This window comes from Anolis carolinensis, chromosome 3 (assembly GCF_035594765.1).
Source record: "Anolis carolinensis isolate JA03-04 chromosome 3, rAnoCar3.1.pri, whole genome shotgun sequence".
NCBI lineage: Eukaryota > Metazoa > Chordata > Lepidosauria > Squamata > Dactyloidae > Anolis > Anolis carolinensis.
This window is the reverse complement of record NC_085843.1, coordinates 115,102,605-115,174,693: the sequence shown is the minus strand read 5'-3', so window position 1 is coordinate 115,174,693 and position 72,089 is coordinate 115,102,605. Positions and strand designations below refer to the sequence as shown.

Genomic DNA, 72,089 nt, shown 5'->3' with positions numbered 1-72,089 from the left:
CAACTGGAAAAGCTTATGTGATATGAGGATTTAAAGATCAAACTAAAAAGACTCCGACGCAAGACAATAAAGGTAGTCCCAGTGGTGATCAGTACACTGGGTTCAGTGCCTAAAGACCATGGCCAGCACTTAAAAACAATCGACACTGACAAAATTACCATCTGTCAGCTGCAAAAGGCCACCCTACTCAGATCTGCATGCATTATTCACTGATACATCACATAGTCCTAAACACTTGGGAAGTGTCCAACGTGTGATCCAATATAACAGCCAGCATAAAGATCATGTTTACTGTGTACTACTCTTGTTGTGTATCAAATAATAATCATCATCATCATCATCATCATCATCATCATCATCCCAGGGGGCAGCAGGATTGAAGAAAAACAACTGGAAAAGTTGACACAGTATGAGGACTTAAAGATCAAATTGCAAAGACTCTGGCACAAGCCAGTCAAAGTGGTGGTCCCAGTGGTGATCAACACACTGGGTGCAGTGCCTAAAGACCTTGGCCTGCACTTAAACACAATCGGCGCTGACAAAATTACCACCTGCCAGATGCAGAAGGCCACCTTACTGGGATCTGCACGCATTATTCGCCGATACATCACACAGTCCTAGACACTTGGGAAGTGTCCGACGTGTGATCCAATACAACAGCCAGCAGAGTGTCTGCTGTGGACTCATCTTGTTGTGTTTCTAACAACAACAACAACAACAACAACAACAACAACAACAACAACAATCAGCTGATGACCCAAAATGCAGACTGTGCAAGGAAGCTGACGAAACCATTGATCATATCCTTAGCTGCTGTAAGAAAATCACACAGACTGACTACAAACAGAGGCACAACTATGTGGCCCAAATGATTCATTGGAACTTATGCCAAAAGTGCCACCTCCCAGCAGTAAAGAACTGGTGGGATCACAAACCTGCAAAGGTAATGGAAAATGAACATGCAAAGATAATGTGGGACTTTCGAATCCCGACAAAGTTCTGGAACACAACATACCAAACATCACAGTTGTGGAAAAGAAAAAGGTTTGGATTATTGATGTCGCCTACTGGGATCTGCACGCATCATCCGAAAATACATCACACATTCCTAAACGCTTGGGAAGTATTCGACTTGTTATTTTGTGATACAAAATCCAGCATATCTATCTTGTTTGCTGTGTCATACTATGCCATTGTGTCAAAATAATAATAATAATAATAATAATAATAATAATAATAATAATAATAATAATAATTTTATTTCTTACTTGCCTCTCACAGCTCAAGGTGGGTTACAGAATAATTTAAACACATAAACATTGCAAAAACACTATAAATACACATATTAAAACAGATTTCTATAAAAGCTACATATTAAAATGTATTTCTATAAAACACATATTAAAATACACAAAATAGAGATGACACAAAGGACATAAATTAAGACTGAGATCCTTAAGCCACAATGTGAGACTTGGTAAAAAAAAAAACCAAAAAAACCCTATGTAGACCGAAGTCTTTCTTTTTTAAAAGACATTACAATGTAGTTTCCTTTCCAGAGATATTTGTAATGGAGCAGCAGAAAAAAACGAGATAGAGAAACCAATGCAACATAGATGAAACTGCCAGAAGTTGTATGGAGCAGATACAGCAACAACACAAAAACCACATAACAAAGAGAAAGAGGAAAAAAGATAGAAATGTGGGCTTTCTATATTACAACTAATTACATGCTTTCCTTTCCTTTCCCATTGAAAATGCATTGGCATATATGTTGGGTAGACTTGCTCCTGAAAAATAGTGAGCAGGCTCAGCTTCTATAGACATCCTTTCAATTTAACTCCTGATCAAAGGGTGTCACGACCCAGGCTGCGGAGCACCAATAACCATACACCGAGGCCAGATTCTATCTAATACCTTTATTGAAGGAATATATAAAGTTAATAAAAGCAAGTGTATGAAATAGTCCAGAAATAGACCTTTCAGGAAAGGTCAAAATTAGTCCAAAGAAACAATGTCCAATATGAAATATTAAGGTCCAAAGTTGTAATCCAATAACCGAAACACTCACTTTGCCAAGCAAAGTGAGGGGAGATGACAAGGTCCTTTAGTCCATGAAACTAGAGCGAGGCTAGGAAGCAACTTGGTTCTTGGAAAAACAAGGCTTGGTTCAAGGCAACAAGAAAACGAGGAACAAGAACAAGATCCGTGGTAATTACTTGGCAAGGTCCGGGAATCAAGGCAAGGCTGAGTCCTGGAAAGCAAGGCAAGATCCGTGGGGCAAACAAGGCTGAAAACGAAGGCTTGGAATCAGGAACAAAGGCTTGGAAGCGGGAGTAGCTGTCCACACACGCTACTCCGGTAGCTGACGAATTGACTCCGCAAGATCCCTTTGTGGGTGAAACACCTAAATAGGGTCCCGTTTTCCCGCCAAAGAGCAGTTCTCTGGAGAACCAGAAACGAAAGCTATTCTCTGAGTCCAGATGCATGACTCCTTAAAGTTTCCCATGGGAAGCAGGCTTAATCAGCTGAATGCTTAGCGGCTATCCTAGCACTCCTGCGGGACGCCTGTTGAACTCCCCTCTGTTGTTTACAAAAAGCATGGCGAGAAAACGTAGGAGATTGTGGCTCGGGGCTTGTTTGACAGACTTCTGGAAGACAAATCTCTTGCAGGTGCAAGGTTTCCAAATCTGGCTGGGAAAGTTCCAATTCTGGCTGGAACGGTGAAAAACCCAAGTTTTCCTCTTCATCTGGCACCACAGTGCCAGGAATGGGACTACATTGCCCATGGGTCATCACACTATCCCCCCCTCAAGCCCCCTCTCAAAAATGAGCTCTCTCCCCGAAGTGCGGGACCACGGCTTAGCAGGGTAGTTCTGATGGAAGCGGCGGGCTAAATCGGGGGCATGGACTGCGGAAGCGTCTACCCAAGAGCGTTCTTCGGGGCCAAAACCCGCCCAGTCAATGAGATATTGCAGGCGGCGGCGGTGAAAGCGAGAATCCAAAATGTCCTGAACCTCGAATTCTTCCTCCCCATCCACTAAAACAGGAGTGGGGGCCGGCCGGTCTGCATCAGGGCGCACACCATCCGCCGGAAGGAGCAGGGAGCGATGAAACACTGGATGAATGCGCATAGAGCGCGGCAGTTGGAGTTTGAAAGTCACGGGGTTAAGTTGCGCCACCACTGGATAGGGGCCAATGAAACGGGCATCTAACTTCCGGCAAGGGCGGTGGGAGGGCAAAAAGCGAGTGGACAGAAGAACCCGATCTCCTACCTTGATTTCGGGGCCCGACTGGCGATGTTTGTCCGCGTGGCGTTTATAGTCCTCCTTGGCTTGGTCTAATTGCTGGAGCAAAAGTTGTTGCACCGCTGTGAGTTCTTGCAGCCAGTCCTCTGCTGCGGGAACCTCTGAGGTTTCAATAACAGGAGGGAAGAAACGTGGATGGTAGCCGTAGTTTGCAAAGAACGGGGTTTCTTTAGTAGAAGCCTGGACACCATTGTTATAGGCAAACTCTGACAGCGGTAACAGGGAAGCCCAATTGTCCTGTTGATAGTTTACATAGCAGCGAAGATATTGTTCCAGAGTGGCATTGGTGCGCTCTGTCTGCCCATCCGTTTGTGGATGGTGAGCCGAAGATAAACGAGAGTCTATGCCCAATAGTTTTTGTAGTGCTCTCCAGAAACGAGAGGTGAATTGGGACCCACGGTCTGTGACCAAACTCTTGGGCAACCCATGCAATCTGAAAACGTGCTGAAGGAATAAATCTGCAGTCTCTTTGGCCGTGGGAAGGCCATCGCAGGGAATGAAATGGGCTAACTTGGTAAAAAGGTCCACCACCACTAGGATCGTGGTGAATCCGCAGGAAGGTGGTAGATCAGTGATAAAATCCGCAGAGATTATTTCCCATGGGCGAGATGGAGTAGGAAGGGGATGCAGAAGCCCCGAGGGCTTCTCCCGTCTTGTCTTGGAGCGCTGACATATTGGGCAGGTATTGACATATTTTTCCACATCCTTGCGGATCTTAGGCCACCAGAAATCTCTTAGGATCAAATGCATGGTTTTAAATAGTCCGAAATGCCCTGCTGGCTTGCAGTCATGACACAGACGAAGTGCCTTTTCTCTGCCCGGTCCTGGGGGAATGTAGACATGATTTCTATAGCAAAGTAACCCATCCTTAAGCGAGAAGGGAAAATGTAGTCCTTGGCGAAGTTGATCCTGAGCCCAGGCATCTGTTTGTTGACTGGCCCTGATTTCCTGAGCACAAAGGGGCCCTGGAGTTGAGGGAGTAGATTCAATTGGGGTGGATTTAGTGTTTCCCACTGTGAGCGTGGCAAAGTTCTCGGGCTGCAGCAATTGGGACTCAAAGGTCTCCTTGCGCCCTGCAGCATATTCCGGTTTTCGTGACAAAGCATCTGCCTGTTTGGTCTGGGCTGGGGTTACATAATGGATTTGGAAGTCAAAACGCTCAAAGAATAAAGCCCAGCGTTGTTGTCTCTGATTTAGTTTGCGAGCAGTTCTTAGATGTTCTAGATTCCGATGATCAGTGTGGACCTCAATGGGAAATTTGGCCCCTTCTAACCAATGTCTCCAAGTTTCAAAGGCTGCCTTTATGGCCAAAAGTTCCTTTTCCCAAATAGTGTAGTTTCTCTCTGGGGCAGTCAGTTGACGAGAGTAAAAGGCACAAGGGTGAAGATGTTCTCCCACTGGTTGCAAGAGTACCGCTCCAATTGCCACATCGGAGGCGTCCGCCTGTACGACAAAAGGGGTTTCAGGATCTGGGTGCTGAAGGATTGGCTGTGACGTGAATAATTTCTTTAGTTGTTGGAATCCTTTCTCAGCTTGCTCTGTCCAGCGGAAAGGCTGTTTCCCTTGGATGCAGCTGGTGATTGGATCAGACCAGCGAGCAAAGTCTGGAATGAACTTGCGGTAGTAGTTCGCGAACCCCAAGAAGCGTTGCACCTCTTTCTTGTTGGTTGGCGCCCGCCATTCCAATACTGCTGTTACCTTGGCCGGGTCCATGGTGAGCCCTAGTGGCGAGACACGATAACCCAGGAAATCTACCTCTTGTAGATCAAAAGCGCATTTTTCCAGCTTGGCATAAAGTCCATGATCCCGCAATCGTTGTAACACCATTCTGACGTGGTTCTCATGTTCTGATTGCGATCTAGAAAACACCAAAAAATCGTCCAGGTAGATGATCAAGAACCGATCTAGATAATCCTGAAAGATATCGTTGACAAAATGTTGAAACGTTGCGAGAGCTCCACATAAACCGAAATTCATGACCAGGGTTTCGAATAAACCGAATTTAGTCTGGAAGGCAGTCTTCCACTCGTCCCCTTCCCTGATGCGAACTAGATTATAAGCTCCTCGAAGATCCAGCTTGGTGTAAACCTTAGCCCCTCGAAGCCGGTCTAAGAGGTCCGAGATCAAAGGCAGGGGATACCGGTTTCGCTTAGTGATATTGTTCAATGCTCTATAGTCCACCACCAAGCGTAGGTCCCCTGACTTCTTTTTCACGAACATCACTGGGGAAGCGGCTGGGGATTGAGAGGGTCTAATAAACCCCTTGCGGAGGTTTGTCTCTAAGAACTCCCTGAGAGCTTCTTGCTCTGGTTCAGTCAGGGAGTAGAGGTGTCCTCGCGGGATCGGGGCCCCCTCCACCAAGTCAATGGCACAGTCATAAGGTCTATGTGGGGGTAGTCTCTCGGCTTCTTTTTCATTGAATACATCCCAATATTCTGAGTACTTCTTGGGCAAGGTGATAATGGGTTCAGCGTCTGTGGCATGGCAGACCTTGGCTACTAGGCAATGGTTTTGGCAATATTTTGAAGCAAACTGCAGTTCTCTGTTGGACCAGGAGATGCTTGGGTCGTGGAGTGTCAGCCATGGAATTCCCAAAATCACAGGGAAATGGGGAACCTCGGTAACAAAGAAGGAAATCTCTTCCATGTGTTCCCTTAACCACATTCTGGTGGGTTCCGACCACTGGCTTACTGGACCTGTCTTGAGGGGGCGGCCGTCGATGGCTTGTACCACCCGGGCGTTCTTGAAGTCATGATATTGTAATCCCAGAGAGTCGGCATACTCTCTATCAATGAAATTGTTTGTGGCTCCTGAGTCTATCATGGCATGGACCATGACGGGTCCTTTTTTCACTGACCACAAGGTGACCACTAGGAGAAATAGGACCCCGGTTGGCGGCTCTTGAGTGGGGTTTTTGACCGGGCTGGCGAGCCTCTCTACGCCCGGTCGCCGGCTTCCCCCGCCGGCTGCGCGCCAGCCGCCTCAGATGTCTTCGTCTCCGTGGAGGACGCCGTCGCCAGACGAGCGGCGGGCTTCCCTTTGGCTGGACACTCTCTGGCAAAGTGGCCCCCGTTTCCGCAGTACCAACAGAGATTTAGGCGTTGGCGGCGGGCCTTCTCGGCGGCATCTAGTCTGGGTCGCACGTTGCCCAACTGCATTGGCACCTCCTCGCTTCCTCGGGGGTATGGGGCTGGTGGCGGGGGTCTCCACACAGGACGCGGCTGGACGCCGGTGGGAACGGGAGGTTTCGCTCCAGCCCTACCGCTCTGGCCTCGAATCCATTGCTTTCTGTTGGCAAGCATGACTTCAGCTCGTAAACATTGATCAATGAGTGCTTCAAGAGAGTGTGGAGGATCCACCTTGGAGATTTCCTCCAGCATCTCGATGTTGAGACCCTCCCGAAATTGTCCTCTGAGGGCTACATCGTTCCAGCCGGTGTTATGGGCCAGCACTCGGAACTCGGCTATGTACTGGGACAAGGGTCTGTCTCCTTGGGAGAGGCGCCGGAGTTTGTGGCCGGCTGCCTCCAAATTATCCTCGATCCCCCAAGTCGCCTTAAGGTGGTCCAAGAAGTGTTGCGCTGATCTTAGATGTGGGGAGACTTGGTCGAACAGTGCCGGCGCCCAGTTGGCCGCTGGCCCGTCTAGGAGACTGTAAATCCACGCCACCTTGATGTCTTCTTGGGGAAACTCGGCAGCACGGGCCTCTAGATAAGCCTGGCATTGGCGACGGAAAACATGAACCTTAGAAGCTTCTCCGGAGAACTTGGTTGGCAACGCCATGGCCGGGAGACGGATTCCGCGCTCCTTCAAACCCCCGCGCTCCTTCAAACCATTTCCCCATCCTGCGCATTGAGCTTGTCACGGATGCGGTCCACTTCGTCCTTGTCGATGGTGTAGCTGAGTGGCTGGCCACCCGGCACGGTTCCGGTAGACATTCTGGCCTAGGTTAATTGGTGCTTAGGGTGGCGGAGTCAAACTGTCACGACCCAGGCTGCGGAGCACCAATAACCATACACCGAGGCCAGATTCTATCTAATATCTTTATTGAAGGAATATATAAAGTTAATAAAAGCAAGTGTATGAAATAGTCCAGAAATAGACCTTTCAGGAAAGGTCAAAATTAGTCCAAAGAAACAATGTCCAATATGAAATATTAAGGTCCAAAGTTGTAATCCAATAACCGAAACACTCACTTTGCCAAGCAAAGTGAGGGGAGATGACAAGGTCCTTTAGTCCATGAAACTAGAGCGAGGCTAGGAAGCAACTTGGTTCTTGGAAAAACAAGGCTTGGTTCAAGGCAACAAGAAAACGAGGAACAAGAACAAGATCCGTGGTAATTACTTGGCAAGGTCCGGGAATCAAGGCAAGGCTGAGTCCTGGAAAGCAAGGCAAGATCCGTGGGGCAAACAAGGCTGAAAACGAAGGCTTGGAATCAGGAACAAAGGCTTGGAAGCGGGAGTAGCTGTCCACACACGCTACTCCGGTAGCTGACGAATTGACTCCGCAAGATCCCTTTGTGGGTAAAACACCTAAATAGGGTCCCATTTTCCCGCCAAAGAGCAGTTCTCTGGAGAACCAGAAACGAAAGCTATTCTCTGAGTCCAGATGCATAACTCCTTAAAGTTTCCCATGGGAAGCAGGCTTAATCAGCTGAATGCTTAGCAGCTATCCTAGCACTCCTGCGGGACGCCTGTTGAACTCCCCTCTGTTGTTTACAAAAAGCATGGCGAGAAAACGTAGGAGATTGTGGCTCGGGGCTTGTTTGACAGACTTCTGGAAGACAAATCTCTTGCAGGTGCAAGGTTTCCAAATCTGGCTGGGAAAGTTCCAATTCTGGCTGGAACGGTGAAAAACCCAAGTTTTCCTCTTCATCTGGCACCACAGTGCCAGGAATGGGACTACATTGCCCATGGGTCATCACAAAGGGTCACCTAGGCCAGGATCTCATTTCCTTCACTGCCCTTACATGGCTCTGTGTGCATGAAGACAAAGCTCTCTACAATTCCTTCTGTGCTGCCCTTGTGAACACGGATGTTCTATATAGCCATCACTGCCAATAGGTAATGATATGTCTCTCTGTGTGACTTCAAATCTCTTGATTTAGGACAATCCCATGAATTTTATAGGAGATTTTTGTAGACAAGAGGTGGTTTGCTGTTGCTTTACTCTGAAATATAGCCTACAGAATTCGGTATTACTTGACGATCTCTCATTCAAATACTAGACATAACTGATCCTGCTTAGCTTCCAAGATCAGATAGATTTGTCCAGATCCTTGGAATAATGTGCTCACATCTTCTCTTGTGATAATGCATTCTACAAGCCAATTACATGTTCTACAAGAAGTATTTTCATTTCACTACTCTGAAGTCTATTGCCAATTGAATGTAGAGAAGGCTTGATTGTATCAAAGAAGGAAAGCTGGCAGGCAGACCTTGCTATGGATAGTTGAAAAGGGCTTTACATTCTCAACACTTGGCTAACAGAGGTGTAGGAATTTCCTATCCTTCCTTGTGTAAGACAATGCATTCTCTTGCTACAGAAACATGACAACCTGAGCAAAATAGTACTAACCAAGGTTATGGACTGTGTTGCTATTCATTAGACATGTGTGTGAAATTCGTTCCTACCATTTCTATTGTTTCTTTCATGTCTTCCATTTCTTTGGAAACAAAAAAACATGAATCCCCATTCCCACACAAAAATCTACTCAACACGAAAGTCTGCTTTTATGTGCATCTAAACTCGCCTCCTTGTCTTGGAAAGAGAGTGCATGTGTGGTGGAGCGTGCAGATAGGCAGGACTGAAGCTCATCTGCAGGTGCACTCTGGGCCTGCCTGCATACCCTGCCACACATGCACCTTTAGAGAGTGTGTGGTGGGGCATGTGTGGTGGGGCAGGCAGGCAGGTCTGGAGTTTGGATGCAGGCGTGCTCTGGGCCTGCCTGCCTGCCCCACCACACATGTATTCTCAGAGAGTGTGGTGGGGTGTGTGTGGTGGGGCATGCAGGTAGGCAGGCCTGGAGCACACCTGCAGCGGAGTGCCTCTTATTCTAGAGTAGAAACAGCAGGTAACAGGTAAGAAGAATCTACACCAGGAAGAGGAGCTAGTGGGTGGTAAGCTATCAACAGTATGCCCTATCAGTTGTGAAGTCATTGCAGAGTTTGCTAATTAATATTATTCAACAAAGCTGAACTTCTGACCTAAGCATACAAGCGTATATTGGCACTATGCAAAACCTCTCTTAGAATATATAAACAAACAACTTCCATTATAGTATGAAAAAGCATGTTTCTAGATCTCATGTAGAAAGATTTAGAACCTTAAAACAAATCTAAAAATAGTTCAAATCCATTTTTTGTAATATATTTTTCTTTATAATTTTTTTAAAAATATTCAGAATGTTTATTCTTCCATATCCTAAAAATATTTAAACACATTTTAAATGATTATATATTCCAGTACAACCCACAAGACTAAATTCATCCAAATGAGAAACAATGTTTTATTACAGAACAAGATTGGCTTCCAGTATTGCAGCTATGGATTCATAACTACCCAATTTATCAAATTTTCCTTGGAAAGCATCTTACGACACTTCCATTCCAGCTGGAGGGCTGATGGGCACATCAGATGACATAAGGGAGCTTCCTGTGGAAACTACGTCTCCAACTGGAGGGAAAACATAATATGAGGCTTCCCTCTCAGCTCTGGAGGCTTTTTTGTGTTGTGCTCACTCTAGCATGGGACCTCTCCAAGAGGGCCACACTTTCCCCATATGATGGGGAAAGCGTCACTGAGAGGAAGCTATGTGCAGGACAACACATTCACCCCACTGCTTTCTCTTTTCTCTCAGATGCCAGATGAAGCAAGATGCTTCACCTGGCTAATGTCTTGGGGTCAATACATGTAGTCTCACTGTATATGTACATAAATGCCACCCCAGTCCACCTTAAGAGCCAACACCTGGATTAGTCAAAGGAGGTCATCTGACTGGGATATGAGGAAGAAATTACTTCCATTCTCCTATCCCCAGCCAGTGAACAAGACCGAACCCCTGACACAAATCTTTGCCACAGCCTTATTTGCTGATAGGAATATGGTGGAAATGTCATCTTCCTTGCACCCTTATTGGCAGCTGAAAAGACCCCCTTTACCCAATCCAGTAACTGGTTCTTAAAGTGGCAGGGGAGGCAGGCCAAAAGACTTACTTATTCAGATAATTAAGTAGCCAATCCAATGACCTCATCAGATGGTGTGAAATTTTACCCCATCTGGGGGGCAGAGGCTGACGCTGGACATCACACAAAGCCATGTGACTTTTGGCAGAGGCCATCACCCCTCAACCAGGATGAAAGCATCACCAAACACTTTCACCCCAACACAGGATGCTTCCTGCCTCCACACGAGGGCAACACTTTTCTCATGTGATGGGGGAAAGCATAGCAAAGGGGAGCTGTGTGTGGGGTGTCAGATGCACCTTGCTGCTCCCTCTTTCCTTGCCAGAAGCTTTGTCTGGCCTTTCTAATAATGTGCCAAGGTGTCTTGAAATATATAAAATGTATGATGCCATGAAATATATGAAAAATGTCAGGCAGTTTCTGGGGAATGCATGAAATCCATTGAGGAAAATATATAGGTGTTCCAACAAATATCTGCCTTCCTTAGGTATTTGGATATATGCAAAGCCTCATAATTTGCATCCCATACCTAATCTGTCTTTCTTTCAAGAGTTTTCTCCAAGGTGTTGACCAGGTGAATTGTCATAGGTGGATATAGTTCCCCACCTATGGAAATCTTTCTCTAGCATAGTTTACCTGGTGCCGACTCTTTATAGCTACAGAAAGGAAGATGCATTCTTTAAAGTCTTAGTTGTTTTAGATGCAGAAGAAATTTTCCCAGTTTTATTTCCTTTTTCCATCTTTAACAGATTTGTTTTATATGTTACACCTTTTGTGGATTTTAATTATACATTCAGTTATTTCAGCCACCCTGGGATCTCACTGAAGGGTATGTTATAACTGCAAAAAAATAATGTAAATGTATGCAAATTCTTTAACAGGGAAGGGACTCTGCAATTTCATTGCATAATTTGGAGGGTGGGTAGATATAGAGCATCACTGGCCCACCCCAAAATGGCAATGAATGATTATTTACAGTTCTTTATAAAGTGCATGAGGATTATCTTTCAACATGGTCTAACAAATACTTCTCAGGGGCAAGACCTGTCAAACTAGATATACAGGGAAAATGTGCTGGGTTTAGCTCTGGGAGTAAAAGAATTCACAGTTTTTACACAGAACAAGCATGGCAGACAAAATCTTCCCAAATCTCCATGATGTATAGAATTCACTGTTACTAACTGTAGTGATTATTGTTAATTGAAATGCATTCTAAATAGAATTAAATATATTCAAGGACCATAGATTTATTAAGAACACATAATTGTTAGGAAAGCTGTCTTCCATCAATATATGAATATGTTAGCCAAAACAACCTCCATATTCAGTGGTAAAATGCTATTGAATACTAACTGCTGGATACCAACCATAAGAGGGGCACTGTTATCTTCATGTAACCTGAACATGTAAGCAGGCACTAGGGCCAAATCTACAAGAAGCAGCTTAATCTGGGGCAGGTTAATTTGAGCTGCCTTGGATCCAGCATGTATCTGTTGTATCCAGGGCCATTTGTTCAGAGAGCCCACCCCACCCCTTGGCAGACTTGTTCCTTTGTTTGCATGTAACCATTGCTGCACATTGCTTAGCATGATGCATCCTGTGAATGCCTGGCCATCTCCTGCCAAGTATAAGAAACCTATATACTTGAAAGCAGAATTCGTACAGACACATCCTAGATGAATCAAAATTCTGGAAAAGTTGTCCAGGAGATCTGGAAATGCTGATATTGCACTTAACTAAAAGGGTTTAGATCCAAACAGTGTAGATATACATGGATGAAATCAATTCAGGTATAACAACAAACTCAGATAGATCACAGCTTGTACTTTTCTCCACTCTACTTCCATAAAATGCAGACACATCAAGCACAGCACAGAGGGGTATTTGAGATCATGAATGCAAAACAGAAAGAGAGTTGGACATCTCTCATGAGGCTCAATGTTTTGGCTTGCTTGCCGTTGTAACTCTAGAGAAGAACTATTTGCTGCAATTGTGTTTAGCAGGTGATTTACAGAACTGCGGTTTTCTCAATGACTTTACTAAAACACCCAGGGCAAAATGATGTTTATGGTACACTATGATGCATAATAGCAGAGGCTGACTAAGCTGTAATTGTGCTACAAAAATCTCACCTATCTATCAGACCTTATTGCTGGGGCACATCTGTCCACTGTGTATACTAAAGTAATATTTATAGGATGCTCCTTAAAAGGGGATACATAAGAATGCCTCTGCATTAAAAAAGAAAGCCACAATGACATACTGCATTGTCATCAGTTACTCTGAAAAAAATTGGTTAGAGCAGAAATGGACAAATTGCCATTCCATATGATCTTGGATTGCATCTCCCATCAGGCTCAGAGGGAAATAGTAATTATCGTCAGGCTGCGTGAGGAGCACCACATGGCTGGAAAAACAGGCAAGAAAACAGTACCCGTTCCTGCTTGCTTTTGTGGACATATCGCTGTGTATCTCTCTGTAACTTAATGGCTATAGCTACCTGCTGAGGTAAGGGAAGCCACTGAATGCCGTAATGGCCAGTTCTATGATATTACTTTCCCATATTTAAGTAAAGACATTCACTTCATGGGAGAGGGAGGGAGAGAAAGAGAAAGAGAAAGAGAGAGGGGGGGATACTTGTAATGATTACCTGAAGAAAATGCATTCGAGTTGTGGTGGCTTTTCAACCTGTGGGTCACCAGATATTTTGGCCTTCAACTCCCAGAAATCCTAACAACTGGTAAACTGGCTGGGATTTCTGGGAATTGTAGGCCAAAACACCTGGGGACCCATAGGTTGAGAACCACTGCTGTAGATTCAATCTAGTTTGATACCATGTTAACTATCATGTCTAAATGCTGTGGATAAGTCTAAAGATCTTGTAAAACTACATGTCCCATGGTTCCATAGCATTAGTGACTGCAATTAAAGTGGTGTCATGCTGCATTAATTCTACAAAGTAGGTGCACCCTTTGAGTCTGGATGTACTTATCCTCACGACATATAGTAGGTTTAACTTCTTGGCCAAGAAGGTTGCGTTTGTTGAAATAGAATGCAAAGATTTGCTTCAACACATACCAACAAGGTCATTGTCACTTCTTCCTTTTATTGAATGTGTACAAGGCTGGCCTGTGGTGAGAGCCTTTTTTCTAGAGGAGGAAGAAGAATGTGTGAAAATTGAGTAGGCAGCTTTCAGTAAAAAAATAATAATAATAACACAAATCTCTCCCCTCCTTCCCTCCCTCTTTATGTTTACAGTCTCATGGCATTTTTAAGGTTGCTGTGAAGAAAATGGAATGCAAGAATGTCAATTCACAGGAATCTATGATGCCATGGAATGGACTCTATTCAAAAACTGAAAAAAGTGACATATTCTTTGAAACTATCAAATTTCAAGTTATTTTATACAGTGTGTCTCAGGATGATAAATGAAAATACACAGAATACCTGGAAAAATGATATGATTTTGAACCATCCCCTTTGTGAAACATAAATAATAGGCACCTAAAAAAACTTTGTCACTTATGGTTTGCCTTATATACATATTACTTCTTATATATTCATGTGGAAGTCATTATTTTGTCTAAAGATGGAAAAATATACAAAAATATTAGGAAAAAATGTTTAAAACATGTTTTCAAGTACTGAGAAACCTTAATGGGAAGCTTAGACTAACGAGAATAGTCATAATTTGGGGTTTATTATGTATAATATTTACACACGGTTAATTGGAAAAATGCAGTAAAAAATCAGAATAGACCACAAGGGCCATTTAGTCCAACCTCTTGCTATTGGTGTTAAGTAGTCTTAAAAAAGCAAATGTTGATGTCTTAAAGTTAACTTAACTTGTTCTTCCTTTACTAGTGATAAGCCCTAGTAAATAATATGACAGTTGCAAACTGTTTTTATGTTGGAAAGTCCTTTGACCGTGATTAATGTTGGTGTGATTTACAAACCATTTAACTTGGTTCAACCTAGACTTCATCCAACTTACATGCATTTGATAATATTTTCAAAAGCATTGTGTAAAATTATTATTATTATTATTATTATTATTATTATTATTATTATTATTATTATTATTACAGACACAACAAGTTGAGTCCACAGCAGACACTCTGCTGGCTGTTGTATTGGATCACACATCGGACACTTCCCAAGTGTCTAGAACTGTGTGTTGTATCAGCAAATAATGCGTGCAGATCCCAGTAAGGTGGTCTTCTGCAGCTGGCAGGTGGTAATTTTGTCAATGCCGATTGTGTTTAAGTGCAGGCCTAGGTCTTTAGGCACTGCACCCAGTGTGCCGATCACCATTGGGACCACTTTGACTGGCTTGTGCCAGAGTCTTTGCAATTCGATCTTTAAATCCTCATATCGTGTCAGCTTTTCCAGTTGTTTCTCTTCAATACTGCTGTCACCTGGGATTGCTACATCGACAATCCATACTTTGTTTTTTTTAACACGATCGTGAGGTCAGGAGTATTGTGCTCCAAAACTCTGTCTGTCTGAATTCGGAAGTCCCAGAGTAGCTTGACATGTTCATTCTGTGCAACTTTTTCTGGCTTGTGATCCCACCAGTTCTTTGTCGCAATTGTGTTATGTCTCTGCTCTCTGTGCAATCTTCTTGCAGCAGGGAGGATGTGACCTATTGTTTCATCTGTTTCCTTGCAGAGTCTACATTTGGGATCTGTCGTCGACTTTTCAATTTTGGCTTTGATGGCATTGGTTCTAATTGCTTGTTCTTGGGCTGCCAGAATCAGGCCCTCCGTCTCCTTTTTCAAAGTTCCATTTGTGAGCCACAACCATGTTTTTTCTTTGTCAATTTGGCTCTCAATTTTTCCCAGGAACTGTCCAAGGAGAGCCTTCTTTCGCCAGTTTTCTCTTCTGCTCTGGATTGTGTTTTTACGGTATTTCTCTTTTGCACTTGAAGCAGTTTACTACTATTGACTTCCCTCAATGTTGGTTCTTGACTGCCTTTCACATAATCTGCCAGGGCATGTTTTTCTATGATGATTATTATTATTTTCTGTGTACCAAAAAGCTCTTTCTTAGAGTTAAAATAGAATATCCTTTTGTGTCAGTATAACAATAATAGTGTAATAATAAAACAATGCAACTCTTAGCAATAGTTATTACTATACATTAAAGCATCTCAAAACGAAATGTTTATAATATCTCTGCTCAGAATATAACGGATGGTGCAGAAGTAGGTGTGCGAAAATGGAATGAATAAAGGACAAAGAAAGACAAATAGACATTAATTTGGAATTCAGAGAACATTCTCAGTCCCATAAGTGTGCATGTATGTTTGTATATGTGAATTTGTGCAACCCCACTGAAATCAATTAACTTTGGAATACACTAGAGTTTACTCAGTTAGGGATTATGCTATGTGTAGAAAATGTGAAGATAGTCTTAAGTAGTTGTAAAGATAAATAGACTGTATAAATATCCAATTTTATATCATACAAGCATTTCAGTGTCATTCGTGAAATGATTTTTAACATAATTCTAGCAGATGATTATATAACTTTTCCTTCTTAATTTGATGAAAAGTCAGTTTGAAAAATGAAATGTGTAGAACATACTGATAGTTTTTGATATATATTAAATTATCTCAATAACCCAGAGTTTCAGAAAATAAATAAATACAATTCCCCCAAAATCAAGCTTACAAATCAAAAATGTTTTAAAGAAACAGAGAGAAGACACCACACACCCTTGCAGATGCAAAAAAGCAAAAGTGAAAAATGTATAATATGTACTTAGTTGTTATTGTATTCCTGTGAAAAGATGTACTAATGATGTGGATACAGTTGAGGTGCCTTATACATAACAGCTTTCTGTATCTTTCATTCTCACGTTTGATAATATATTTTCATTAATTTGATTGGGAATTATTCAGTTAGAACTAGCATTTGTAAATCCCATTTATTTTAATACAAGAATTAAGATTACACCTGACCTTGGAAAATGGAGACATTTAAGTTTGAAATTTGAAATCTATGGCTTAATTTAATTGTGCTTAATGGAAGATCTGTCATTTTCACATTGTCTCCATTTCACTTTTGAAATCTCATGTTCTCCCACTTGAATATGATGTTTGAAAAATTTGCTAAAAAGAACTGTTTTTCATCCTGGAAGGAAAGAAAATAATGAATTTTTGTGACTTCTTATCAAAACTTAATTAAAATTAAATTCTCACCCAATATTAAATCATTTAAATAAAAATCATACATTTGTATTATTACAGAATGAACCTGAAAAATGTCTTCTGTTTGTACTTCTCTCTCCTGCATTCCAGTCTAGAATTTGAAATAAAGGGAATTAACATGAATTTTTGAAAACCGCATTTTAAATCCACTCTACTAAAACCTCTTGCTTGCTTTTCCTTCCTATATCCCTTATAGTAATATCTCTCATCATATTCTCTGCATCAGGAACGTGAGGGTCAAAAATGTAAAATTCAGTTTCAGAACCATTGTTAACTGCAGTGTTTGATGTATGAAATTAGAGGCCGAACTGTGAAGAGAAGATCATTCAGCTTTCAAGTTGCCTTTACTGGTTGTTTAAAATCTTGTTAGGTGTCCATTTTGGCTAAACCCCATTTCATTTTCTCTGTCTGGTTTTTGAGTGCCCCTGTTCTGTTTATTTGGGAGCTGCATGAATTTGGGAGGGCAATATGCTGTTTTTCGATTTAGCAGGCCAAAGATCTGTTTTTGTTTTGGGAGGATCTAGCCCATTGGTGGCAATGGGGAAATTTCCCAGGCTCCCCTTTTCACCACTTTTAGGGTTATCGGGACGAAAACAGCCACACTTGAAGGTCACACGTACCACTGCAAGCCCACCAAGTTTCAAAATGTTTGGGTCATCCATTCATTTTTTGGACATTCTTAAAGCTTCCAGAAATAAAATCTCCTTTTAAAAATACATAAAGGTATCCCATGGGAGAATCTGATTGAGATTCAGTAGTACCTCTCCCTCTCTACCTGGCTTTCATTCCCCTGAAAGCCTGGCCACATGATCCAGCAGCACACATACCAGTGTGAGTGGGTGTGTTATGTATATATAATGTATGTATATATTTATATACATACATTACCAGCCCCCAGAGTCGCACACGACTCTACTTAATGTCAGGGGAAAACTTTTACCATATATATATATATATATATATATATATATATATATATATATAATAGGCTCAGGCTTCTTGTGTGAGAGAAGGAGCACACACGCACACAGACAAGGCACAAGAAAAATACAGGAGTCAAAAAGGTGAACAACAAACAACTTACAGGGACTCAAAGGAGATTGGTTATCCCCTCCCTTCACTAAATCACCCCAATATCTAAACAAACACCCCCAAAATGCCTTTTCACAGCCCCTCCCTCACTTCCCTAGTGAAATATTTTTTTAAAAGTACTGAAAGAAAAGTACTAAGAAAATTTAATTACATTGCCGAAAGAAAAGAATTGAAGCAAAAAGCGATCCAAAGCAGTGATGGCACTGAGAGATACAATGAACGGAGCTCGCTAACACATGATCTCTCTCTCTTAACAGCCAGAAGCCACAGGAAAATGAAAGCGCTCACCCAGCTTGGCTAAAAGGCACGTGAGTGACTTTCTTCTTCTGATTGGCAGTAGGGCTCACAGGGAAACCCAATGCGTGTGCATGGCTGCCGCTCTGCACTCCACATGTAGCTGAAAGATATCAAAACCAGCCGTTTTTGGGTGCTGTGTGTTTTTTAGCACTGGTCTCACCTACCAGCCAATGCTTCAAACCAATTGTTGGTGGTTTCTACTTTTTCTCCAGAGTTCACACAGTCACATAGGCATCTAGGAAAGAGAAATATGACCCAGTCATGGCACTCCTTTCTAACCTCAGCTTGCAAACTTGACTTCTGGTAAATTAATAAGCATGCATGCATTTACAATGGGGCTGGATTTTGTAACCTAAACATTATAATTCCCCAACCTTGAGACTAACGAGAATAAAAGGCAGTTTTCAAACATACAATACATGCAATCAGTTAATCTTAACTAATAGCTTAACCCAGGAATTAAGGTTGAAATTCTAACTTAAGTCAATATATGCATTTTAATTAGCATTACTTTGCTTTTACTGTTAGTTGCCATGAGTCCCTATATTGGAAGAAAGGCAGGATGAAAATAAATAAAGAAATACTTAAATTTTAACCTGCGTTTTTCTACTATAAGGACTCAAGGCAGCTAACAATAAACTTAAAGCAATAATATTTTAAAAAAAACAACAACATGAATATCTTAAAATATAAATATAAACATTGAAAACGCAAACAACCAGATATTGTAATAAGCACAAGAAATGTCAGAAAGTCAGGGAGCCAGCCAAGAGCAACCACACAATGAATATAGCTAGTAAGCCTGCATAGACGACCCTTTAGTGGTCACAGATACCTGGGTCTGATATTACTGGTTTCTGTGGTATGGATGGATTATACAAAATGTAACTCATCAGTCTGTTAAGAATTCTGGTAACATAGTATATTATATTCACTTTTCATAGCATCAGAAAGGTAAAGATTTCATATCAGATGCCGTTGGAATGTTTCATCAAATTTGTTTGAATTGAAATTGAGCACTATAGCTGATCTACATATGCTGCAGAATAACATACTCATACTACTTATGTTATTCTGATCTTATTTTAATGTTTCGATTTTCTTGTTTGTTACATGTACTTATGAGTACAACAAGAAGATTAAAATCCCTTTAGAGGTCTCAGCCACTTATGTTTAGTAGAATACACAATAAATTAGTAAGCATTGTTGAGTCGTATTTGCAATTCCATTCCCAGTTTGGCTGGGGCTTTAGTGATGCGTGCCCCTGGGTACTTGATGTCCTATGAGCAACCTGTCCATCTTTAGCAAGACATAACAATTCACTCTGTTCTTGGCCAGACCCTTTGAAGCAAAGGCTCCTGTCATCAGTTCTAGACAATTTATATAGAGTTACAGCTCCTCCTTGGACCATTTCTTCCCATCTGAAAAATTGCCACTGTGATCTCCCCAGCCTGCCAAGTTGGCAGACTCTATTACAAAACCTGGAGGAAGGCCAGGAATCACAACAGCATTCTGAACCACTGATCTGAGTCAGCCATCAACTTGATTCAGCACTCCCACTTGCATAGACAGAAAAACTCTGGCTAATATTTTGGAAGTATTTTGTCATGGCCTTTTAAAAAAAGTTCCACTATACAGCGAACATTCTGCAGTTCAGCAAGGTAGTTGTATAATAAAAAAACCTAATCTTTTGCCTATAGAACAGAAAAGTAATAATAAACCAAAGCAAAATTTGTCTCATTTGTAAGCTGTTATTGGCATATAAAATACTGCTGAATTAGGGTGCATCCACACTGTAGAATTAATGCAGTTTGATGCCACTTTAACTGCCATGGATCAATTTGATGGAATTCTGGGATGTATAGTTTAATGTAGCACCAGCAATCTTTGGCAAAAAGCTTAGAGACCTGTCATTCTGGGAATGACTGCTGCAAGGCTCCACCATTGTCAGAATGGTGCTTAACTGACAAGTATAGAGCACTTTTCTGGTAAGGAGCACTTTTCTGTAGGTGTTTTGTGGGAATGGGGGACCAGGAATGATGGCAGACCTAGGTGATGTCCAACCCTGACACCTGACTACAGCATGGTTGGGCTCTGTGGCTGGTCTCCTGCCACAGACGCAACTTAGGGCAGCCTGGTGTGACCTCCATGTGTCTGAGAACTATTCTTTTTATACCAGTTCCAACCATATTTTTGCTTGTGTGGAAGTGCCCTAAATTTGGCCCCATGTACACTGACTATTTAATATAGTTCAAAGCTAATAATAATAATAATAATAATAATAATAATAATAATAATAATATAAAATTTTATTTATACCCCGCCACCATCTCCCCGCGGGGACTCAGGGCGGCTTACATGGGGCAGAGGCCCAAACAACATAGAACAAAACATAGGCAACATAATACAAATCACACTATAAAAAGATAAAACAGTAATACAATATATCAATTAAAACAAAAATACAGGATAAAAAATTGCATTTAAAACACATAAATGCTTCAAACTCTGGCAGCCAGACAACAAAATGTACAAAAGAATGCCCTTAATGCCAGGGCTGTAGCCATGGGGGGGGGGGGGGTAGTGGTTCACCCCTCCCTGAAATTTTACAGGTTTTTTAAAAAAACCTGGTTTACTCATGAATTTTTACTGATTAACCAAATCCCCATGAGTGTCCACTAAAGTTTATCTGTCTTGATTGTCCACTGAAGTTTATCGACAGAGCCTGATTTCTAAATTATTTTGCATTATGGAACTACTCTTCATGATTCACTAAAAAAAAGTCATCCCCCATTTTTTTCTGGCTATGGCCCTGTTTAATGCACACCAGTGCTCTGTGGTTTATATAATCACCATCTGGGCCTCAAACTGATTCCAGGATTTCCCATGTAATCATCTGCACAGTGAAATCAGTTTCTTCAATACTAGTTTGAAACTATGTTAAATGATCAGTCTAGATCAAGTATGAGCAAACCCAGGCCCAGGGGCTGGATGTGGCCCTTTGGGCTCTTTTCTCAGGCCCTCTTCTCTCTCAATTTCCTATAAGCATGAGGACCCTGTGGTCCGTCCACGTCCTCATGCTGAGAGGAGACCAGAGATGTTACATGTGGCAGCAGCATTAGCCCCAAGCAAAGCCTCTTCCTGGCCTGCATCTTAGCCTCTACTTGCCAGCACACTCCCCTTCTTCTGGGCCTCTGCCCCCAGTGACAAGGAGGGCAGCTTCATCACCATTGCCTGGGCATGTGGCTGCCTAGGGCTCTCCTTTCCTTGCCTCCTGCTCCTGATGTTCTTCTTTCCAAGGGGGAACTTGCCCTTGAGGAACGTGGCAGTGGCAGAGAAGGAGGAAGAGGAAGTGGAAGAGGAGCCACCCTCCTTGTTGCCAGGGGTGGAGGCCTGGAAGAAGGAGAAAGCACTGGCTCCACAGGTGCAAATGAGGAGCAGCTAAGTCCCGTGGAGTTGGAGGTCAGGAAGAGGCTCTGCCTGGGGTGCTGATGAGCACAATTGCCTAGGCATGGCTGTGGACTAGGCAAGCTGCGTGTGTGAAACTCACCCCCCCCCCCACTGGCCACCCCGCTCCCTCCCTGCCCGGCCAACGCACCCCACTCCAGCCCGTCATGTGGCCCCCAAGTTAAAAGGTTTGCCCATGCCTGGTCTAGATGGTCCTTTTGAGAATAATACTAGTTTCCCTTGTTTTCAAGACAGATAGCCACAAGGAAAAGACTCATCGTTCCTTTAATTACACATATGATTCAATTTCAGAAGTCATTTCAGGTTCCAGTAAAATGAAGGATATATTTTGCCTTGAGTTAAGCCAGACCAATCCTATGCAGCATTTATTCACTATGGGGCTCATCCACTTACACACCAATTTCAGTGGTCAGACATAAAGGCAGACATAGGTAGACATAAAAGCAAATATCAGACACTCCTGCTAAGAAACAAATCTGTTGATGCCTGTCACATCCTCAGAATGGCATTGTTGTATTTTTAAGATTTGTCCTTGAGAAAACTTCAAACACCCCAAGAGACGTTAATTAGAAAGACTTACCTCAACTTGGGAAAAGATCAGTCAAATAACGATATATTCCTTTTAAAAACTCCTCCATTTTCTAAGGACAATTTGTAATAATTTTTAATACCATTCTATTAATGGACAATGATAAGAGGCCCTTTCACACTACACAAATATAACACTATTATTCAATTTCAACTATGTTCTGTCATCGAATCCTAGTATCAAAACTTTCAGACCAGACACTTTAATGCTTCACCATGTCCATGTCCATTAAATGTAATGTCTCACCAAACTAAAGGTGACATTTTAATTTTATAATTGTGCAGTGTGAACGACCCTCTCCCTATATGCCCCCCCCAATTTTCACATTTATAACTAAAGAACTTAAAATCTTAATTATGTTTAGACAGCCTTCCTTCCTTCCTTCCTTCCTTCCTTCCTTCCTTCCTTCCTTCCTTCCTTCCTTCCTTCCTTCCTTCCTTCCTTCCTTCTCTATGTAGTTATATATTCAGGACAAGAAACTGTCCACTTCTATTCAAAATAATTTAGAGCACCTTCAAAGAACAAGTGTAATCGTTCAAGGCTTACATCAACTTTTGATTTTATCCAACCAGCTCTAAATTAATCAAAATCAAGACTGTTGATTGATAATATAAAACAATAAATGCCACATATGAAGTTTGTGACACAAGAAGAAATACTTTGCATGACTGTAAGGAGTTAAGCTTCCTTTTTAATGCTGTAAATTGAGTCATTGAAGTTTGTGACACAAGAAGAAATACTTTGTCTGACTATAAGGAGTTAAGCCTCCTTTTTAATGCTGTAGTTTGAGTCACTGAGTCACTAGGATATTTTATATTCTTTAAATACTTCTTTATATAATCATTTCATAGCCTTTATTCTATCTATATAACTCCTAGTTATATGCGAGAGGGAATATTTCTTGTTCCTGGGCCAATGAATGAGTGTTGGAGTTTTTCAGCTATTTACCAGATTTCTTCCATCATTTCTTTGACATTTCCATCTGCTTTTGGGAGCCATCCCACTGCTTCATGCCTGCCAGTAGTGTTCATTGCACAAGGATCTTGGCGTCTGAACTACTGATGACACATAATAAACTTTGGAGGAGAAATCTTCATTTTTCAGTCTGTTTTTCCTCCTTATCCAAGGTTTGGATGTCCTCCCATAACATCATCAATACAGTCTGGGCATGTTGAGGGCAAAGAAAACAAGAATGAAAGTCAATCATAGATGCATTTGCAAGAGGCAGAGAGGCAAAGAAGAATAATTATTCTGGAGAGTCTTCAATAAGCGAAAGCTACCGTGTTTCCCCGAAAATAAGACAGTGTCTTATATTAATTTTTGCTCCCAAAGATGCACTAGGTCTTATTTTCAGGGGATGTCTTATTTTTCCATGAAAAAGAATTCACATTTATTGTTGAACAAAAAAATGAACATATATTCTATACTGTACAGTAGTTGTCATCACAAACCAACATAACCAGACAAACTGTGAATCCTGTCAAGAATTTCTTGTTACTACCATTATTTCAATATACAACTAGTATGTACATATACTAATCCTGCATGCTATGGTGTTTTGTTTTGTGGGCATGCTTCCAAACAAAAACTTTGATAGGTCTTACTTTCGGGGGAGGCCTTATATTTAGCAATTCAGCAAAACCTCTACTAGGTCTTATTTTTTGGGGATGTCTTATTTTAGGGGAAACAGAGTATTAAAATATATGTGAGGTTCCACATGGTTATACTGAATCATCTGCCACTCCCATGCACACATACAAGCAATTCTCATGTGTGAAATAACAAAGGAATAGAAAGGATGCAGAGAAGTAGAAGTTTGCATGGGAACATTAACATGGTAAGAAAGCATCCATGGGCAACCATCCCTTTTCCTCCTCCTCCCCGACATACTACATGGGAGAACTCCTGTTTAAGAGCCACATATTCTCAGTGGAGTGGATAAGAAAGTGTATGTGTGTGTGAGAGGGGAGGGGAGGGGAGGGGAGGGGAGGAGAGGGAGAGGGAGAGGGAGAGGGAGAGGGAGAGGGAGAGGGAGAGAGAGAGAGAGAGAGAGAGAGAGAGAGAGAGAAAGAGAGAGAGAGGTCATAGATAAGAGCCCTGTTACTGTGACTCTGCATCTTCCTAGTACTGTACTAATTTTGACCAATCCACTACTTGACCAGTCCAGCCCTGCCACTTAGGCTCAATATTTTTCTAGTACTTGCTTTAGCCCATCCACCACCTGGGTGCAAATTATAGTTTGCAAATTATCCTAAGTGAACACAGGAACACAGTCCTCCACACGAATTTTGAAAAGTTACCAACCTCAGCCGTAAAGGTCCACAGAAAACTGAAGGAGTGCTACACAACGTGGCAAATGAAAGGCTTTAGTTGGTAAGGATGGAAACATTATTTGTGCATTATAACAATGAAAATTTGGTCAAAGAAGCTCATTTCCATATACAGGGGGTTCCTGAGTTACAAACATCTGACTTGCAAATGACTCATTGTTAAGGACGGGGGTGAGACAAGAAGTGAGAAAAATCTACCCTCGGAAGGGGAATTCACTCCTGGAAGAGTTATGATGGGGAAAAGGTATTTCCACTGAAGCGTTATCACCAATTTTTGTTTCCATAATGACCCAAATTTTTCAAAATTATCACAGGGACAGAAAGTGAGGTGAAATTTTCTGAACAGACACAGACGGCAAAATAAACACCACCCTTCACTATGCTTCTGGGTTACTAGTTTTATGGTAGATAGAAATCCAGACATAATGTGCTACAAGTTGAAATTCTGCACAGTTGGTGGTCAAAGCTCATTGACACTGCTGAAATCTAAGCATCCAGGCTGTGTTCAAGATTACCCTCATGATTATAATGGTAATGGTAATCTTTGCATATGGAACTACATAACATTGTTAATTGATGTTCATCATTGGATTGATGTTTTTAACAGCTAAATGACTTTCACTTTTTATCACATTAGGAATGGTATACATAATTGCAATGGCCATCTTTTAACTTGTAAGTAGGGCTAACATAATAGAAGTCTGGGTGTTTTGCTCAGTGTAGACCAGCCCTAGAAACCGTGTGTCCATTCCCCATCCTAAATGCTTCCACTGGAGATAAAAAGAATATTCATTATTGCTCATGAGTTGACTTTTTTAAAAGGACTGGGAAATTCTGTTCAAGAACAGTGCTCTTGTCTAAATGTATTTGACTACAGTAAAGTTTTAAATACTACTAAAAAAAATAAAACTTCTGTCAAGTTTTCCTTACTGATAGTAGTTAGGAATGATATTGATAGAGTGTTCAATAGAAATTACTTAATGATCTACCAAACCAAACCAACATCTATCAAAAAGCCAAGGAAACATCAGCTGGTACTGGAGGGAGCTGGAAGAGAAAGGCAGTTTGTTGCTGTGAGCTGCTTGCAGTGTTTGCTTCTTGTAAGCTGTCTTGCAGCGTTTGTTTGTGATCTGCTTGTAACTGCCTTAACGCCAGCTCCAGGTGAATGGCTCTTTGCAGGCTCAGGGCCTGACTGGACTGAACTCAAGCAAGCAAGGGTCCAGCAGAAACACCTGCTGCCTCCAGAGGCTGGGCGGGGGAGGGGGGGAGAGAAGACGCCTGCGGGGCAGGGTTTTTCTACTTTGTGCCAAATGCATTTGTTGTTTTCCTGAAGAGTCCTCTGGACCCTCTAGGGGAAAACGCAGTGGGGCGTGCACTATAGGTGAGGTATGGATGCACCCTAGGTCTACATCAAACAATTGTTAAAACCCCACATGTTCTATCCATTATATGGTTTGGAAAAAATAATTCTTAAAAAGTACTAGTAAATATCTGAAGTATTTGGCAAAAGATGGTATCACCACAACGAAAGAAGGATCAAGAAAAACAGTGTAAAATATACAAATAGAGGCTTTTGTCCTGACTAAATGATATCAGGACACTTTTATTGATTTAAGAGAAAGGATTTTATTAGTTGTAGCAAATGTTGTATCAAGGATTTAGCCACATTATTGCTTTTAGCTATACTAATTTCATCTCAGAAAATAAAGTCAGTGATTGCAGTCTGGCTTATTTGCGCACACCTTGTTTGTAATGATTTCAGTGTCATGTGATTCAATTTGTTTTGTTAAGCACAATAAGAATGTTTGATTCAGCCTAATAATCTGCATGTGTCCCTGAAATGACAACAAAAAGTGGTTTCCATGTTAATCTGATTTCTCGTGCACATTATAATTGTTTTTTCTTTGAAAAGAAATATAAAGGTAACATGAAGGCAGGGGCGATGTTTATTGATTGCTTCTATGCAAGGACGGAGTTCATTCACATTAAGAAACTCTGCAATCTGATTTTCACTAATAGAAGACTACTGAATGCTAACTTCTCCCTTCATTGACATTGGTTACAAATGCCCTTTCTATCAGAAACTCCTTGTAATAACATTTTAATTCTATGTATTTCAAGAACTATTGATTGGCATGGACAATTGGTCAGATAAAAGAGATGGCTATTACAAAACATAACTTTGAAGTGTTCATAATTCACCTCTGGATATTTGAAGATAATATTTCATCTGTTTTTATAGGGAAATAAAAGAATTAAAGCCGAAAGAACAAGAAAAGAAATACCAATTCAAAGTTGGGTTTAATGCTTTTGTGCTTTAACATCATTTCCAATAACATACCATTATATTACACTTTCATTCTCTGTAGGTAATATATAGCCATACCCTACTCTCTCTCTCTCTCTCTCTCTCTCTCTCTCTCTATATATATATATATATATATATATATATATATATATATATAAGAATAGTCTATAGTGCTGCTTCTTCAAGTCTGGGTTCTGACCTCAAAAGGGGTCCTCTTAATAGAATGTTGAGGTCCTGAATATTTTGTCAACAGTAAAAGTTTTCTGTTTGTCACCTAGTGGCTATTTTAGGCATTTACATACATTTGTTGTGCAATTTTTCAGTGGACTCTGCAGAAGATGGTCTAGACCAGGGGTCCCCAAACTTTTTAAACAGGGGGCCAGTTCACGATCCTTCGGACCATTGGAGGGCCGGACTATAGTTGGCCACCAAGCAATAATAATAATAAAGAGGGTTGGAAGAGACCCTTTGGGCCATTGAGTTCAACCCCTTTCTGCCTTTGTGCACCAAAAGCACAAGCAAAGCACCCCTGACAGATGGCTTCCCAGCCTCAATGTTAATAATAATAATAACAACAACAGTAATAAAGAGGTTTGGAAGAGACCCCTTGGGCCACTTAGTCCAACCCTCTTCTGCCCTTGTGCATCAAAAGCACAAGCAAAGCACCCCTGACAGATGGCCTCCTAGCTTCAATGTTAATAATAATAATAATAATAATAATAATAATAATAATAATAATAATAATAGAAGAGGAGAACCCTTGGGTCATTTAGCCCAACCCCCTTCTGCCTTTGTGCCGTGGGGGCCGGATAAATGGCTTCGATGGGCCGCATGTGGCCCCCGGGCCTTAGTTTGGGGACCCCTGGTCTAGACCAACATCTCCCAATCCGGCATTTTGTAGATGTCTTAGATTGCAATTCTCATTGCCCCATGCATCTACTGGGGCTTTGGGGTTTTTGGTGCATCTACATAAAAAAGAAATACTCCTCCTTGCCTGCCTGCCTCCTTGCCTACTTAATTGCTTATCTCCTTGTCTATGTGCCCATCCAGACAGAGCCAAAACACAGGACCTGTCTCCCGAACGAATCCTCCAGTAAAATGTGAATTAATGCAGAGTAAACTGGGCTTTCCCTGGCTTACTCCACATTAATTCACGTAACCATGAAGCCAACTGTTGTAGCCTGGTCAGATTCTGAGTGCTTGGAAGATAAGGAAGGGGGTGCTGGGATAGATTCAGAGGGCCCAAAGGAGGATAGAAGTGGGCCAAAGAGAGTAGTTTTGGAATCTCCTGGTAGTTCCCAGGAGATAGCAGTATCAGTTCTCATGAGAACCTGACAGAAGTGAGAGAAATGTGGGAGATTAATGTTTGTCCAGATCCAGGCACTTGGAATTTCAGAGGCAGAGTGTACAACAAAGACAAACTCGCTTTTCCCAGAGACTTAGAGATAAGGAGAGAGGTGTGAAGAATGATGTCATGGGAGGGATTGAGGCCTTTTAAAGTGGTTGCTGCTGGTACAATCCTTTGTGAAAGCAACGTTATATTTAGGTGAACAGCTCTCAATTCTTGGTCCTATGTTTTTGGGAATTCATGTATTCAAGTTTCTAAATTTGTTCCTATTTCTAGTTCACATGTGGCATAGAGTGCCTGCCTTGGATTCATGTTATCATGTTAATGGATATATCTGTGGCTTGACTTTTGAGACTGTATCTGAAAGGATATTGGACTCTTGGCTATCTTGGAAATAACCTTTGGAACTTTGGTTCTCTTCTTTTGATTTGCTTATTTTTATACACTTTTCTCTAAATAAACATTTACTTACTGGGTTATATGAACAGAATGTGAAAGGTGAAAGGTGTTTCAGGGCTCTAATGCAACACCAACAGGAAATTGAAAGAGGCCTGGGAAGGCCAAGAGCTTGAACACTGTCCCCATCCTAAATATCTTGCACCACCTTAGATGGAACACTAACATTTAGGAAACAATGTTTGAACACCAAACACAAAGTAGCTGCATGTTGTGACTCAGTCAGAGCCTCAGAGTGACTCTGATGGGAATTATGGGATTCAGGTTCAGAGTGTTCCTGCTGTGGCAGATGAGGAGCAGGGAGGCTTTCCCATGGCAAGGAATGGTGTCAATGATTCTGAAGATGATACTGAAGCTAGCCAGGTGCAAAGGGAGGACAGTTCCCAGTCTGATAGCATGCAGACAGACACTAATGCTAATGAGCTGTCTGGCCTTGATGAAACAGAATCTTTGGATCGAGATGGCCGTTTGGAATTCAAGATTCACAGGAGTGCTAGAATAGCAAACAAGAGGGAGGTCAGAGGCCAAAGAAATGTGTTCATGCAATGCAAAGAGTATTAAAAGAGTGTGCTGAGAGAGAAATCTTTGTCAAAGCAATTTCTCGTTTGAGTTAAGAAGCAGTCTTGGTGTATTCATGTTCATGGGACTTTGTCATGCATTAATGGAACCTTGGTTTATGCCTAACGTTTTCTTGGATTATTCTTTATAGCCTTGTTTTGCAACAATCTTTTGGAACTTTACTTTTGCTTTTTAAGAACTATTATTTTCCTATTTCCTAATAAACTACAAAAGACTTCAACCTGTGTACAGCCTGGTGTATTTAGCAAGGTGAAGCTAACCTGAGGTGCGACACTGCATGCAAAAACAGCCTGTGGAAACTACTGGTAGCGCATGGGGTGCAGACCCAAAATTAATAAGAACATCAGCCCTGGCCTTTTCTGACTCAACTGATGAGTATGCCTGCCCTATTTGGCACAAGTCTACCCACGCAAAGCAGGTGAATATAGCACTGACCAAAACATGTAGAATAATCACAGGATGTCTCAAACCTACACCTGTTGACACACCTTATGACTCTATAAACTAGCTGGCATTGCCCCCCCCCCCCGATGTGTGATGGGAAGTTGTTACCAACTGTGAGAAAAATAAGGTTGAACACTGTGAAACCCATCTACTGCATGGCTATTAGCATCCTCCCAGTAGACTCAAATCAAGGAAAAGTTTCATGAGAACCACCACTCCTCTTAATGTTCCCCCAGCAACAGCAAGAGTATCACTCTGGGCAGTGATGCCCCCCCCCCCCACGAGGGTTTGCCTCCTCCAGGGGCAAACCAAGAATGAGCAACCTGGAAGTCCCTGAACAGACTCAGAAGTGGAGTTGGCAGATCCAAAGACAATCTGGCAAAATGGCATTACCTGGAAGAATCCTCCACCTTGTGCGACTGTGGAGCAGAACAAACAACTCCATATCTGTATGCTTGCCCACAATGACCTCCGCATGCACAGAGGAAGAACAGTTTAAAGCTACAAACAATGCAGTCTCTGTTGCCCATTTTTGGTCTAAAATTATTTAGCCATTTGTGTTTCCTCTATTTTTCAGTTTTATACTTTTTATTTATGCAATGCTCTCAACACAAAATAAATAAAATACTTCATTAGATCCAGATCTTTATGAAAAATCTGGGTATAATGAGGTGCTGGGCCTGCAGGAACAGACTCCTGGGTCTGCGTCTCCACAGCCATTCCGCTTCTTAAAGTTTTGAAAAGCCCAGAGGAGCAGGATGGCGCCCACCCCATCCCCTCAGTTCCCAATTTACACCCTAAAAGTTAATGAAAATGTTCCCTGGCCACCATAGAGCCTCTCCTCGCATCCTCGCTTGAGGAGACTGGGAGGGGGGGCACAAAGGGTTTTTCTCCCCCCCCCCCCGTTTTCTCAGGCATCATTTTCCTGCACCACGAGGATGCGAGAAGAGGTTCTATGGCAGCCAGAGACCATTTTTAGTAACTTTTAGGGGATAAATCAGGGCTTCGGGAAGTCCTGGGGTTGTAGGAAGGAGGAAAAAGAACCTGCTTCAAAGTGGTTACTTTAAGTCATTTCAGCATGAGTTTTAGTGATGTGTGGAAGCATCCAATGTACTTCCTTGCCTCTGCAGAAGATGCTCTAGCTGTCCTTCATAAAGAAGAAAATCAGTCTGTTTAGCAAGCCTTGCAAATGCTGATTTGTCATTAGTAAATATTTGATTTTATAACTATTTTATATGGTTATATGTCATGGAACCAAGTCCCAGGGCTGAATTTCCAAGCCCTGGACTTGGAGTCATAACATAAATAATCCTGGAAGCACCTGGCAGAAGAAGATAGAATGAGCCTGGGAACTCGGGGTTGAAAGTATAAACAATTATAATTGGTATAGTGTGTGGGAATAGTAGAAATGTGATACAAGGGGTGGGGTTTGATGATGATATTTGCGTGTGGTGTTACGTTGCATCAGAGGTGATAAAAATGATTGTATGTAAACATTAGGTCATTCTCGACTTTTCCAAAGTCATGTATTCTTCAATAAAGATTGGATTTGAGAGCAGCTATCTTTGATCTGTGTTCAGACTGGTCCTTTGAAGTGAGCCTGACAGTTATATACCTGGGGTCATGTACAAATTTCTTGGGCCTAAAGGGGTTGCAAATGCAAAGTTTAAGAAGCCCTGGCCTTTATCACCGTAAACTGCTCTTTTCTGGGATATGAACTTAGTATACTACAGCTATGTGGGAAATAACTGGTTGTAATTTCCTTGGCACATGCCTGACTGTTTTGTACTGGAAGGACCATTATTTAATTGCTTCAGTGGCATCATGGCAGTTCAGCCTTGCCTGCTAACCAAAGTATGTTGGATGGTTCCTAGATAGCCTTGCTGTTCCTGACTATTTAACCTGGCTTCATTAAGTATGGGTATCAATTTCTCTTCCCTTCCTTCTGAACCCATCAAAATTACTATTACAAAATAGTTAAAGTAGATTATATGGCAAACCTTTCAACAACCTTGCTTGAAGAGGCAAAGGAAATGGCAGCTCCTTCTAGGACAACCAGAATATGTGTGGTTGTGATGGCTGCCTGGCTGGGATTGTGAAACGTAGTGATACTTACTTAGCTGTAATGAGGCCAGGCTATGTAGGGCAAGACCTTATATAGGACTGCTGAGAGCTGTTCTTGCAGGAGGAAATTTCCCTACCTCATGAGACTGTGTGACCTTCCAGATCTTGAGATGGCCAGGAATCTGAGCTATTGTGAGATTTCATTGGGGTTGAGCCCTGGGGTTTATACAAAGGAATGCTTACTGCTCTTTTTTTCAGTTCCATCGCTGCTCACCACAACATTTTCTCCTTCTATAAGGTAACAAGGAGACAATTGAGTGAACAAGTGAACAGGTGAACATATAGGGGTGATTTGCATCTAGAATTCATAACATTTAGTTATACCTTCAGGTGTTATTTAGTGTATAGTTCTGCACACAGTTAAACATATTGTACATATGTCTGGCATGGGAAGGAAAAATGTGTGTGTACAACAAATAAACTAGTTAAAACTGGGGCCTCTTTTTCTTTACATCCCCTTTTCCCAAGAAAAGCATTTGATGCTACATATATACTAAGGGAGGGATTATTCAACTCCAATGGAATGAAATGAGATCTTTTCTATTAATTTTAATGGGTGAAAAATCAGGACCAAACTTTTTTCATGCAGTTAAATCTTCAGGGCTATTAAAGGTTATCATAGTAATAATCCTTTCAGAGAGTCCCTCCTCTATGTGTGGCTTTCACAGAGTTTTCAGGCCCTAAAAGCTCCAAGAGTTTTTATCATCTTCCCAGCCTCCAACAGAGCTATTAAGTTGTATCAAGTCAAAGAGCTCCTTTGGAAAGTGCTCCTAAATACACAGGTGCATAAAAAATTGACAGTTCCTATCTTGGTTCATTTTCAAAATGCCTAAATACTGTATATATTTAAAAGCTCATGCTGCAAAGGAGCCATAAATGTCTATCATCGAGTAAAAAATATAAGCAATTTTGAGTGAACTCTTATGGGTCAGGTCCAGAAAAAAAGGAATTTCATACTATGCAGAGGAAAAAAAAATTAAGGAATTGACCTTGCATTTCAAATCAAGGGCATTCACATTTGTTCATCCTGCATTATTTCAGGCAAAATGTCAAGCATTCCATTGTAATTTAAAATATGCATCAGGACAAAATCATACTACTTCTACTGCTATAGTTTTTATGTTACGAAAGGCCATTATACAGAGGCAGTAGCACATCTAGAACAGAGTTTCAAACATGGCTGTTTGTAAGGGATGGGAATGCTAGCAATGTTTAGATTACATGAGTATTTGTTTTTCCTAAAATGTTGATTCAAATCCTTGCATTGAAGTTGTATAGCCTAAATCTCCACAGGGAGAGCTACATATTGAATATATTATACAACCATTGGGTTGAATGGCAACATCAGGCAACTTGATGCACACTGGAGGGTGTGAACAAATGTACAGCCAAATGTATGCAAACATCCTCAGGTACATCTGAACTTGCATACACAAGGGCACTACATGTTCAGCTTTCCATCTGGAAGATTAAAAATATTGAACAAACATGTTCTGCATCAGAGTTCTGCATTAGACATACAATGCCCATCCTTTTCTGTAGGGGAAGTAACATATGGGGATGCCCAGCACATTCCAGTATCTCATATAACACTATTATTTCTCCTGATGGTTGCTGCATTGGTGGCATGGTATGACTTCCTTTTCCTGACTTGGAGGAATCACAGACCACCCAGCAATAAAAATGAATCAGGTCATGATACTGTCAAAGTTCAGCTACATGATAAAGTCACCGAGGTCAAATACAAGCAGTGCAGCTAACAGGGCAAAACAATTCTCTAAGAGCATCAATCACCTAAAAAAAGAGCTTCCTCCGAATTGTCAGAAATGTTCACAGTAATTTCATCACTGTTCTGCTAAATTGACAGATATTAGTGACACCGGCTGTCAACATCCAGATCGCATTCCAAAAGCTGCTTTTATTAAATGTATTCTTCTAATTTAAGTGGCTTTATGGAGAAAAATCATCAATGGCTGAAATAAAGAACATGACCAAAGTGTATGCTATTTTTACTGTTAAATGTCACTAAATAGTATATATTGAAGGGACTGCTTTATAAATAATAAGGGAGCCAGACTGAATGCATGGTATGTCCAGTTAGTCCCATTATTGCATGTTTTTCTAATCTCTTCCTTATGCTCTGTACAAACATCTCCTGCACAGCTGAATAGAAAATCTTATCATATAAAGGCAAGCCATTAATCCAACCATGACAAAAATTAGGATATATTTGTCCTTTAAGGCTGGCTGCCTCAGTTCTGTTCAGCTATAGAGGTCAATAACCTGTAAGTGTTTAATGAATATTGCTATAATGTTGCTTTCATTATTGAATTAGAAGATGCTTTGAAGAAGACATAAAATGGCCTGATGTGTTTTGTTTTATATTTATTAAACATCACAAAACGTATATAAATTATTTTCCAGCTAGTTATTATTTTGAAAGAAGCCCGACATTTACATATGATTTGCATAAGAAAAAGCCTATCAAAATTAGTAATAAATAATCATCTTCCAGTTGCTTACATGTATCAATGAAGACATGCTACACTTTTAAACATTCATAACAAATCTGAAATATATTTATTACCGTGAGCTATTTTACAGTTCCTGTGGTTTGCTTGTTATAGTGTAATTTCATGCGAATATTATATACATACATTATTTAAAGTTTATTCTTTCTTCAATACTGAAGGAATGGCAGAATCAATTAAGAACTAAAAGGGTTGAAAGTGACAACAGAATAATAGATGTTCTAGAGTGAAATTCATAAAATGTTACTCTGCTGTGTGGAAGAAGAGACATGATTTTAATGGGATATCGCCTTGTACCCTCCCTGCACAGATGTGATCAGAGCATTTCCCAACCCTAGATTTGTGCTACTTATGGGGGAGATATTAAGTTCTTCATGCAACTTCCATTATGTTGGTAACATATTATTCACCCATTATTGAACAACCTACTTGGTAGATCAGCTAAATTCTATATCAAGTTTTAAAGGGAAGATAATCTTCCCCATGTGACTTTGACCATTGTCAGGTTTCTCTCAGAGGTAGCCAGGATACGACAACTTCTGTATTAGACTCAGGCTGAAACTAACTTTTGTGATAATTGGTTTTTATTTTGCCTAGCACATCTACTTTTGTTTAAATCAGTTTATTAATCTGTACACACTTAAGTATCTTCGACAGTCAGGCTACCTGATCCTGTAATAAAGCTTGTGTTTGTCAAAATTTAAGAATTTCCTGATGTACCAAACTCACCGGGTGTTATATGGGGATCATAGTTCCAGGAGCAAGAGGGATATCAAATTCCTGCTTACTGATAATATGGTTGTGTAGCTTTAATTTTACATTTTTATTTGTTATTTTATTTTATTTGTACTCAATTTTAAACACATTGTATTACACCATTTTACAGTGTCTTTCCATGCTTTTAACTCTATCCTTTTGTACATTCCCAACATGACCTATTTATATTTCCCAATATAAAACCTTATCCCTCCGCCCCACCAGTTTTAAACCAGTTATAATCCAGTAAGGCAATGGAAAGTGACAGAGCCCATCCCACAACACGGGGGGACTTCCTATCTGTGCCCATCATGGTCTGTAATATAAATGTCTAAAACAGCCTCAAAAAGGGGAGAGAAGACAATCTGAGATCATCTTAGAAGCCTAGGATCAATTATATTTCATTTCTAAAGTACCAAAAACACGTAGAATGGGAGCTGTCAGAATAACCTGTATTGAATCAAATAGGATGACATGGGCAAACAGGCTGTCCTGTGGGCAGTTTCCTAACCAGCAATGAGTCCCCAGTACTCCATCATAATACAGCCACTCAATCCTTTTTGGTATTTTTTTAAAAAAACAAAATTGAACTAAGAAATATCACTACTTCAATAAATCTCTATTTTTCTTTGTCTTTAATGTTAGAGTTCAATCCTCTTTGATGTTGAAGTTAGACACATTTTTTTAACAAAGAGGGAGAGGGCGGGGAATCCACTTGCTCATGGGATAAGGATGAAAACATATAATAATTGGTAAACCAGAAAATTCAGCTGACATGTGATAAGTTACAAATAATGGAACATAGTTATTTGCAGCACTACAGGACTAAGCTCTATGTGTAAATGATGCTACACCCCCACCTCCAATAGGTATAAGGTACTTTGTGTGCACACACTTCTTTCTACATGTGTGTAAGATGTATGTAACTATTGCATTGCCTTATGGTTTGTTGACTTTAATAAAGGCATCATTGAATTTAATTGAATTATGTTGACAGATCAGCAACAATTGATACAACCCTGTTCTGTCCCATGAGCTCTCTTTGGAAGGTGCCCTAATCTAGTCAGGAATAGAGTTGATTTACACAGAAGAACAGTTAACAAGAATTTTAATGAAACAATAAAAAGTTCAAATTCTAATTCCTCCCAGGACTAACAACTAAAATCCTTAGGAAGTATGTAAAAAACGTTTGACTTAATTGTGGTCTTTGCTTACTTTGTCTTCTTTCTGCATCTTTTCTTCCTTGTCTTCTTTGCACCTGTGGCAAGGTTTAGCTTGTAATATTAACTGTTCAACTGTTCAACTTCTTAAACGTGCAATGTAATTTGTGTCCCCACTCCTCCAGCATCTAAGATAAGGGTCTACATATAAATAATGCACCTAAAACATTATATAGTGCAAAATCATTCTAATCACCAGATGCCAAAATACAACCTGTACATGCTCACTCAAATATCTGCAGACATTCCTGACAAACCATCTGCAATATAACACATTTGTTTTTATGTGCCTTCAAGTCAACTCCAACCTATGGCAACCCTATCATAGATCTTTTTTGGAAATATTTATTCTGAGGAAGTTTTTGTTGTTCCCTTCTTCTAAGGCTAAAAAGTGTGACTTAGTATTCCTTCTTCTTTACTTAAGGACACTTAATCTAACCTACTTGCTTCTAGCTAGAAAATAGAAGCAGAGCAGAGTGAAAATAAGTCCTAGAGTTTAAATGATTGGAAAAGAAGGAGGAATATAAGAAAACACTTGAACCCCTTGGATAGTCTTTGCAAGGTGCAGCAATAAATCAATTAAGTATTGCAAATTGGAGATTTGCATACAGGCTATTCTCTTGTCTGGAGGGGATCCAACAAAAGTGGAGAATGTATACCCTCATCTACCACCTGGAGATTATTCTTCAAAAATAGAGATTGGATCCAGGCCCAGAGATCTAGCAACCTTATTACTTTCCTGTCAGTGTGATTCCACTGGGGCTATAAAGAAGGCGGTTATCTTGCTTTTGGTCTCTACTATGCATTCTATTCCTGTTCCACCTTCTATCATTCTTCCATGAGTACACGCACTATCCTCACTGGTTTGTTTTGTAGTGTGTTTTTAATAGTTCATTACACTTTGCAGTTCCTTCAAGTTTTACTTTGGCAAGTCTTTATTACTTTGGATAAATATGTGAGGGGAAGTCATCGGGAGGAGAGAGCAAGCTTATTTTCTGCTGCCCTGGAGACTAGGACATGGAACAATGGCTTCAAACAACAGGAAAGGAGATTCCACCTGAACATTAGAAAGAATTTCCTAACTGTGAGAGCTGTTTGGCAGTGGAACTCTCTGCCCCAGGGTGTGGTGGAGGCTCCTTCTTGAAGATTTTTAAACAGAGGCTGGATGACCATCTGTCAGGGGTGATTTGAATGTGATTTTCCTGCTTTTTGGCAGGGGGTTGGACTGAATGGCTCATGAGGTCTCTTTCAACTCTACAACTTTATGATTCTATGATTCTTCTTTGTGTACAGATCATTTTGTTCTACTTCTTTAAGGCCTAGACCAGATATTTGTATCCAGTAGAGTACGCTGATTGAATCATCAGAATTTATGTAAACATTTATATAACAATTTAACACTGATTCAGTGGGTCTACTGTAGTTGAGATTAAACATCAAGTTTATGTTTAGGATTCAAACTTGGAAAATGGGTTAGAAAATATTATATAGGAGGATTCAGCACATGCACTGAATGCCTTGAATTGTAATGCCCACAAGGTTTCCTAGCAATCAGTGAAATTTCCAATTAAAGAAAAGAAGTTTTATATTATAAGAAAGGGGTTTAATATTAAAGAACCGTTTGTGCATGCCTAAAGCAGCTGCTTTCTCTAATGAATGCTAACTGCATATGCTAACAGTTTAACTTTTGAGTGTTTATATTGTTCAATCTGTAATAGTGCCATGCTTTGTGCATTGCAATTATTCTGAACCAGACCCCTCCAAGTTTAAACAGTCTCACTAACTACAATAAGTGGTTTGCAGAAAGACGTCTGTTAATACAGTTAGCTTGCTAGTCCAAGATCGATACAATTTTTGACTTGCGGTCCTCAGCCCCTTCTTCTTGTTTATATGAAAAATATTCTGTTTTCGTAAAGAGTAGGGTCTACAACATTGTTCATATCCTCCAGTTCTGCATTGTTTACTCAGACTGTTACAGTGCACATGACACTTCCTATAATATCTGATAAGAATAGCATACTACTCGTACTTTAAGAGAAAAAATGGTTTGGATATATTTCAGGTTTTTCCAGCCTCTATCTTCACTTACTTGTATGTCATGGATAGCCTCTTTGAACCAGTTACTCCTTGACATATATATTTCACCATATTAACTAGCACTACTACTTTCTTTTCATTTTAATCTTTCCCTTAAATGTTCTACAAGTTATATAGTTTTTTTGCACATCTCTTCATGAAATTTATCTGCTGGGGAGTTTTTGAAAGCACCCAAAGGACTTGCTCATTTAGTTTCCATTGAAAGTCAATAGGACTTTAGTGCCTGACAAGAATTATTAGTGGTTTTCACACTCATTTCTTTTCCATCTATTAATAGGAGAAGTCCAAAGTTGAAGGGAGCTCTTTAACTACTTGGAAGATAGAGTTCAGCACCTTAAAGTTTAGAGTAAACCCTATATCACTGACCTGCAAATACAGGAATCACTAGCCACACTAGTAGCTATGCATATCCTGGAATATAAAATAATAATAAATAGGTGACATTCCATCAAGTCTTGCAAGCTTCCTGGCTTGCCTGATCTTCCACAGGTATAAGATGCGATAGCAAAAAGAAAATTCAGTATTGTACATCTAGAGTCAAGCCAATGTTTGTTATTCTTGGAATAAAAATTGGAAAAGATTCTGTGAGTTCATAAATCTGGTATTCTTGTAGTGCTTTATCTCATGTACAAGCCACAGCTGCTCTGACATACTCACAGAGCTTTCTCACAATCAGGGTTTCTTCATTTACTTTAATAGAACATGTAGCCTGACATGTGGAAAGGAACTGTGAAGTTTCTGCCAATCAGTGGAAAATGTTGCTGTTGGTAATTTATTTTATGCCAGTAAATATAATCCTATCCATATCTACTCAGAGGTATGCTACATTGACTTCAATGGGACTCACTCCTAGGTTAGTATTCAACAATCTGCATGATTGCCATATTTTTAACCTTAGAGTGTAAATAAATGCTTTCTCATCAGTATATTATGTTTCATGTGGATATCTTGCTGTTTGTTTTTGGCATACAGATGTTCAGAAGAGCTATGGGAAAGCTTGCTCATCTTCAACAAAGATGAAACACTTGGCTGTCAGTATTTGATCTCCATTCTAATATTTTGTTTGTGACAAATTATATTTATAGCAACATGCCTCCAATGAGTTTTTATTGGTTTGACAATGCACTCTCATCCGGTCAAAAGAAAAAAAATACTAATCCTTTCTAACAATGATTCCAGGGAGATTTCTGTAGAGGTTCTTGGATAAAATAATGAGATGCCCTTGCACCCTAAGTCAATGCATATGCAATAGATCCTGCACTTCTGAGTAAAAAAAAAACCCTCTTGATTTTGTTGGAGAAGGAAAGAGAGAGAGAGAGAGAGAGAGAGAGGGAGGGAGAGGGAGAGAAGGGGGTGGGGAGAACAAAACCAGTAGAGAATAAGGTCTGCATCATCTGAATTTGCGATGAAACCTTATTCATTATTTCATTCTTATCATTTTTATTTTATTTTTTCCTTTTTTCAAACACTGCACACTGCTAAGTAGTCCCCTGCATCCTCACTGCAATTTTTATTTTCCAAGAAAATTGAGGATTTTGAAAAATCTTTCCAGAATTTTGCTTGCATATTAACGTATATCAAATCTTTCTCAAAATGCCAACTATTGCATTACCTGAACAGAACAATGAAATACACTTCAAATGATATTTCAAGAAATGTACTCCTCTCTGATCCTCAGTAATAATTGTGTTACCACATCTAGAACAGGAAAAATGTATCCTGTTTTCATATAGAATGTGATAGTCACCATCCAGATCTTGGTCAAAAGGAATACACTTTGAATTTCTTTGTTTTCTGTCACTGAACCTAACTGAACTTGAAACTTTTCCACACATAGATCACTTCCTAGTTATTCCATGCTTACTTAATATCATCAGTGGAGCCCCCAGATGGCATAGTGGACTAAGTGACTTGAAGGTTGGGTTGCTGACCTGAAAGCTGCCAGGTTCGAATCCCACCTGGGGAGAGTGTGGATGAGCTCCCTCTATCAGCTCCAGCTCCATGCGGGGACATGAGAGAAGCCTCCCACAAGGATGGTAAAAACATCAAAAAAACCATCCGGGCATCCCCTGGGCAACGTCCTTGCAGACGGCCAATTCTCTCACTCCAGAAGCAACTCCGGTTGCTCCTGACATGAAATATATATATATATATATATATATATATATATATATATATATATATATATATATATATATCATCAGTATGATTTATGGTTGTGTAGCAGAACTTGAACATTTTTTCCAGTGGATTGATTTGATATGTCAGGACTAAAAAATGTATAAAAATGTTCTTATCCAAGACAAGACAATTTGGAAATTTTTCGTACCACCAAATATCAGTGCCCACAATGCCCAATGGGTTCCAGAAAGGCTAATCCCATCCCTCTGTCATAGAAAGCAGCCTACCACTAATCCAGATAACTCTGTCAGAGGAATGGATGGAAGTCCGAGGGTATGACAGTTAAGCAATAACAAATCAAAGTTCAAACAAGGTTTTAGTCCACCAGGTACAAGATACTTGAGAATCCTGAAGCAAGGGCCCATAACAATTAAACACAAGAATAAACCTCAACAAGGTATCAACATTAGTCTAAGGAACAGGATCAAAGCTGGAACAAAGAACAGGATCTTCTACTGGAACAAAAGATCCAAACTGCAAACTTTTCAGGAACAATGACTGGATAATCCAAAATTCCCTAAGAGAAAGAACAAGAACTAGAACAAAATTCAAGACACAGGTGTCCTGCTCACTTCAAAGGATCAGTCTGAACGCAGATCAGAGATGGCTGCTCTCAAATCCAATCTTTATTGAAGAACACATGACTTTGGAAAAGTCAGGAATGACCCAATGTTTACATACAACTATTTTTATAACTTTTGATGCTACGTAACACCACACGTAAATATCATCATCAAGTCCCACCCCCAATATCACATTACTACCATTTTCACACACTAAACCAATTATAATTGTTTATACTTTCGGCCCCAAGTTCCCAGGCATATTCTATCTTCTTCTGCCAGGTGCTCCTGGGATTGTTTATGTTATGACTCCCAGTTACAGGGCTGAATTACCAAAGCCCTGTAACTGGGTTCCATGACATGGTGCCCTCCTTTTCTTCGTCCTCCTCTTCGGTTCTTCTTTCATCACAAGCCTGAAACAAAACAATAATTCTATGTGTCCATTTTGTCCAAAGTACCCATATATTTTTTCAGTAAGCTACGATGGAATACAGGGTGTATTTTCCCTAAACTTTTTGGCAATGCCAACTGGAAAGTCACCTCGTTGATAACACCCTGTATTCTAAATGGTCCAATATATTTAGGGCCCAATTTTTTCGAAGGTAGCCCCAGTTTGATGTTTTGGGTACTTAGCCACACTAAATCTCCTTTCTCCAATTTATCACCTTCCACCCTCTTTCTGTCTGCGAATACTTTATACTTTTTATGTGCTTCTTTTAAGGATGCAGTCACTTGACTCCAGCATTCCATCATTTGCGCTTTCCATTTCCCTGCCTCTGTTCCCTCATTCTCTGTCCATCTTGGCAGCTGGGGCAGAGGCTGTATTTCATACCCGTAAACTACTTCAAAGGGGGTTTTATTTGTTGCTGAATGTATAGTCGAATTAAAAGCTAGTTCTGCAAAAGCCAACCACCGAGACCAGTCATTTTGTCTCATGTTAGAGTACATTCGAAGGAACTGCCCAAGTGTCTGCTGAGTACGTTCTACCGCCCCATTTGTCATGGGGTGAAAAGCAGAACTTAAACTCCTTTCTGCTCCTAGCATTTCCAGGAATTTTTCCCAAAATTTTGCTGTGAATTGTACTCCTCTGTCACTGACCACTCTACTGGGACATCCATGCAGTTTGTAAATGTGGTTTATGTACAATTCAGCTAGTTTCTCGGCTGATGGTAGTTTCGTCAGTGCTATAAAGTGGGCCTGTTTAGAAAACAGGTCCAATACTGTCCAAATATAACGATGTCCTTTGCTAACCGGTAGTTCCCCCACAAAGTCCATAGCTACACATTCCCAAGGTCTGGTAGGTTCTGCTACTGTTTGTAATAATCCCATTGGCTTCCCTCCTCTCGATTTATTTCTGGCACAATCATCACATTGAACAACATAATTTTTTATGTCCTTCCTCATCCCTGGCCACCAGCAATGTTTTGCTATTGCTTTTGTTGTTTTTGTAATTCCTGTATGACCAGCGCTCTGGTTGTTGTGAAAACGATGCAAAATCTTGATCCTTAATGTTGCTGGGATATACAGTTTCTTGTTCACAAACCAAAATCCCCCCTTCTGCTCCCCCTGTTCTGCATTGGATGCGATCCACTGGTCTCCTTCATAAGACTGTTTCAGCTCGTTTCCCCAATTATCTTTTCCGTCGAGTTCAACCATAGCAGTGTTCTCCTTTTGGGTTTGTGCTCTTGTTCTGACAGCTAAGCCCCATTGTTTGTCAGAGAATATTGTTCCCTCTTTTGCTGTGGGTATTCCTTCGTGTTGAGGCATGCGTGAAAGAGCATCTGCCAAGACATTCTGCTTCCCTTGAAAAAACTTTAATTGGAAATCGAACCTGCTGAAGTATTGTGCCCATCTAATCTGTTTGGGGGACAATTTTCGAGGGGACTTTAAATACTGGAGGTTCTTATGGTCAGACCAAATTTCAAATGGGATTCCGCTTCCTTCGAGAAAGTGTCGCCAGCATTCTAAGGCTTTTAATATGGCTAGTGCCTCTTTTTCCCATATCGGCCAACATTTTTCAGTTTCGCTGAACTTCCGGGACAAATATCCACAGGGTTTTAAGTTCCCATTTTGATCCTTTTGCAATAGTACTGCCCCATACGCACAGTCTGAGGCATCGCAATGGATTATGAAAGGGCTCCTGATATCGGGGTGTTTTAGAATGGGTCCTTCTGTGAAGCATTCTTTTAGGGTTTCAAATTCCTTTTGGCATTCTGGCGTCCAACTTAGTTTGGCGCCAGGAGCTTTTACTTTTGCTGTCTCTCCTTTCCCTTTTGTTTTTAAAAGTTCAGTAAGGGGTGCGGTTATTTGCGCGAAGCCTTTTATGAATGATCTATAAAAGTTTGCAAACCCCAGAAACGATTGCAATTGCCTCCTTGTTTGAGGCACTCCCCATTCTTTTACATCTGATACTTTAGCTGGATCCATAGCTAACCCTTCTGGAGATATCCGATACCCCAGAAAGTCAATTTGAGTTTTATTAAATTCACATTTGGACAGTTTTGCGTACAGTTTTGCTTCTCTTAGTCTCTGCAAAACTTCCCGGACCAATTTCACGTGCTTTTCCTTATCTTCAGTCACAATCAAGATATCATCAAGAAATATGAATACCCCTCTGTACAACAATGGGTGCAGTATTTCATTTATAAGCTGCATAAAGCACCCGCCTCCATTTTTTAATCCGAAAGGTAAAATTTTATATTCAAAATGGCCGAATGCGCAGGAAAATGCAGTTTTCCAAGTATCCTCCGGTTTGATCCTTAATTTATGATATGCTTCAATTAAATCAAGTTTAGTAAATATGCTCCCTTTTTTCAATACGGTAATTAAATCCTTTACTAAGGGCATAGGGTATTTATTGTCCTTAGTAATTGCATTTAAATTTCGATAATCAATGCACAATCTTAGGGAGTTGTCTTTCTTTCTCCTGAATAACACTGGGGCCCCGAGAGGAGAATTGGATGGCTTAATGAAGCCCCGCGCCAGGTTTTTATCAATGTATTTCCTCAATTCCTCCTTCTCCTGCACAGACATGGGATACACTTTTGGTTTTGGTAAGTTTGCTCCGGGGGTTATTTCAATTTCTACTTCTATATTCCTTTTGGGAGGTAATTTACTTGCCTCTTTCTGATTGAACACATCCACAAAGTCTCTGTATTCAGGTGGCAATAGCAGTGGGTCTATTTCACCTTCTTCATCTCCCTCGTCCTCCTCTTCTGCAATCTTGCTTATCTCCCATTGCGTCTGCTGTTCTTTAAATGCTAGGCTCTTTCCTCTCCAATCTACTTCGGGATTTGCCTGTTCGAGCCATGGTATCCCTAATATTACGTGGTATGTGGCAATAGGGGCTATCACAAAGGATATTCTTCCTTCCCATTTGCCTATTTTACATGGGACCTCCCGTATTTCCTTTGTAGATACTTCCCCAGTAGCAACTGATCCGTCTAGCTGCGAAAACGCAATTGGGGAGTCAAGCGCCATCTGCTGGCATTTCAACGCTCCTGCTAACTCTGGAGTTATAATATTCCTGGAACAACCACAATCCACAAATGCCTTGCAGGTGGCCCGATTATCTAGCCCCGAGAGGCAGATTGGCACTACTATCATGCGTTTGTCCCGACTCACCAATTTTTCTGAAGATTCTGGGGCTCGCACCTCCTCCTCCGCACGCCTCCCGGTTGCTGGCTTGGGCTTTGAGGGTTTTGGCGGCTCCCCCTTCCGTGCCCAGCATTCTGCTGCTCGATGGCCCGTCTTCCCACATACAAAGCATCCCGGTTTAGGTTTGTTGTCGTCTCCTCTGGAGGGAATCCCCGGCCTCCCTCCGGGTCTTTCCTGCTTCCTCGTTTCTCCTCGACCTCTCGCCACCGGTCTTTGCTGGCCGCCGCTGCTCCTGAAGCGCTTTACTTGGGCCAGGGTGGATTCAACGCGCCCCGCTAGTTGAATCCATCCCTGGAGCGTTTCGGGGTCATCTCTGTGCGCTGCCCAGCTGAAAATCTCGGGGCGTAGTCCCTCTTTAAATAATTCCACTTTGGTCACTTCAGACCACTCTGGTACCCTTTCCGCGAGGTGGAGGAATTCTTCTGCGTACTCGGGCACCGTTTTGTCCCTCTGCTTTATTCCTCTAAGCTGGTCTCGAGCTCTCAATTGCTCTAGCCGGTCTCTGAACCGGTTTTCCAGTGCGGCAAGGAAGCGGGGCACTGACCTCAGGCATGGGTCCTGTCTGGCATGTAGTTGCACATACCAGCTGGCCGCTCCTCTCTTTAGTGTGTTGCCGATGGCCCGAACCCTGCTTGCTTCGGAGGGGAATGTGTGTGCATTGTCTTCCATGTATCCCCTGATGCTAATTAGAAAAAAGTTCAGTTCGGCTGATTCCCCTCCGTATTCTAGCTTGAGATCTTCCCTTCTTGGCATCCATTCAGCGGCCCGTTGATGCTGTCTGGGAGGCATGGGGAAGGGTTGCATCGGGTTTCCTTGGATCACGCCGCGCCCCACTCCGGTGGTCATTCTGCGCGGCTCCCGAAATCCTGCCGCCGCTGTCGGCCCTTCCCCCCATCCGCATACTGGCCTCGCTGTAGCCCCCGCATCTCGCCTTTCCCCGTCGTACGGCACATCCTCCTCCTCTTCCTGGATCTCCTGCTCCTCTCCGCCTTCGTCTGCTAATCCACTGGACCCGATCCCTGGCCCCAGTGGTCTTTCCACCCCGACGCCCATCCGGGGGGTTGGGAGCTCTGTTGGAGATGGCGGCCTCAGAGTTCCCAGAGCTCGCTGGCGCTCCACTTCGCGTGCCATTCTGTCTCTGAACTCCAGCTCCTGCCAATATTCCTCGTCTCCCTCATCCCTTGCCGCCGCGGGACTCTGCGTTGAAGCTCGCTGTCCCCTCTGGCTCCATTCGCCTCCTTTGCTTGGCTCTCTCTCGGCGCCATATCGGATGTGCTCTTTTTGGAGATTCTCTTCCAATATTGGCACTATTCTCCCCACGGTATCCGACAGCCTGGATAAATGAGTTTCCAGGATGGATAACCGCAGGGCCACGGTCTCCGGCATGCTTCCTCCAGATCCCCAACTGGTTTCTGCCGCCGCCGGAACGCCTCTTCCCCCTCTGGGAATCCTCTGGGTCACGCCGTCCGGCTTGGGGTACCCCGTAGAGGAAGCTATGGCTTGCAATGTCTCTTCTGCCAACGGCAGAGCTCCCAGCGGAGGCCCCTTTGCTCCGTCATGGCTTTGATCTCCTTCCCTGCTCATTATCACTTCACTGCAAATTTGCAGGAGGGTGAGAACTGGATTCCTGACTTAATTGTCCTGCTCACTTCAAAGGATCAGTCTGAACGCAGATCAGAGATGGCTGCTCTCAAATCCAATCTTTATTGAAGAACACATGACTTTGGAAAAGTCAGGAATGACCCAATGTTTACATACAACTATTTTTATAACTTTTGATGCTACGTAACACCACACGTAAATATCATCATCAAGTCCCACCCCCAATATCACATTACTACCATTTTCACACACTAAACCAATTATAATTGTTTATACTTTCGGCCCCAAGTTCCCAGGCATATTCTATCTTCTTCTGCCAGGTGCTCCTGGGATTGTTTATGTTATGACTCCCAGTTACAGGGCTGAATTACCAAAGCCCTGTAACTGGGTTCCATGACAACAGGGCTACAGGAACTTGGCATGAAAGTCCACAGGAACATAAACAAGATTCCATAAGGCATGAAACAAGAGTCTATGAAACAGGAACAACACTCTTGATGAGCAAAGTTACCACCTCTGAAAATCTCTCTCAGAAGCTGTTCCTCTTAAAGCTGGAATCAAGGCCTCTTTCCGTGGGAAGTTTGCTCAAAACCCTTTCTCATTAGCAACTGTCTACTCCTTCTCAAAACCTCCCTTTCTTGTTTCTGTTGATATATTGCTTTCTTTCTGTCAAGCTCATTATTCTTATCAGAACTGAAATGCCCATCTGCCAAGGGATAATTTGACCTTGACTCCCTCAAGGAATGTGGTTCAAGCTGCCTGCTTGAAACCATTGTCTGCCTGCTCCCAGAATTCTCAGGAACAAACGCTGGCTGTCCAGGAATAGCAACTTCACCCAACTCTCGCTGCATGGGAATCCTAGGCCCCAGCTCAGATTCAACAGACAGGTCAGGTGCAGGTACAATCACAGGCTGAACAGACCCAACCTCAGGCTCACCTGACAGCTCAGGTGCAGGCTGGGATACAACAACCTGTAACAAATATTGTATCATAAGGCAGCACAATAGATAAGTTTATCCTTTACCTCTATGTCCTTCCCCAATACCTTTTCTTTCTTGGTTTGCCATCACACAACTGAACATCACTTGGGTAGGGAACAGGGGAGCTATGCGTTTAGCCAGTGTAACTCCAAACACCATGATCCTTATTGTGTCTATGAAAATGCTCTTCAAGTGGAGGAGGTACATTATGTTCTGACTTAGTTTATTGCCTTTGTCATATACATAATTTATTGTACATACTATTAATGCATAAGATCTAATCTCTGATGAAAGCTAAAACCTTGTTTAACTCAATAGAGGATTAGAAATGAATCACTCAGGATTGTTCATATTACTTCATTTTCTAGGGATAGGACAAGCTCTTCATGCCAGTATCTTGGCAATGACTGCATTGAACTGGATTATATGGCAGTGTATACTCGTATAATCCAGTTCAAAGCAGTTAATATGAATTCTGAAACTGGATTATATGGCAGTGTAGATTCAGTCTTTTTTCTCTTTGAAAAATCCAGATCTTTCTATATATTCATTAACTAATTGGGACACCCCTTTTATTTTTAAAATACCCTGCCATGTGACTTGCAGCTGCTTTTTGAGAACTCCCATATATCCCGTGGCCAAGCAGTACAAGACCTTTGGAAAAGCCACTTTTTAAACTACAACTCCATGCTAGCTGGGTGATTCTTGTGTAGGCTACTTTTCCAAAGCAACTTCATTCAGAGTAACTTTTCCAAAGGTCTGAACAGAATTAGTAACTCAATTTTCTAGATACTGACCTACATTTTGAGTTGCACGTTTAGAGTATAGGTTCACCAATAACCACTTAACTGCAATATTGAAAGGAATGAAATGGTAGCGCTTTGCTAATGTCATTGCTAGCAGCAGGAAATTGAACTTTATTTTTATTAAGTACCATGACATAGTAAATACAGGTTATTAATAACATTCCTCCGCCCATTAAAAATGGGACACAGCAGTCTTTATAAAGAGGAACCAATATACTTACTAATTTTCTAACACCTCATTCTTCTTTTTCTGATGAAATTACCAATGATTGTAATGTGTGGCTTGTCTTTGAATGGAGGCTACACAAAATTTATTCCTTGAATAAAAAATTCAAGGTGATCAAGTAAAACACAGAAGCAAAAGGCCACAAGGTCCAAATGACTTCTACCAGAATTTGTTACAATTTGGAATGATGATGTGCAAGGAACATGTACCCTCAAATTCCTGAATTATATACATGCTGAAAACAATATTACTGAGACAAAATATAAATTAGATTTATTTTATTATTGTAACTTTTGAATTATTGTGTACTGAACTGTAGTTGTCACACAAAGAGCTGTTGTGCTAAATTGTGCTGTTGGAAGGGCTGTGATGCTTCTTGATTGAACCACAGCATGCAACAGAAGAGTAGCATTTTCTCCCAAAATTAGATTCAACTTAAATCCCATAAGGCAAAAATACAGGTATGCAGTTAGAGTGAGTGTTGCTTACACTGAAAAGTAGACAGTGCCAGCTGGATTCAGGAACATGGGCCACTGCTGTGAAGATTTTCTCTGCAATTGAGCTGACTCACATGGGAAGTCAGATACAAACATTACATCCCATCATGTGGATTGTTGCAGCACAGCATCATATTTTCCTGCACGCAGCACATAAATGATGGAATTTGCTACACAAGATGTAATGGGGGCTCTGGCTTAGTGGACTGTTTTTAAAGAGGATTAGACAAATTCAGATATCAATGGCTTTGAGCCAGCAGGTTAAATACTGTATATTGTCTCCATCTTCAGATACAATAGGAGTCTCAGTACTAGTCACACATGGTCAGAAGAGTGGCTTGTGGGCTTTCCAAAGGCATATTGTTGGTCACTATGTGATGAAAATGCTAAATAGACTATTCAGCAGGGTTCCTTGAATATTTTAAATGTTTCTTTTACATGGATAGTGCAACATTGTTGATCTTGAGTACTGTAAAGTCAACTTTTGGCAACCATAAAAATGCAAGATTATCATGATCTCCGGTTTTGCATGATCAGGGCCATGGCTACATCTGTAGTATGGCCTTCTTGTTTTCTTATTGCTTTCCATTTTTTTCATTTTATTTAAAATTTACAAATTTACTCAAGTTATCTCTTGATAGATGTCCACAGTATGGCAGCTTCACTTTAGTCATGTTTGCTCCCAGTGAGAGTTCAGCCTTGACTTGCTCTAAGACACATTAATTTTTCTTTCTAGCAAATGCATGGATTTTGAGAATTCTTCTCTAGCATCTCACTTCAAATGAATTGATTTTATTCCCTTTACCTTTCTTCACTGTTCATCATTCACAACCATACATTTTAGGTGGCTTTATAAACCCATTATCTAACAAGGCACTTTCCGTTGCATAAAACAATCTATTAGCCACGTTAATTAAAATAGAATATGTCAATAAAATTATCAATAATGCTTCACAAAATAACCATAAAATAGTTGTTTTCATTGGCAGGGGCTTATAAAAATAGTTTAAAACAAGTGATCATCCTTTCAACTCTTGTATATACAGCAGTTCTTCACTGTATTGTTTCAATCAGTTTTTGTGTATATATGTGTGTGATCCCCACTCTTGAGGTGTAAACTACGTTGTAGAATTAATGCAGTTTGACTGTGATTGCCATGGGTCTGTTTCATTCTCCTGCTTCATTTCTTGACCTAGGCCAAATTTTCCAACAATATTTGATTATGTTCTATTTCCTACTTTTGCAATTGTCACATATTATTAACAAGAACTCAATTTTTTCCTTCTCGCGGTCCCGCAATTAGTGACGAGGAAGAAGGCCTTCTTGGTGCTGGCCCTCCAGCGTTGAAATACTCTCTCCAAAGGGATAGGCAGGCCACCACACTGTCCTCCTTCTTGAGGGATTTGAAAACTTGGATGTTTAGACAAGACTGTCTAGCCCCAATGGTCTGCAATTGATGACACAGCACTGCACTTTCATCCCATGCCCTTGTTCCTTAGCTACTATTTCCACTATCCCATTCCCTTGTTCTTGTTTACATTTGGCCATGTTTTACAACAGTTGTCACCACAGGCTATTGGATGCTGTTCTGAGTTTAAATTGTTGTTTTATATGCTATTGGTTTTACTTTGTTATTACTGTCATCATCATCAGTAAAAAAAAAGAAGGGCACGATGTGAGTGATTGGCTTTCACCAATGAAATGTTAGATATCAGATATATGTTTTCATAAGCTAATATTTTAAATTACAGCCAGAATGAGGTCTTTCCAACTCCTCAAAGGAAAGGAGGTGACAGCACTTTAAGATACAGTTAAAGGGAAGGTGGAAGAATAGCAAGAGAAAATCCTATGTTCGGCTAAATAAAGCACATTAAAGAAGGGAGAAACAAAAGGAAGAGAATGTATGTCAACCTGGAAAGACTTTTACTAGACAAAGAAGAATGAAGAATTGTGAGAGACCAATCAACTGACTGAAGCTGAAAAAGGGGATATTTTTTCTATTATTTCTGATAATATTTTCTTAGAAATGGACTGATTCACTGCACTTTCCTGCAAGAAAAAATAATAATTAGAGCATTCATGGCAAAGGCAGACCCAAGCAGCCAGTGAAAACCCCATTTTAAAAAAAAAAAATCAGCTATGTAATCAGAGAAATGTTTCTGAGGTTTTCACTCCCAGGTGCCTTGAGAAAGCTAATAACATGATGTTTTGTGGTTTGCCTTGCTGAACGGTTCAGGCTTTCTATCTCACAGCTCTATTCATTGATGCAGGATTCCGCCTCACTACCAGTACTTAAATGGTTTAGAAAAGTAAGTCAAAGCACTAAAAAGTTTCAGCCACATTTTCATAATGTTTTTTAAAAATAATGATTTATGGTTATGCAAACGAGGTTTAATATGCATTAGGAATTCAAATGCTGTTGCAATAATTTTTTAGTAAAAGCTGCTTTTTGAACTACCTTTGCACATTTCTCTCCATGAGCCATAATTCTTCATCTATAGAGTAATTTATTTCTTCTGGTTTTAATATGTTACAGATGAATGGTTGTATGTCTTTCCTGTTAGAGCATTACAAGACAGGCCACTTTTGCATTAGGCTGGTACTACAACAGATACCTGTGGTGTTCTTCATGGTTCATGTGGTACTAATTTAAATGGGAAGTTGCACATATTTCATTGAAACACTTGGTAAAGCCAGCTTTCACAGAAGGGTGCAAATGATGGACTGTTCTCTGTGTGCAGCTGAACTGCTCTAAATGTGTCAGTGAGGGTTATGGATCATTTCATTCACCCATCAGCTCTGGTCCGCTGTGTGTACAAATCACAGTCTAGTGTCATCCAACAGAACATTCCTGACAATACTAGAACATTTATAGTACTGCCATTTTAATAGGAGTTCTGCAACCCGGTTAAACAGTTTTTACTCTTTTAACGCTTTCTGCCCCATATTAGACATAACAGACAGTTTCACCTGCCAGCACTGGAATCCTTGTTCGTTTGTCCCTGGCACATTTCAGCTGTTTATAATCAAGCTGAAGATAATATGATATGCTCATCAAAATACTATGTGTTTCCTTACACCCATTCTCTCACCCGTAATGTATAGTAAATAAATATGGTTTTGTTGTCTCCTATTCCTAATTCTACTCCTGGGAATTAATTGACCCTATATACTAATGTGTACAAGAAGAAATCTTATTTAAAAAGTCAAGCCAAAAGCCCTGGGTTGACTTATTTATGGGTCAATGTGAGTGCTGTACTTTAACTCTTAAAAAAGGAACCATCCTCTTCTCTGAATAGAGTAAAATAAGGCAAAACCTTATTATGTCCTGGGAAAATTGAAAAGAAGCACTCGCCTCCTCTACTTCTGGCCTTTTTGGATGTCTCGTGGTCTTCTGAGACAGCATTGGCACTTTCCCCTCCCTGCAGCTTCTGGAAGTTTATCCACAGGTCACATCAAAATCCATACTTTTGGTCCCAAAACGTGCCCTCAACTTATACATGGGGTCAACCTATATTAGGAGCCCCCGGTGGTGCAATGGGGTAAACACTTGTGCCAGCAGGACTGCTTGACCAAAAGGTTGGTGGTTCGAATCTGGGGAGCAGGGTGAGGTTCCGTCTGTCAGCTCCAGCTTCCCATGTGGGGACATGAGAGAATCTTCCCACAGGATGGGAAAACATCCAGGTATCCCCTGGGCAACGTCCTTGCAGATGGCCAATTGTCTCACACCAGAAGCGACTTGCAGTTTCTCAAGTCGCTCCTGACACACACACACAAATCTATATATTAATATATATGATAACAGAAAGTACATGCATGTGTGTGTGTGTGTGTGTGTATGTGTGTGTTGTGTTCCCTGTCAGAAAATGTGTGTAAAATTTGGTATGGCCGCTTTGCCATATGCTTAGTTCTACAGCCCTTTAAAATTTCCACACATTCTCCCATTCCTCTGTGTTGCCTTCTTTCAATTATGGATTGAACACACACAGTGAGGGCTTTGCCTACTTATTTCCCCCCTGAACTATCAATATGGGAGAGAACAAAAATACTTGTTTCAGAGTAGTATTTTTAGAATAAACAAAGTTTTAGAATAATATTTCCCCATTCCCTTGAAAAGCACAATGACTCATTGTAGAGAAAGAGCCCCTTAGTTTTAGGTTCTAGCCTAGAAGAGGACTGTTTGGGCAAAGACTTAACTACGTAGATCCAGGTATTAAATTATTTTACTGGCTCTTCCTGCTTTAGTGAAGTTTATTATTTGTATCCTTTTCCTGGCTTTACATATACTGAAATGAAACAAAACAATTTAAATAAATCATACATTAAAAGACTAAATAGTGCAGTAGTTGAAATAGGAGAAGTTAAAACCTTCAAGATTTAAGGTGTCCAAAATCTTAATTTACCCCCCCATCCCTTCCCCTTTCCCCTTTACTCCCACATTCTCATAGTTTCACTTTATTTTTATTTTCTTTTATCTTGTACACAGAAAATACCTAATTAAAATTATTTCCAAAAAATACATCTTTTTTAAAAATCATTTAACAATAGAAAGAAAAGGAGCATAGTGAATTCTGAATTATGTGCCTTTTTATGGTGGCAATCCAACTTTGGATCCTCCCAGATGGAATTAAACTAATTTGGCCTTTTATTTTTTGTAACACACTAAAATCTTGTAGATTTGATTAATTCAACATTTGCTAAAACCAATAGTGTACTTCTATATCTCTGGTTAGGCAAGGTAGTTTTCCTAACCACTGGGGCAAATTTTAACAGTGTCTGTAAGGACAGGAGGGAAAGCAATTTCAGATTTTGGTGGTTTGTATTTAAAGTTAGCTTTTCTGATGTATGGCTAGATTCACAACAGAGGCACTATATCAAGCCATTCATGTGCGTCAAGTAGAAACCAGATTTACTCTGGAGTTTTAGAAGTGCAAATAACTGGAAGACTTCAGCCCAATCCATTGTCCACACCTCCAATAGACCCACCCTTGCATTACTGGCAACAAGCAGCTTCCTGCCATAGACTTGCTGGTAACATCACTTTTGATGATTTTACACTAGGGTGCCTAGCCATGTGACCAAAAAAGGGACATTGCCAGCAAGCTTCTGGAATTGAGCTGGTTCTGGCCAGTGGTGGCAGTGGCCGCAATGGACCTTAACTCCAGCTGACCTTCATAATGCCCAAAGATCTCCTGGGATGCTTCCAGGGTGCATTGGGGCAGCTCTGTAGTGCTTTAACCAAGATTATTCAGGTAAATGTAGACACAGCCTGAGGTACTTAGTTTCTTAGTTGCTTGTTGTACATATTACAGTCATTGAATACATTATTGAATGGTAAATCAGTTGGGATTATCAATAGGATTTAAACTAATATTAACAGCCATTAATTTAAGAAGTATGAAGCAATATGGTGATAATCTCTGGGGTTTGTAAAGACTTTGGCACAAAAGCTCATCCCTACTATTCTAAATGTATATAGATTGGTAAGAGTGAGCAAAATGTGGCCACACATATTCAATGGTACTCAGTTCTTTATTTTTAAACCCTCACATTTCTAACCTGAGCCATATAACTGAACACAACATTAGGGGTTAAGCTGTTGTAGTAATCCATAGGTAAATATGATCAATAGATCTGCATACCTACGTAATACTGTATTTCAGAGGATGAAGAAGATGCCAACCATGCAACCTCTCAGCTACAACTTTGGTTTGGCTTGCACTGTATGGATAAAGATCAGAATGCAAATGCTTTTGGCTCTTGTGCTCCACTGGTATTTGCTTTGCAAAGGCTGTTAAAACAAATGTAGTCTGTTCCGAGGGAAATCTAACACTCTCTATTTCACACTCACTTTGAAATGGCAAATTGCCTGAACATTTTAAAGTCCAGAGAGCATTCTGAGCCCCTTGTACATGGCATTCCCACTTTCCAAAACGTTATGCAATCTGCAAGCTGGGCTTAATGGAATTCCTAAGCAATGAGAAAATCACCAACTCCATTGATAGTCTACAATGGAACAAAACTTGGAAACCAATGTGGTTGGATTTTTTCAAAAAGGAAAACCTGAATAGAACCCTTTAGGGGTGTTCAGTTTTCAGGAGTTGGCATGTTGTTCAGTTTGGTCCAATTATCAATAAATAAGGAGGATTAGCGGTTAGTAATGGTGTAGTGGACAAAAGGTGGAGGTCACATGCAGTGAATTCAGCAAAGTGAGAGTGTACTGGAGGGAAGGGGAAAGAAAGCTTTTCTAAATTAACAATAAAAAGAGATGGTTAGGTTAACTGTTTAGTCTCTAAATCCTGCTGATATAAATGTGGATTGAATTATATGCCGAGTGCTATGTCAGGGTTCAATCTAACTTCCATCTCTTCACTTCAAAACAATAATTAGAATTATTGTAGAAGAATGGGAGCAAAAATAGTGATATTTGAAAATGACCTTGAGATAGCCAGTCTAACATCTTCACCTAAGCTATACAATGCAACACAATGCAATACAGAGCTTAAAGCGCAGACAATGGAGGACACAAACTAAAAGGTTCAATTCTTTCTTTTAACTGTATCTGTCAGCTGAGACAGTTGAATTAAAAGAGATTGGTGTGCAAATCTTAAAGGTAGCTTGCATTTATTATAAGTCCATTTACTGAAGGCATTTAGCAACTTGAGAAAGTCCTGGTAAATCAGTGAAGGGCAATAGACTGCATCCCCTTCCCATTGCCACCCACACACTCCTGGAACCTTTTAAAGCTTTTCTTTTTAGGCATGCCATAATTGCTCCTCAGAGTCTCCTGAGAATTTGTGTTGAGGTGCTCAAAAATCAACGTCAAATTTAGTTCATGGCCCATAAGTTACTCTTTCCATACCCCTGCACAAAACTACAAATCCCAGGATTCCCTCTGATGGAACCTGGCAGAGAAAGTGGAATGGCAGAGTTATAACTGTGCAGTGTAAATGGGTCCCCAGTTTCTTTAAAATATGTCAGATATGTCAATATGACAGTGAAAGCAGTCCAATTAAATATTTGTCGGTACAAATAGTATGGAAGAGAAATTCAAAGAATGACAGGATTTGCATTTAATTGTTGTTTTCTGAAAACTCAGTACTAGTTTTCAAACAGGCTTTTACACTATTTGTAACTTGTAAGTTAATATGACATGTCCAATAGTAACTATATCATTAAAATCACTAGATCAGAAAGGCTGCAATGCAAATGTAGCAGAGACTTTCAAAATTTAGTTGATTGATGTCAGAGGAACTGCAACACCATAAAAGTAGAATTTATCTGAGTTTTGCCTGAAGTAAAAAAAAAAAAGAATTTAAAAGAGAAATCAGTTTAAATATGTATCCCCTTTAGCACATTTGAGGACTGCATAAATCCTTTCTACTGAGGATTAAAATCAATGCATTGCTATGCACTGGATTGTTCTTCTCCATTTGCCATGGAGATGAATTTTTCACATGCTCAGAAACCCTGTTAAATATGACTCCATATTGTTATGAGTTTTAGTATAAACTTGATACTCATTAAGTTTTCACATCTTTCCTTGCTTATTCTCATAATTTGAGTTTCTAAACCCTTTGGTTAAGATACTGGAATACTTAGAGTACTTATTCTTGAAATAAATAAATAATAGCTACAGTATTATACTTTACTATAAACAACGGTCAGTGTTACTCTCTTCTAGGGATGGCAATAATATGAATAAATATTCAGATGAAAAAGAGTTTCTTGAGCAGGAAATTCTTGTCAATTTCAGGCTGTGGTTTTCAGTTAAATAATGTTTTTTGGGGTTTTTAACTGAATTGTTTTTAATACTAATGATCTTTAATTCTGTTTTAATATTGTATATTTTGAGTTGTATTGAAATGCTTTTAATGTAAGCCACTTTGAGTATTCTTATTATTTAGAATCCTGGGTGAAAAAAGAATCTTCTCAGTTTGGATTCACCCTGCATTTAAAAGCATTTGTATGGAAAAATATTGTTTTATACATGAAAAGTAGGTTTCCTGTGCATAAAACATCATTTTCTTAGCAGAAAATACTGAGGAAGAAAACAGTTTAATCATTATTTTGCGTGAGAATAAAATATACAACAGTTACATTCCTCTGCTGTTCTGTATTCTTTTCACATATCCAAAGGCTGAATTTTTACATGAAAAAAGATATTAGGGCCAAACGTAGTACGAGATGGATTCAGAACAGAATTTAATTATATTTATTATTTTCTGTCAGTCCTACCAAGTTTCTATTCCTATAAGTATCAAATATTAAATAATAAGTATGTGCAAAAAAATTGGAAGAGTCTGAAATCATAAGAAAATTGGAAGTTTAGTCAGTTGGAAGTAATATCCGAAGAGTTTGCTTGGTCCACACCAAATACTTTAGAATTGAAATTTACCCCAAAGTTTTTTGTTTTAGTGTTGTAAATCTCGGAAAGCTCCCAAAATCAGTTTCATATTTACTACAAGGAAGCAATGCCATTAAGCCAAAAAGGCTGCCTACCTGCCTGCCATAGTGCCTTCTTTGCCATTAATCTCCCTGGAATTAATGGAGTCTCGTCTCGGCATTAGGAGCAATGAAAAGAGGGAGCAGTGCATTTTGGGAAGGGGAGGAGCCCTATGCCAAAGAATTCAAAAAGTTCTGCCCTAAACTAAATTTCACAGTATGCATTAGCATCAGAAAGCCCCAATTAGGAGAGGAGATCGGTCTGTAGCCAGCCAGAGTACCAATACATTTGTTAATATTCTACACTATGATTTCTGTTCCTGGAATATAAATGTAATTTCCTAATTGGTTTATTGCACTGCAAAAACTTTGTCTTTGCATAAGGGACATCATCCTATATATAGCATATTTTGATCTGTTGACTCTCCACCAATTAAGCAAAGTTTCTGCCACAAAAATGTTTCTGGAGTAGAACAACTACTTTAAAAGTAAATAATACACAATTAAACAGGATATAACACTTTGAAACTGTTGTTTATTAAAACAAAATGTTGTTTATTAAAAAATTGGAATTTTGTCAAAACATTGAGGATAAGTGAAATGTTCGGAAATTTGGTGAGCTAACAGTGGTAAATGTATTCTACTATTGTAGCAAGTTTCACCCCAATAGCTTTAAAAATGAGGGAGATAGGAACCTCTGGTTTCCCCAATTATAGTAATTTAATTATGTGCATGCGCAATTACTGAAACGAAATAGTAACAACATTTTGTTAGTCTTGTTATAGTAATGAAATTTTCACTAAGTATAATTAGAAATACTTTAGAAATGAAGTGCCAGTGCCCCTCAGTTTTGTAATGACTTTTGAACCATTTTTAATGGATCGCATATCCTTATTTAAAAGCTTTTGTGACTTATTTCCAGCAACAGGTTTTTGTGATTATCCCATCGCAGGAATCATCTTATGAAATGATGCCATGTGAATTGGCGATGAGAATAAGCCAAGTTTACTTTTGAGCCACTTGAGACATCATTTTTCAATTTCACCCAGAGGATCTTAAAAAGGAAATCACCCAAATAAGTCTGTTTGTAGATTCCTACTGCTTTAAAAGAATTTTTAAAAGCAGTAGCAGGCTTAGATGTGAATCTCAACTGTTTATGCTAAAAAAAAGTGATAGCTGCTGTTTAGGTATCACACACACACACACACACACACACACACACACATCTTCTACCTTCAGGAAGGCCATTATCAATGGATGTGCACCTGAGGGAGACATCAAAGTATGCCTGTCCACCTCTTTGAACTACATTCTCTTTCAAGCTCAGTATTTCTCTCACTTTCTCTTTAAAAACGATATATATCCCCCTGCTCACCCTACCACCAATGCCATTAGTATCCTCCTGATGCATTTCTGCCAGTAATGGCTGTTAGTCCATATTGCTCTTAAAGGCTAAAACACGTGGTGCTGTAAGGTGAGATTTTATGATAACTGTCTAGTCAGAATATTTTCAACTTCAAAAGACTGTAGTAGTTCAGACTGGAAGCTTCTTGCAGCAATCTAATATAAAAATCAGCATAAGTAACAAAAAACAATAATCATATTTATTTCTTACTCTCCTCTCCCGCATGGATCTACTCTAGTCATAGAATTTAAACTTCCTGATTTCTCCTTTTCCACCTTCCTGCACCCATAAACAAACTGGAGGGAGAGTATATGCTGCAAAACCTGTAAATACCATTATCTTTTTATGTAGATTTCAGTAGACCTGTCTTATCTGTTTTCTCTGTTTTATACAGAAAAGGATAGGTAAACTGTTGCTGAGAGAAAATATTGTGCCAAGAAGAACGCACAATGGGCCCTTAGTATCCACTAGAATTTGGTTCTGGGACCCTCCACGAACACCAAAATACAAGTCCCATTGCATGCAATGCTTAGTGAAATGGCACCTCTTATGTAAAATGGTGAACAAATCAAAGAAGTAACAGAGAAAGCTTGAGGTTCTGGAAATAGTGGGGGTAGATAATAAGGATATGTCTACACATCAGAATAGTGCATGTGCCAAAACCAGGTTGGTCGTTTCTCCTTTTCTTTTCTTTAATTAAAAATATTTTGAACTATGGCTGATTGGGTGTAGAACCTGTGGATACTGCCTGAATTATTGTTGTTATTATTATTATTATTATTATTATTATTATTATTATTACCCCACTTTATCTCCCCAGAGGGGATCAGCATAACCATTTAAAATACACAAATATACGAACATTAAAACAGGATTAAATATAAACAATATTTTAAAATTCCCAATTAAAAAACATTAAAACAAGTTTAAAGTTAAAAACCACAACACCCCCTGAATATATATTAAAACCCTTCATATTTAAAAGTCTGCCTGAATAAAAAAAGTTTTAGTCTGCCATCAGAAGGACATCAGGGAGGGTAAGACAGTGCCTCACAGTCCCATCCCAGCAAGAGCACCCAGAATGATACCATGGTCAATGGCATCGGAAGCCGCTGAGGGATGCAGGAGAACCAACAGGGACACACTCCCCCTATCTAGCTCTCTTCATAGGTCATCTACCTAGGTGACCAAAGCTGTCTCTGTTCCATAACCAGGCCTGAAACCAGATTGAAATGGATCAAGCTAAGACTAAATACAGAATCATCCATTTTTTTCCCCCAAAGTCCCCAGTCCTTACTTTTATGTTTGTATTTTGGAAGAAAGGAAAAACCAGTCTACTTTCCTTTTTCTCTGTTTTCCAGATTTTCCAAGACGTAGGGAGAAAGAGAGAGAACTAGGCAAGTACTTGAAAAATTACAGTGACCTACTTTGCAGATCACAATCCTCTACCTGAAGAGTTGTCACAAAGCATTTCTTTTTTTAAAAAATAATTTTATTAAGTATTTTTGCATACAGGTTTAAAATAGTGGGGTTCAAAAATGGGAGAGGGAAGTAGGGGGGTAGAAAGGAGGGGGTGGGGCTGGGAGAGAGGTTATAGAAGAGGGGGGAGGAAAAAGGGAAAAGGAGGAGAAACAAAAGCAGAGTGGGTGGGTTTTAGGAGGGGGGAGGGGGCTAGAGAGAGGCTCGGGAGAGTCGGTTGAGTCTTTGGATGTCAGAGAGTAGTCCCCTTGTGGTGTCAGCATGGGTAACTGTCCATTTGGGTGGGTGGGTGGGGGGTCTGTTTGCCTCCTGAAGCGACATGTTGTGTTGCTAGATTTGTATATTTCTGTTTGTTATTATGGAATTTCTTCCAGGTATGTCCGTCTTTTCCTTATGTGTTCTTCAAATATTGACCAGTCGGTTTCTTTTACTGGTTGTCCATGGTGTTTCTTCATCAGGAAGGTTAGTCTGTCCATGGTCTTTATTTCCCATACTTTTAATAGCCATTGATTGATTGAAGGGATCTGGTTTGTTCTCCATAGTTTGGCGAAGGCAATCCTGGCTCCTATAACCAGATAGTTTAGAATTTTTTCCTCATTTGTGTTCAATTTCAAATTTTTAAGGCCCAATAGGTATAGTTCTGGTCTCATATGTAGTTTCTTTCCCATTATTTTTACACATTCTTCATGGATTTTTTTCCAGTACCTCTTTGTTTCGGGACAAGACCACCACATGTGGTAGAAACTGCCCTCATTCACCTGGCACTTCCAACATTTTATTTGAATATTTTTGTTGTAATGGCTTATTTTTTTTTTGGAGTGATGTACCATCTGTAAATCATTTTGTATTGATTTTCTTTTAAGTCGGTTGCATATGTGTGTTTTATATTTTTCTTCCAGATTGATTCCCATTCCTCATATCTTATAGGCCTTCCTATGTCTTTGGACCATTGCACCATGCTTCCCTTAATTTGTTCTTCCTCAGTATTCCACTCCAAGAGTTTCTTATATATCTTTGTAATTAATTTGTTTTCGGACTCTAGAATTTTGTCCCATTCTGAGTCTTTCTTCATGAAGCCGTCTTGTTTATCCTTAATGTATTCTTCCTTTATTTGTCTGTAGTGGATCCATGATAAGTGACCAAATGATTTCAATACTTCTTCTTGTGATCTTAGTACATATTCATTTTCTTGACTTGTGAGGACATCTCTGTATGTGGGCCAGTTTATGTTGCTTTGGATACTCTTCTGGGTTATTGCTAGTGGCGATAGCCACATTGGAGTCTTAGTGAACATTCTTATTTTATATTTCTCCCATATCTTGTTTAGGGAAGTTCTTATTGTATGGTTTCTGAATATTTTCTTATAGTTTTTGTCTGCTTTGTGCCATATATATAAATGCCAGTCGGCTTTTAGGTCGAAACCTTCTAGATTTAAGATTTTCTTGTTCTTTAGAAATAGCCAATTTTTGATCCAAGTTAAGGCACAAGATTCGTAGTATAGACGGAGATCGGGGAGGCTCATCCCCCCTCTTGTTTTATCATCAGTCAGGTGTATGTATTTTATTCTCGGTTTCTGACCTTTCCATATAAATTTGGAGATGTCCCTTTGACATTCTAGGAAGGGTTTCTGTGAACGGAGAATTGGAAGGTTTTGAAAGAGGTAGAGAAGTTTTGGTAAAACGAATGTCTTAATTGATGCTATTCTTCCTAGCAGTGATAATTTTAGGTTGTTCCAGTTTTCTAAATCTTTCTTGATTTCTTTCCACATTGGTTCATAGTTATTCTGTTGCAGATTATTGTTTTTGTTTGAAATGTAAATGTAAGCATTTCTTTATTTGATAGATTGCCCATCCTAAATACTATTTAAATGGGAGCAACTATGACAGCAACAGCATGACCATTGAAGTTATATGTCAACCACTGGTGACTGGTGGAGCCTTCTTCAGAGAGGTAGTGAATCTATTCCAGAGTTCAGAGAGCTATTCAAGGTGCTGAACCTCCTGCTTTAGAAGCCTCCAAGAGAAACTAACCAAGCATGCAGCTCACTCACAATGGTAAAATGCAATGCATTTATATTCTGATTTTAGTAATTATTTCTAATAACCATTTATACCTTTATATGTTGGCCTATACAATTTGTATGCAAATTTGGGTACTCTTTGTCCTGCTTTTCGCCTTTTCCCCTTTTTTGTTTGTTTATAGAGGCACATTTTCTGTTCTGATGCCTAATGCACATATGGCCACTTTACCACAACTTGAGACACAAAGCTTCCAGGCCTGCTGTTTCATACAACAGCTATATCTTGAGGGAGGAAGAAGAGGACATAATTAATACAAAAATTAGCAAAATAGATGTTGTTTTATCAATCACCATTGTTTGAAAACACTCTGCAGCCCTACTAAAATTAAAGAACATTTACTAAAGCTTACAGGAAGAGACATTTAGAATTCTAGGACAGAGAACACAAGTGCTACAACACATGACAAGTCTCAACATTTCATAGGATGCTGCCATGGCAAAGCAAATGGGATCATAGTGCTTTAACTTCATAGTGTGAAAGCGTGACCTCTCTTACATTTGCTAACTAGGAGCATCTGGGAAACCTGCAATATATTTAGGAATATGTTCAACTACAATATATTAAAACTGTACATTTCAAGTAGCTAATTCATTTAATTCTTTAAAATAATGCCCCATGCAGTGGTGGTGGCTTATAGTTTCCCATTTCAAGATTTTGCTAAACTCTGGCCTCATCTACACTGTAGAATTAAAGCAGCAATTGATACCACTTTAACTGCTGTGGCTCGATGTTATGAAATCATAGGAGTTGTAGTTTTTACAAGACCTTTAGCCTTCTCTGTCAAAGAATGCTGGTGCCTCACCAAACTACAAATCCCAGGACTCCATAGCATTCAGGCATGGCATTTAAAGCAGTGTATTAATTCTACAATGTAGATGCAACAGCAATCCCTGTCACCAAAAGCAGGCCTGGCACCTGGGATCACTTGCTAAAATTTGAACTAAACCCCAATATTAGATTAACATTTGAACTGCCCCAATAATAATAATAACAATAATAATAATAATAATAATCTGTATTTATGTAACTATATGGTTCTTTGTCTTGTTTTTATAACATGGGAGGCCCTAGTAGCCTCTGCTCCGATGATCAGATCCATTTGTTCATGGAAAGCTACTGATGGAGAGAAGGTACTGAAAGCAGCAGCCAACTATATTCCTTCCTATTCTTTTTTTAATGGTGTTTCATTTCACCATTTACATAGAGGACTGCTAAGTAAGAAAATACCATTTCTGTGCTTTAGTTTTTCCCTGTAATTTTTAAAACACCACAAATACACAATTATGTATATTTTCTGCAACCAGGAAAATACTGTGACCTGTGCCTTCCACAATGCCTGCAGCAAGAGCAAGCCATTTTTTCCAGGTGATCACAGGAACTTTTTGACCTGACAGATTGCTTTGAATAGTTAAGGATGGAGTCTCTTGCTAGGAGAGTTGTCAAACGAGCATGGTAAATTTAATGTGTGATACGATTACAACCTTTTTGTTGGCAAGAGTACTGAATTTCTGAATCCCTGATCCTAGTAAATAAATTCTCTCTGTTCCCTAGTGATTGCTTCTTGCCTTATCCCCAAACCCTCTACTGTGCGTAAAGGCACTTTTAGCAGAATGCTTTTCAAGTAAAGCACACACACTGTTGAGGTCAGACCTCATCACGGATTGCCTGGAGCTATTTTCTCTACACCTTCTGTATTCTAGACTTTCTCTGGAGGTTGTAGTTTTCTAGTATTTGTAAATATTTCAGATATGTGGAGTGCAGGTAATCAGTTTCAAAAGCCACCTAGAGCTATTATACGTAGATGCAACAGCATTTAGTCACCATTATTTTCTCTATTACCATTCTCAGTGATTCAAATCCTATAATGCATGATTTACTATAATTTGAAATCACAGTCTATTTACAGCCATTCTGAACAGAACAGCGGAACTGAACCTGGCAAACAAATAAGCATTAGGAGACATTATGATAAATGGCATTCTTTGCCATTTGTCAGGCAAGCATATAGATTTTATTCAAGAGTTCCTGTGAAAACATAGGTTTATATAAACACACACCCACACTGTATATGTAGCAATCTCTGCATTTCTCTTATTTTTCTTCAACAAAATAAAACAGGTTCTTCCAAGTTGGCATCCATAAATTATATATTATAAAACGTTTTCTCCCTATTAACTACCTCCTGTTTCTATAAAAATATAATATTACATGGATCCTATTTATTTATTTATTTGAACCATGAAAAAAAAAACCACTCGTCACCCGAAAGGTTTCCATAGAAGCTTACAGATCAATAAGAGATAACAAGACATTCGCTGCCCTGAGGCTTACAATCTAAAATACACAACACTTAAAAAAAAAGCGGGGGGGGGGGGGGGGAATGGAGACAGAGGATGACAAAAGTAAATTTGGAGCAAAAACTCTAAAAGTTACAGACTTCTTCTAATAACTTTTTAGGATGGAAAGAGTTAAGGCAATATGAGCTAAAAGAAATGAGCCTCTCAGCAGAGAATTATTCTACTAGCCATTTCTTCCTCTACTTTAAAAATTAAATTTCATAACTAACAGAGAACTGCACAATTGTACTCAATGTGCATGTGAAAATCTTGTATGGAAGAGATATTAGGAATGAGTATGTTCCCAGGAATTCAGTCCTTAACACAAATACTTTCAATATGCTGTACAGTTAACCCTGTGCTATTTGCAAAATGTACTTTAGAGGAGCCCCAATTCTTGCAGTTACTCAAAATAAATCCATGGAATAGAATTAGTACCTCATTCTGTTGTGTTCATCCTTGTAACTTCTATCCACAGAAGGATATCAAAACCCTAACAGGTTTTGGACAATAACCGACCTGGTTTTCAGCAGAGCATACTCCCATTTCTATTTTATATTTTAACACTAATAGAAATATATTTATATCTTCCCACCAGGGCTGAGCTGTGGGAGCAAGATTCATAAAAACCTTCTGTTTATGTTTAGAAACATTCAGTAATATGAATCTGTCCCTTGTCTATAAACCAAGACGCAAAGACAATAATTTGTAAAATGACAAGGAAAAAAAGGAAAGAAAGAAAAGAAATCAAAGTATTTGTTCCCCTTTTCAAAATATTTAGTGACTACAATTCATCTGTGAACCAAGTAAATCATGGCTTCGTCAAGTGCAAGGATCGAAACCAATTACCATTAGAGACCATCGGGTGCAGCCGATCCTTTCTGTCCCATAGCCTGAATCTCAATGATCTCCCAAGTGTGCCCATGCAATTTAACAGAAAGATCAATACGCCACAGCAGTTAGCAGCAGCTCTCTTGAAGTGGCTCAACAAAACATGCTACATTTTCTCTACCGAATAAATGTCAAAACATTCCAACAGCTACAATTCTTGGGAGAAATTGTTCTTGTGAAACATTATTGACATACTTTAACCCACATTTCCCACTGCTCTCTAGCTTCCTGCAGGCCGGTCAATTCTGGTTTGGCAACAGCCACTTCGACACATGTCCCCCCGCTGACATACTCTGTCAGCATGAAAGATATCACGGATTTCAGTGCTGAAGTTCTGGATGTCAGGGGTCAGTAGTCCAGCTTTGACCCAAGGTCAAGGTGACAACAACCTCCCTCTGGAGGCCTGTCTTCATCTCTAATATGGCCTTGGAGCCAATCAATACTATTACGGAGCCTGCCCTTCGAACAGACAGCAGCTCCTGATCTAAGCACTCCTAGGCTCTCCTCCTTGAAAGCGGCTCCGATTTTTAAAACATCTTCATTTTCCCATTGTGCTGCAAGGGACACTGCATTAAATCTGGCACTGCCTTTGTCTTGTTTGTTTAATATGGCAAATTAAATTGATTTCTTTCTCTCCCCCCTTGCCACCCCACTTTTAAAGCACATACTTTTAAACAGCTTCTTCATTGAGAGTGAGTTTCTTTGACCTCCCTCATTCTCCTATCAAGGTGTTTGGCGCATATGGAAGATTTGTCTTCACATCACTTAGCTCTTATTTCACCGAATCAGTTCTTTGAAGCAGCATCACTTAACTTCCTGAAGGATGTCTCTGTGTCTCTCTGTGTTTTTTTTCAAAAACTTTCTGCATTTTCATGCCACAACTATTGTCTCTTCCTTTTCCTTTCAGTTGCTGGAAGAAAAGCATTTAGGGAATAACTGATTACTACTGTCATGCCAATGATCCTGGTTTATTTTATCTTTATCTTTTTTTAAAAAGACCTAGAAAGTGCTACGTTATTCCCAATTTTCTCAGGCCATAGAGGATTAGAGCATTGTATGAAGCAATTACACACATGAACAACCTGATAACCATGGAGATAACTAAAGCCTTTATCATCTGTTTACAAACATCGCCCAAAATTTCTAGTGTGACCTGCTACACAGCATGCAGATTGCTGATTGCTGAAATCTGAGCTATAGTGATATCCAGGGTATGTATGCCTAATAATGAATTTTATTCCCCTTATTTATATTTTCCTCTTCCAGCAGACATCCCTATGTGCAAAAAAGCAGATTCAGTGGAAGGTTATCTTTAGGCAAGAAAAATATTACTATCTGCAAATACTTGTTAAATTGCCTCTGAGAATCTGGTTACACACCATGTTTAGTCTGTTTAGGGATGCTTTATTTGCTCGTGCTAGGCACTGGGACACATACGTAAGTAACATTACATACATGAGTACAGCTCTCAAATAAAAAAATGTCTATGATCACACAGGTACATTTTGGCCCATGTTGAAACTACTTCAGATTCATGAGCACCCATCTATCTTGTTACAGTGCTCATGTGATGCGAAAAGCATTTCAATTCTTGATTAAAGATTCTATGGCTCATGCTGATCTTAAAGCCATATGTCTGGGATGCCAACCCATTTCAGAAAAATGAGTGTGTGAACTGGCTTTGAGTGATTCATTGTAGATGCATTATTAGAATATGGCTGGCTAACAGTGCAGACACATTCATTTCCCGATTGTGTTTAAAGGGTAGTGACTGTTGTACCTGAGTGAGAAGAGCAACTCTATGACCAGTGCAGTGACCCCAGTCTGGGAAGCTGCCAATGCAACCAGTATCTCTCACAGAATGGTATAGTGTCTGCAAATTGGAAGGGGCATAAGTCAATCCACAGGATGAAACGGCCAGGGGACATCCAGTGGCAACTCAATGAGTACTCACAAATTTGGGGGAAGGGGAGCTGCATACTTATTCAGCAGCCTTATGTAAGACAAGTAGCAGCAAAAGAGGGTGCTTATTCTGCTACTTCTTCCAAATCTATCCTCTGACAAAAGTGGCTGGGTATGACTTATGTCATAGCCTGGTCTGGCATGATGGCATCCTTAAATCTAAAGTAGTGGTTCTCAACCTTCCTAACACCATGACCCCTTAGTACAGTTCCTCATGTTGTGGTGATCCCCAATCATAAAATTATTTTTGTTGTGACTTCATAACTGAAATTTTGCTACTGTTATGAATCATAATGTAAATATCTGATATGCAGGATGTATTTTCATTCACTGGACCATCATTTGGCACAAATACTGGATATGCCCAAATTTGAATACTGGTGGAGTTGCGGGATTGATTTTGTCATTTGGGAGTTGTAGTTGATGAGATTTATAGTTAACCTACAATCAAAGAGCATTCTGGACTCCACCAATGATAAAAATTGAACCAAATTTGGCACAAAGAATGCCCATGACCAACAGAAAATACTGGAAAGTTTTGGTGGGCATTGATGTTGAGTATTGGAGTTGTAGTTCACCTACATTCAGAGAGAACTGTGGACTCCAAACAATGATGGATCTGGACCAAGCTTGGCATGAGTACTCGATATGCCCAAATTTTAAGGGACAGTTTTCACAATGGTTATGTTGGCCTGGTGGAGTTTAGGGAAAATAGACCTTGACATTTGAGAGTTGTCAAGAGCCCCTTAAATCCCACCAATGATAGAATGGGGCCAAACTTCCCACATAGAAGCCCCATGACCAACAGAAAATAATGGGGGGATTTGGGTTCCTAAGACTATCAGAAATATGTATTTCTAATGGTCTTTGGCAACGCTCTGGAAATCCCCTCACGACCCCCCCCCCCCAGGGGTCCTGACCCCCAGGTTGAGAAACGCTGACCTAAAGAGACTGAGATTATGTGAAAAATGAACTGAATGGAAGGGGACTACTAAATATCAAGAAAGGAAAATCCCATCTAAAGATCTAAAATGTCAGAACATATTTCATATCTTAAATACATAGCAAGAATATTTGCACAAAGTATCTTTATCTCTGTTTCAGCATACAATCTTATTTGGGATTTAGGATGCATCTGCACTTTGGAATCAGTGCAATTTGATACCACTTTAATTGTTGGATTTGCAGTTTGATGAGGCACCAGCACTCTGGCAGAGAAGGCTAAAACCTCCTAAAACTACAGATTCCAGGATTTCATAGCACTGAGCTATGCTAGTTAAAGGAACATCAAACTTAATTAATTTTATAGTTAAGATGCACCCATTAAGTCCTTTCATATCCCACAGTTTAAGCACTATGATTCTATTTTTACTGCCATAGTTTCGTCCTATGGAATATGGGGACTTGGAGTTTAGGGAGTACCATTTAGAATTCTCAGTCAGAGTCGTCTAGAACCTCTCCAAAACATAAGCCCCAAGATTCTCTAGGCAGCAGCTATGTCAGTTAAAAGAAAAGAAAAAGCAGTAAAAAACATGTTTCTGTTCATAACACTTTTATCCTGTCACTGTATCCATAGTATTTATTTATCTTCATGAAGTGACTAGAGAAGTTATTCCCAAACATTCATCTTGAAGCTCTTTTGGATGTCAACTCCCAGAAGTCTTGTCCAATGGGAGTACAAAACATCCAGAGAACCAAAGTTGAGGAACCACTGGACTAGAGGGTTCCCAACCTCTACAGTTGAAGAGGTACATCAAAGAACATCTAAGGAAATGCAGCCTAGGGGATATAGGCTGTAGTGCTCAGTAGCAGCTAGTTGGTAAAAGAAGCAAGAAGCCAGTAGGCATTTTTTTTTGTTCTTGAGGTTCTTCCCACTGTTTGAATCAAGAAGGCATCTGTCAGCTATATATGCTAAAGTTTAACTAATAACAAAGGAGTAAATAGTCTCCTCCAGGAGAGGTTGAATATTCAATCAGAAGTCTAATTGGTGAGCCCTCAAAAATCATTTGTTGATCTGGGCTGGAAACCTCTTTCGTGGTTTCATAATTTCCCCAAGTCATCTCTTCCAGAGTGGCATGCTGTCTTTCAGCAGTCAGGGGGAGAACTAAGAACTCCTGTCACTGAGGGATTTCTCACCCTTTGTTCCTACCATGTGGATCTTGTCCCTGCTGCCTGCCGGCTGGAACTTTTTTTGTTTCTGTTGCAATTTCTTAAGGTTTTTAAGCAATCTGCTGCTACTTTAAAGATTTTGAAAGTTACACCTATTCCTTCACTCCTCTGTGGAAGATAGATTGAGACTGAAATTAGGCTGAACTGGATGCATAGCACTAGAATAGACCAAATTTTCTAATTTAATAGAGTCTTGAGAACTCTGGGTACAGTATTTCCACAGAACTTCTTGGCTGCTACTGGTTTCTGCACATTTATAATTCTGTCTATTGCTGAAATTGGACCAACCTTTGTTTCAACAGCCCATGCTTTTATTGTACATTCATTTGAATATATCAAACCATTCCTACAAATCCATGTAAATGACTCTTTCCCATCCTGAATCAGATTATCAGAAATACTGAAAATAAGAATAAGGATTGGTTTTATCATGGTTTTGTCATGATCACAAACAGCCCTGCCTTGTTGTTAGATACATCAGTGCTCTTTCTCATTTAATGTAACCTATTTTATTTACACCCCAACCCACCACATGTTTGCTCAAAAATAGCTACCACTCCCTACTCTCAAAATAAATATTCATAGAGTTACAGCTTCGGTTTATTTATTTTGTCAAGAAATATTTCACATCTCCAAGTGCTCTGAACAAGCTAATAAAAGAGGCTCCTTTCTTTGACTTTTCCTGGAAATAGCGTGGATGGTGTGTTAGTACTACAGAAGCATTGGGTGCCTTAAGACAGTAAGAGCAGGCACTAATTGTTCAATCCTACTCTGTTTTTCAAACTCACTAAACTTACCACTTTAGTCACTGCCAGGTTATGTCTTCCCTGTGTAAGTTCTCAGCAACCATTTTATACAAGCAATTTTCAGAGAGAGAGAGAGAGAGAGAGAGAGAGAGAGAGAGAGAGAGAGAGAGAGAGGAAGGAGTGTCCATAATCTCTGTGCCAGATGGTGCTCTGATATGGAAGAGACACTAGAGAAAAGACCCTGGAGCATCAACAAAGTGGCAGAGAATTCAACGCAAGATATTTCAGTAATGTTATGAGCAGTGTTAATTGTCACCCACCCCTGCAAATGAAGCGACTTCATTGTAGCTCTTCCCCAACCTTTTATGCTGTGTCTGCTCAATCAGATAGTAGGAAAACAAATGCACATCAATTTGTCTAGAGATAGCCAGTTTGGATTAATATGAGTGCCATTTCACTGCTATTTCCCTTTATAATGTGTGGAATGGGATATCACACCTCGGTTTGTAGAGATTTCACCCAGTTTATAACCCATACATAGGAAAGTACACTTGTACTTTGATACATTGTCCTCTTGAATACCAATGAATACTACAAATTTCACAGGATACATACTCTCTTTGGTTTATTGGAAAAGGTGTTTGAGGAAGGAATTCCATATCTAGAAATATAATTATTTGCTAATTTTGTTCTTGAAGGAAGCAACAAGTAATTTTAGCCATCATTGTAGTTTTCAAACACCAACAGCAGTTCATGACTTATTCTGCACACAATTTGCATGTAATATTTCTGTTGGGAACACCCTCGTTCCAGCCCCCTTCACATGTCACAAGACCCTGCAAAAGGTTGCTGGACCTCCAAGCATATGGTAGGTGTTCGTGACACAACAGTAGCCATCTGCAACACAGGAGGGGTGTGTGGAAGGAGACAGCCATGCCATGTCCCTGAACTGCCTGAGCAGGAAGCACAGGAAGACTGTGGCTTTCCTCTAGGTTAACTCATATCAGCCCTGCACTGTGTTCAACCACCGCAGGGCTGATCACATCACACATTGACCTAAGAGGTCAGTGTAGATTGTCCGAAATAGCACTGTGGCTATGCTATTTATTTTATTATTGATTTACAATATTTATATCCCGCCTTTCTCTACCCTGAGGGGGACTCAAGGCAGCTTACAAACTGCACCTGTGCAATGCCTTGGGCATAAAACACAGACATTAATAAAATTATTAAAATTAAAACAGACATAAAAACATAATTAAAATACATTCCAATATGAGACACATCATCCAAAGACAAGGCCATTTCATAATCCATTGCACAATTTCCAGATAAAATGATTTCACTGGGTTATTTATGCTAGTAACAGAAAATAGCAAATACTTGAAATGTCTACTGAGGAAGCTCAAGGGAAAAAAAGTGCAGTAGTAGGTGTATAGCTGAATATTAAGAAAACAGAAATAGTGACCACAAATGATTTATAGATAACTTTAAAGTAGATGATAAAGTACTTGGAAAGGTTCAAGGCTTCTCACATTTTGGCTCAGTTATAAATCATAGTCAAGAAATCACAAGAAGACTAGAATTTGGAATGGCACCCATGAAGGAACTAAACAAAACCATGAAGTGTCAATACAGATAATTAAAATTAGTCTATATCATTGTCTTCCTCAATTTCAATGTATGGTTCTGAAACCTGCATTGTGATAAAACAAACAA

The 72,089-nt window shown here is 40.0% G+C and overlaps 1 protein-coding gene across 1 annotated transcript; it reads right to left on the bottom strand.

Moving 5' to 3' along the window:
- Positions 1 to 41,127: 41,127 nt before the first annotated feature.
- LOC134297545 (uncharacterized) lies at positions 41,128 to 46,744 on the bottom strand. The gene is made up of 2 exons (XM_062975400.1): positions 44,713 to 46,744; positions 41,128 to 41,501 (listed from the first exon to the last, which is right to left on the bottom strand). Exons 1-2 carry the CDS (start codon positions 46,327 to 46,329, stop codon positions 41,418 to 41,420), a joined length of 1,701 nt encoding a protein of 566 aa, XP_062831470.1. The 5' UTR covers positions 46,330 to 46,744; the 3' UTR covers positions 41,128 to 41,417.
- Positions 46,745 to 72,089: the final 25,345 nt, after the last annotated feature.

Coding starts and splice junctions, on each gene's coding strand:
- LOC134297545 (XM_062975400.1), bottom strand. CDS start 46,329: ATGAGCAGGGAAGGAGATCAAAGCCATGACGGAGCAAAGGGGCCTCCG. Junction 41,502..44,712: donor CAGAATCTTCAGAAAAATTG/GTGAGTCGGGAC, acceptor GTTTTGTTTCAG/GCTTGTGATGAAAGAAGAAC.